The following is a 72,089-nucleotide window of genomic DNA, read 5'->3' as shown; positions in this document are numbered from 1 at the left end:
TTTGATACTTTGTCTAAAGGCTAGTACAAAATCTCTAACCAAGCCTACCCTCGTATGACCTACTAAAAGTAAAGTTGATTGTTTTGCACCCACATGTTAGCTTTCCCAAATAAAACATAGCCCTAAGATCTGTGCGAAAATTTTTTAAATTATAATTATTCGTAGCCCTGCATTAATACTTGAAAACCCAAAAAGAAATATTAGCCGTGATGCGTTCCAAGCGCCCCTCCATTTTTATAATCTTGTACTTTAGGTTTGAATTTAGCAAGTTTTCATTGTTCTGGATTAATTTAATCTCCACTCTCACTATTCCTCATGGATTTGACCTCAACTATAAAGTTGGATAAATATATTGACAATGAGCACCTTGCACTTAAATTGACATATAAGTTGAGTGTTATCAATTGGTTGATAAATTCGGGAACTAAGTTGATAATAGCTACAACTTATGCAAGAGATCACCATAGAATAAAGATCATTTATTTGGTGAATGAGAGTACATGAGGCAAGTGTGGAATAGGTTATTAAGTGATATAATGATCCATTTCATTGTTACTGAAAATATCTATGATAAAACTAATCCTATTCATCATAATTATCAATTCTTTAGTATCAAAGTAAATTAGACCTGAGATGAGGTCATACAATATCCCTAGCACAAAGTTAATTTGGAAGTGTTCTTATCAATTGAGTTATGAGCTACGCTTAAACTAGGGTCAATTTAAAATGTCTATATCTCCTAGAATATAAATAGTTATGAGGATCAATACCCACCAAATGAAGGATCTTTGCATCTTCTTTCCCAATTCATCTATATGTTTATTAATCCTATTTTAGAGTAAAATGTTATGATCATTTTACTAAACTATCAGAAGAACTAATTTTACCACTGTAGTGATACCGTTGCAGTGGTAACTGGGCAGTTTATAACCCTATTTTCATAGGATTTTGGTCTTGAACTAAAAAACCCTATTCCAAAGTCCTAGGGGTAATTTTTCAACTTCTTGGGTGAAAACTATTTGTCAATATAAATTCTTCCATCATCATCTTTGTATTCTAATTTTTTAACATCTTAGAATCATTAGAACGATCTTTAATGGTGAAATTCTTGGGGATTTGAACCTAAGTTCATGATACTTTGTAAAAAACCTATGGATTGGGTTAATGTCACCTAAATTTAACATGAATTAATGATTCTCAAATATGAAATTTTATTCTTGGAAACTTAAATTCAATAAAAATAAAATCTTAGTCTTTAAAACTTTATTAATGAAGATACATTGAGTGTGATAGATCTAGTTAAGGGTTATTTGACCTTAGGTAATGATTTAGACCATTATTAAGAATAAAATTAGCGAGCTGAATTCTTAGAGTATTTGTTTCAAAGATTAATCAATTAATAACTCTTATAATTGTTTGATTCTAGATTGTTGGGTTAACGAAAGTATGAAGGAAGAAAAGAGCAACCTTGGTACGGCTTTCTAATTCGAATATCTTTGGCCGAGATAGGTTATGATTTAATGGTTAGTACACTTGATTAGTCATATGTAATAACTATAGTTGATGGGAGATTTATGTCTAGTCCTACTGACATGGAGTTTGGAGGGATAAAACATGAAAATAATATAACAACGCTATTACTGTGTGTTATTTTGTTTTATATGGATCCCTTGATAGGTATTTTATTTGTATAAATTATTTTATCATTTATATAGTTTAATATGTGAATTATAATAGAAGAATTATGTGACCTTCTAGTCTATAGTGCTTTTTTTTAATATCTTAAAAAGGATAAATCCGATATTGTGAATATTTGAAATATGAGGTTTGCTAAAAGAAAGTTAGGAGATTGATTGTCATAAGAGCAGGTGATTTTATAACTTAAGAATCTAAAGTCAAGTTTTCTAAGAACTAGAAAGTAAGATTTGTAAAGGTGTAGGATATAGCAAGAATTATAAGTTGAATAGATTCAAATGGATGAATGATCGACTAAAGAGGATAGTAACTTAAACTTATTGTTGACTCTAATGTAAAAGTTACCAATTAGTAACTGATCATTGATTTCAATAAAAATAAAAGTGTGTGAGATTATTTATTGAAATCAAATGATAAATTAGAATGTAGATATCAGTTTTAGTGGCATGTGCACTCTAAAAATACATAGTTGATTGATTTGCCTTCAGACATATTTGTGATTGATTATTGGATTGGTAATGCTCATTTGAGTAAGTAGTGAATTGTCCTTCGAGCATTTTTATGATTTCATGTGTTAGTGGATATTCATTATTTACTATGAATAATGAAATTGTTGATTGCTCACTACATTGACTTGGTTATCATTAATTTTAATTTCATTTTGATTGGTGTTGTTTGCATCTAATTTTAATTTGGTGATTGCAATTTTCCTTCATGTATTTCTTATAATTAATATTAGCATCTTTTACTTACATTGAGGATATTGATGATAATATTAAGATCATGATGGTCATAATGTTGAGATGATATTGATGATAATGATGATGATATTAAGGTCATGAGAATAGTATTGATGATGATGATAAGATGATATTAATGATAATATTAAGCTTATGATGTTTATAATCTTTAGAATGATATTCATAATGATGATATTGATATAAGAAAGAGGTTATACATACATCTTGGATATATTCATTCATAATATGCATTTGAATGCACATTTAAACTTATATATGGTTGATGGTTCCTTGAGTGGACTGAGTTATATAGATGATATGTCATGGTTCCTTGTGTGGACTATTTATGTTGATGGTTGTGGTCTGGCATTGTAGGAAAGGGCAAATATAAGGTATGTTCAGCAATATATACAAATATTGCTCTCTTGTGTATAGAGTTATTTACTTAACTTATATTGTAGCATCCCTTCTTGAAATGGTATTGAAGATAGTAATTGTCTTTGTTATTGCAATTTCAATAATTAATTGTAGTATAATAGGGAGAAAGGTTGTCATAAAAGAGGACTATTGAGAGAGCGAGGGAGAGATAAGTATATAGAGTTTTTGTAATAAGATAAGTGAGTAAGGATTGAGAGTTAGATTAATTCATAGAATATAGTTAGATTTTCTGGCCTAGAGTATTAATTAATATTACTTAAATAAATAAAAATGTAGTAAGATTGGAAGTTGAAGCAAGATAAGTATTCTCAGATATTAAGTCATTATTTATTTTTGTTTGCTATATGTTGTTATATATTTCTAACCTTGGTTGGTCGATGATACCTACTAATATATGTGGTTGTACTGATACTACAATTACAATGTCACCATTTGAGGATATATCCATGTTGTGGGTTAGTCGATGTTTCTATAGGTACAACAATGGTTATTCTTTAGCATATCTTGCCATCCTACTCATACATAGATATTGTGTCTTGGATAATTTATGTATTTGTTAGTGCTTTCGTACCAATTTACATTAGATTCTGATAAAAATTATTGATTTACTTACACAATATTCTTATGTAATAAATATATCTGAATAAGAAAGGCTAATTATTCATGGATTTGTTTAAGTTTAAGGTTTATACTGTCTTCCGTAAAAAATAAATGATTAGGTGGTAAGGATTCTCCTATCTTGGGTAGATTTAGGTAGGTTTTAACTCAAATTATGATTTTAATTGTGATTATATGGTATCAGAACTTAGGTTACCGATCACCAAATACAAATCAAATTTTGAGTAGTGTCCTGCAGATTAGTGCATTGACATCCATATCAATTTTGTAAGAAGCTACAAGGCATATAGGAATCTATCTCACTTGTTTCTCTCCTTCGTGCAAATTCAATGATGTATTTCCAAGTTGAGCCTAATTGGTATCTGAACCATCACAAGTAGGATTAATTGTTCCTAATTGGTATCTCAAGAATATATAGAAGATTGGATAGAGTTACTCTAAACGATAGAGGTCAATAAAATGCATAGAACTTTTATACTAATGTTGTGAATTAGGTTTAGAAATGAGTGATATGTGTATATTTTAGGTGGTTATGGTGTTTAATGTAGTGAATATTGTAGTTGTTGCTGTTGTTGGTAATCATAAAGCTTTCACTAATTGATCGGATATCTTACTTGAAAAATAGTTGTATTTTTAATATTTTTTGGGAAATTATAGAATGCTACATTTATTACTTATGAGGATGGGTATTGTTTTGTTCATACTATTACCAAGTTTCTTGAAGGTCGAACTTCTTAAGTACAAATATAAGTTATATAATATAAGTTGTTACAAAATAAAATCCATGAATCGTTAAGGTTGGGTTTGATTTTAAGCTATACCTCAATTTTATTTAACCTTTTATAGTATATTTAGGAAATTTTTGTATTCCAGGCTTTGTTGATTATAACGGGATCCTTTTATAGTTCGACCCTATGATAATTAACTTTGGATCCTTTTGTGGTCCCAATCTTTGACGATTACAGTTGTGATCCTTGTGTGGTCTGATAATTGATGATTATATTTAGGCCTAAAATACATCCTTGTATGAATAATCTAGTTAGTTAGTTGACTTGTTAATGATTCCTTAATAAGTTATTGGTCAATCTAAGATGAACTTAGTTGTTTTGCACTACCTTGGTGATTTTAACATAGGGCGGGTTGTGTAGTTTCTATAACTAATGCATGGTAAATTGAATAGGTATATAAAATTTGGTGTTCCTGTAGTATGATAAGTAGAGATGCTAATTAAGATTTTACTTCATATTAGTAGGTTGAACCTTATTCATGTGATTTATAATTATGTATCTTATTTGGATAACTGACTTAAATAATCTGACGAATAAGGATGATGTGATGAATGCTGAGTTTCATCATTTTATCCATATGTTGGCACAATTGGTAGCTTCTTAGGAAGAGCGCGGTACTTCTACTGCTCAATTTTCTGAGGCTACAAGGGTTTGCCATTTCATGAGGTGGAACCCTTTGATCTTTACTAGTGTTAATGTAGAGGACGATCCTTAGGGTTTTTTGGATAAAATGTAAAATATATTTTGAGTTTTGAATGCCACGAACATAGAGAGCATGAAGTTTATCGCCTACTAATTGAAAGATATGGCGTACCAATTGTAGAAGGAATGGGATCAGCCAGGAGATGATGATGTTGAGTCATCTCTATGGAAAGATTTGTCTAATGCTTTCCTAGACTTCTTTTTTCCTTAGGAAATAAGGAAAGCAAAGGCGGAAGAGTTTGTTAATCTGAGGTAAGATAAAGTCGACTCAATTTTTTCAGTAAGGACTAATTTCTTGACCGAGGATTATACAAGGTTGTATATCCATAAAATTATGAAGTTCATGGGTACCTATTTCTATCATCTCCGATTATTTTACGCAATTTTCATCTTACTTTTGGAGGTCACCTCTGAAGGGGTTGGGGAGTAAGTTAAGTTTGAGTATTGCTTTTCACCCACAGTCGGATGGGCAAAAAGAAAGGATTATTCAGACGTTAGAGGATATTCTTATGGCCTTTGCGATTCACTATGGTGGTAGTTGGGTTGAGCACTTCCCTCTTGTAGATTTTGCTTATAACAATAGCTACCACTCTAGCATTAGGATGGCTCCATTTGAAACCTTGTATAGTAGGTGTTGTAGATCTCCTATTGGATGGTTCGAGCATGGTGAGGTGGATATGTTTGGCCTGAACTTAGTTCTCCAAGCTATAGAAAAGGTGAACGTGATTTGGGATAGGCTTAAGGCTACCAAAAGTCACAAAAGTCCTATACAGATGTGAGGCATAGGAAGTTGGAGTTTGAGGTTTGATATAAGGTATTCCTAAATTTGTCTCCCCAGAAAGGAGTGATGTGGTTTAGGAAGAAGGGGAAACTTAATCCCCAATATATAGGCCCTTATGTGGTTTTAAAAAGTGCTGGCAATGTTGCATATGAGTTGGAATTGCCTTCTAGTTTGAGCTCCATTCACCCGGTATTCCATGTCTCTATATTGAGGAAGTGTATTGGTGATCTGTAGAAAATTGTGTATAAAAAATATTGGTATTTCAGATTCTCTGCCTTATGAGGAGGAACCTTTTGATATCTTGGATCATCAGGTTCTTCGATTACGGACCAAGCATGTGGCCTCGTTAAAGGTTCTATAAAGGAACAACAAGGTTGAAGAGGATACTTAGGAAGATGAAGAGGACATAGAGTAAAAGTTTCCATTGTAGTTTTTTGCTCATGTGTTCTTCATAACGCCCCTATTTAAAATATTTGTTAAATGAAAGATTGACTTCCTTGGTATCTTTGTTTTCTAACTTGGTTTAACATCAGGTTAGGGACACTTGGGGGTTTAATCATACTTGTATTGCCTGTTTCCTCATTCGAGGATGAATGATACAAGTGGGGGAGAATTGAAACACCCTAGGTTCTGGCCCTTGCAAATTTCAAAAGATTGAGCCTTCTGTTGATCATACTACTCACCATTCTAGTTGTATTTTGTGCGTAAAGGTCTAGGGAACCTAGTCATATGTTGGTCTGTATGATGTTGAAAAAGTTCTATTCTTGGTACGAGTAGACTTCATATGAGCTGTATATTCGTTATACGAGGGTTACAATGTCTATTTGTATGATGTCTTATGTATAACTGAGATATTTCTACTTAGGGTACGACTTGAAGGGTACTAGTCATAAGGTTAGCGTACAAATTAGGTTGAGTCGTATGTTGGTCATAATATAGAGTCTAACTTTCTGATCAATGTCCGAGTTGAAGGTACCACTCCTATGATATGGGTATGAGTGAGGATTCAAACCGTACCCACCTGCAGGAATATTTACGGTTTATGTTGGGGGAATTCTGCACATGTCCCCCTAATAATTCCTTTTGACCCCACGACATAAACCATTTTGGAGGCTTTCTTCACCTACTAATCATAATCCAACACTCTTTAATAACACAAATCTCTATCAAGCTCTTTGTTTAAGAAAGGCTAGGGTTTTCTTCAAGCCAATCAATTAAGGCTCTAAAGGCGTTGTTTCTTTCTGCCTTCCTTGTTGTCTAAGGAATGTTACTCCTCCCTCATTCTTAGTTCAACTAAAAGCATGTTTTAATTCATGGTTTTCATGGTGTTAGTGTGATAATTTTTGGGTTTTGAAATATATGTTGGGGTTTTTGGTTATTCTTGGTTAGATAATGGTTTCCAGTGTTTTTATTATGGTTTTCATGTTATAATTATTGTTTGAACATGTTTTTGCATGGTAATGGTCAACTGATACATGGTTTTGGTTTTGGAAACTATATGCCCTCAACATGTTTTTATATTGCTTATGAGAATGCTTTTGTCACATAGTTTAACTTTTATTGAAAATTTTGCAATGCCTAACAAGGTAATGGAACTAAAATTGGTTTTGTTGTTTTTAAATGGTTTGTCAAGGCCTTGATGGCAATGGCTTACGTCTAATTGGAAATCTTTTGGGGTACATGGGAATCTCCTAAGACTTGGCTAATGTCATTGCTTGCAAGATGACACACCCCAAACTTCGGGCCATGCCGTATGGGCACCTCAATCACACATGCATCGGAGGTCACCTCGTAACCCAACCTAAACACTTCATCATATCATAGGAGTCCAAGAACTCCAATTCACAAGTTAAGATCGTAGAATAATATCATAAGCCAACACAAGATTCATTATAATAACAATTCCCAAGTTCATAGTTGTTCATTATACCTCTATACAATCCGAAGTCAATAAGTATATATGTCGGGACAAGCCCCCGACAATAGCAAAACCAAGTCTTAAAGATACTAATTCTATAGATAGGGTCTAAGAGATGAATGTCTCCCAGATGTAAGGAGGCTCACCCCTTCAAGTCAATGCACGAACCACCTTATTATCTAATCACGGTGTGGGAGAAGAAGAAGATGCTCCAGTCTCTATGTCGCGTGGGGATGTAGCATTCGGAGACCGTTAGCGGTTGGAATACTAACATGTAAATCAAGGATAAAGGATAAAGTAAATCATCAAACAAAAAAAATCAATATACATCATATTGTGTTATATTCACACACTTGATCATACATATAGATATATTAAATGCCAATAAATATATCAAGGCTCATCAACATTTTCAAACATTCATTCATTAGGCATGAAATGGGGAATTCCGACCTTTCATACTTAAAGGTTCAACATTTCACACTATGCATAGGACTCTAACCATAAAAACATACAGTTAGAAAAAGTATTTTAACAATATACACATTCATTCCATAAGGGACTCTATCCATACTCATATTTATTCAAGCAGGGGACTCTAACCACGTGCTCATTCATTGGACGAGGTACTATCACATCAAGAGATCTATTTGAGCAAGGGATTTTAACCACAAGCAATTTCATTGGCAAAGGGACTTTAACCTCAATCCATTCAAGAGGTAAGGGACTTCAACCTCATGACATCACACTATCTTTAGTTGAGAATGGTACTTTAGTCATATTTACGCATGGGTCAATCATTCACTCAATACAACACTCAGGACTTTAACCATTTAGCCAATTCAAAACCATACATAACCACTTGGTACTTATGGAAGACTTCATTGCTCAACTATTTCAATATTCTAATGCCTTCATTAAATTCGTCACATAATTCATTTTATGGTCCTCAAGACCCTCATAAGACATTCATATTTCAAAAGCATTCTCATGTAGTTCATTTCATATTAAGGGACTACAACTTACTATTGGTCATTTAGCACAAAAATGTTATCATCACACCTCACATGGCTTACCATACTCTTATCAGAACATTTATGAAGTATTGATACTCATTGGGCCATTGCCCTAGTTCAACATATCCTCAATAATTGACTAATCAATTCTATTAGACATTTTCACAAACACCTTTTATGCATACTTATAACAAGGTCCTTTTCATGGTAGATATCATCAAGACTTGGGTAACTCAAGACCCTCATCTTAAACAACATATAAAAATCATTAGCACATGAAATCTACCGTCAATAACATGTATCATTACAAGTATAAGCAAGAATCATCTTCATTTATTGTTAAGTAGCAAAACCCGTTCCATTTGATTCAAAGAAACCATGTACACTTAATAATAGAAGTGTGAAATACATGGGTTTAGAGTTATTTAAATAGGGTAAGATATACAATTCTTATACAAGATGACACACCAAGAATCTTGACTCTTCCTGTTGCCACTAGATGAACACCTTCGAACCCTAGCTTCCAATCTTGCTTCCAAGAGCCTTTAGAGTGTTTAGGAGTGTTTGAGTCATGTAAATGAAGACTTAGGAGGCTAAAATTACTTATATAGGGAGAGGGTTTAGGGATTTAGGTATGGTAAATCACGAAAAGCTCCTTAGTTAAATGCTGAAAATTCCACATGTGCAGGGGTATGACTCCCCCTTATGGTTCACTTGGCAATCGTGACCTAGGGTACGAGTGTTACCCTAACTCATACCCTGGGCTCTTCCTGGGTCAACAAAATTTGTGGACACTAAAGGGTACCCTTGATTCATAACTGAGGGTACGACTCATTCCCCAATCATGAGCTCCAATCCTAACCAAAACAGTCCACATGGTTTGAGACTTTACTCTATACCGTTGAGTAGAATACGACTTGTATGCATTGGTTACGACCAAGGAATGGCATTTTAGTATGGAGGACAGTATATTACCCTAACATAATGTCTGGAATAAAAAGGGGAAGGGAGAGAGGGGTACGATTTGTAACCTAGGGTACGAATCAACCACCCCAACCATATCCACTACAGAGACACAAAAAGGTTATTGTTTTCCAAATGGTCCAAGGTCTAGGTGTCTCAATACTCCCCCACTTTGATAGGAAAGTATAGATACAAGTTGACACCTCAAAATACACCAAAGAAATATTTAATCAAGTTAGAAACAATACACTACAAGGATACAACACAACAAACTTATCATGATCACTACTAATCAACCAAAAATTTTGCAAGCCCACATTCTCGGGTGTTTCATTCTTCCAACTTAGGATCATACATTTGGGAATGATGGGTAAAGAAATCATAAAAACAATTAAAAACATTAGTACAAATCACAACTAACCTTCGAAGAAAATTAGGATCAAGCACACAACAATGGTACAACACAACACATGTCGTGAACGTCATTAATTAACTATTTCATTCCATTTGTCTTGGGACTCAAACCCATTACTTTCCAACACTTATTCATTTCACAACTTAGGAAATCCAACCTATCAACCTTCAAGGATATAAGGCAGTTTAAGCATTAGAGACTTTACTCCATCATCTGTTAAGAATATGAATCAATTTAAATTATTAGAGACTTATACCCATCAAAACAAGTCACACATTTTTTCATATTATTAGGAACTTTAATCCATGATCTGAAAAGACACCAATCATTTCATACATCGGGAACTTTAATCCATTATATAACAAAGACATAAACCAATCTCAATCATTGGAGACCTTAATCCATTGTCTATCAAAGATATACATCAAAGCAAGGAGATTAACATATACCTCCATCACAAGCTTTTGTAATAGGAAATAAATGCAGGTACTTGGACTTCATGTCCTCTTCCACCTCCCAACTATATTTCTCAAACTTTTGGTTCCTCCATAGAACCTTCACCGAAGCCACCTCTTTCATTTGCAACTGGCAAACTTGCCAAAATCCTCACCGGGATCTTCTCATAGCACAAAGAGTCTGAAATTCCAACATCTCAAGAGGGAACAACCAAGAAAAGGTCGCCCATACATTTCCACAACATAGACACATAGAAAACTAGGTGAATGGAGTTCATTCTAGAAAGTAACTGTAACTTATAGGCAACATTGCCGATCCTCTTCACAATAACGTAGGGACCAACATACCGGGAACTAAGCTTCCCCTTTTTGCTAAACCATATTACTCCTTTCATGAGAGACACTTTCAAGAATACCTAATCTCCCACATTAAATTCTAAGTCCCTACGACTCATATCCGCATAGGACTTTTTGCGACTTTGAGTAGCTTTTAATCTATCATGAATCACCTTCACCTTTTCTAAGGCTTGGTGAACTAAGTCAGGCCCAAGCAACTTACCCTTGCCAACTTCGTACCAACTAATAGGAGATCGACATCTCCTACCATACAATGCTTCTAAAGGCACCATGACAATACTACAGTGGTAACTATTATTATAGGTATACTCAATCGAAGTAAAATGGTCATACCAAATACCACCATAATCAATTACACAAGCCCGCAACATATCCTCCAAAGTTTGGATAGTTCTCTTTGCTTGACCATCTATTTGCGGGTGGAAAATAGTACTAAGGAGCACATTAGTACCCAAGCCATTTTAGAATGACTTCCAAAAGTGGGATGAAAATGGAGGACCATGATCTGAGATAATCGACACCAAAGCACTGTGCAAATGTATGATATCTGCAAGATACAACTTAGCACAGTCCTTTGCCAAGAAATTAGTTCTCATGGGAAAGAAATAATTGAACTTGGTCATTCTATCAATGATGACCCAAATAGAATCACATTGATTCTGGGATCTAGGAAGAACGGTAACAAAATCCATATTAATAGACTCCTACTTCCACTTGAGCAACATAATTTTTTTGTATAGGCCACAGGGCCTTAAGTGCTCAACCTTTACTTATTGGCACACAATACACTTAGCCATATGGCTAGCAATAATATAATTCATATTATTCCACCAATAGAACTCACTAAGGTCATGATACATCTTGGTGGCATCGGGATGAATGGCATAACAGGCTCTATGAGCCTCGGCCATGACCTTTTCCCTCAATCCACCGACATCGGGAATGCATAGACTACCTTGGAACCTCAAGATACCATCGCCACAAATCACAAAGTTCATGGCTTTGTGTTGACCTACATTACCATTGATCTTTATCAAGTAGGGTTCCAATACTTGCTTTTCCCTTATCTCAACAACAATAGATTATTGAGATACCGAGTGCACAAACACACACCATTCTCGGAGTCCGCAAGTCAAACTCTAAGATTTCCCAAATGGTGAATATATTAAACCAACTCCCACTTATCTTCCTCAACATAGGACAAACTTCCCATAGAAAATCTTCTAAGAGCATTGGCGACTATATTCCGCCTTACCAGGATGGTAATAAAGACTCATATTATAGTCTTTCAATAACTTGACCCATCTTCTTTGCCAGAGGTTCAACTTCTTTTGGGTAAACATATATTGGAGGCTTTTATGATTAGAAAATATATCAACATGAAAAACATATAGATAATGTCACCAAATTTTCAAAGCAAAGACCACGACAAACAATTCTATGTCATAGGTGGGGTAGTTCTTTTTGTGAACTTTCAATTGCCTTGAAACATAGTTGTAACGACCCGAGATCCCATCCCAGAACGTCACATGGTGCTTATGACCCCGAAGGACCACAAGCTAACCCTTTACTGATATTTGTACATGTACACTACATAAAATTTAAAATAAATGCAGAAACTAGCCATAAGGTTTAACACATCTATACATACTAAAAACTGAAAACTAACTTCCAATATATGCATTTGAAAAGTCTCTAACTATCTGAACTATGGATTTGATAGGACAGGTCCCTAACTAACTCCGTTAACTGAAATAAATATAAACGGAATCTGATGCAATAATAATGAACTGAGATTTCATCCTCAAAAGAAGAGGACTTATTGCTACTGCTGCTGATTAGGTTGAACTACTAAGGATACTCTAGATCCTGTGCCTCTGAACCTATGGTGCCAAATAAAACACCATTGCGCAAATGCATCAGTAAAAGAATGTACTGAGTATGTAGACAAGGTAAGGCTAAATTCAAAGGCTCATGCGTGCACAATATCTAAACTGAATAATCATGAAAATATCACACGAGAACACATGCATGAATGCACAGACCATAAACACAATCAACACAACTAGGTAGTGAAACTCGGATTCCACTTTACTGCAGACTGATCTCACTACTGACACTGAGATACTGAATCACTGACTCATATGATACTGATAACTGATAATCTGGATACACTTACATCAAGGACTGAATTCTGAGCTTACTACTTTAGAATGACAGATTAGAGATCAACCTTTCTAATGGATGATATTCAGAAACTATTATCAATGATAAGAAATATGATTATATCAGAATCTGACAACAAGGATACCCAATAGAATCTGAGACTATGAATTAAGACTATCTGGCATCTTATCTCTGAATATGATATCATATAACTACATATGTGACCAAGCCTATCTATTGGGATGGTCCCTAAATCAAGGAACTATCAGAGTTCCTCATAATGATATATGACTTTATCGTCCTAGTTTCTGAAGATTGATACTAAAACTGAAACTGTAGGAAGTAGTTACTTAATCGACATACCCCAAACTACCACAAGTGGGGTACAACCTATGACCCCAGCTGGAAGGGCGTCAATACCGTGCCACGGGTAAAGACTCACTCTCTAGTCAAGCCTCTCTGACGGGATGACCCTCACAGGAAGTTGACCTAAGGCAATATAATAGTCAACATCTCTGACGGTGATAGCCTCTACTGATGGGGACTTCTGTATCTTGCGCTGGCTACACAGTTCTAGAGTTCAAGGATTGCTACTAATGACTTTGGCCTCTCTATCTCTAACGGGAGGAATAACCATCCCTTCCCTCGCTCGGTGCTACTTTCTACTCCCAACTGAAGGACTCTGAACGAACTTTCAGCTGAACACAAATTGGTCTGAATCTGACACTGATCATATTTCTTAAATAATTCAATTGAGTTAAGCTGAATTCATATGGTTCCGTATCTAATGGAATACTACTGAATCACAGTATCTGACTGATAATACAAAATTTTAATAGATTACTTGGTCATTACCAAGGCCAAAACTGAACACTGGAATTCTACAAGATTTGAGTCAAATATAACACTAAGGCTAGATTACTAGCGATACAGAGAATACCAAGATAATAGAGATTTCTGAGATTTCTCAACTTTTGTAACTATCTGAGGATATAGAGTTTCTGTAGTTCACTGAGTTTTTAGAATCAAGGCTCGACTGGAATTATCGTGAAGCTGACACGGGCTCTAGACAATAGCTCTATTGTCAGGTATAAATACCCCCAGGACTCGATAGCATTAAAGTAAAACATAATCATTCATTCATTATTTCAATGATTTATTCATCATTACAATAATTCATGTATAATCATAATCACCAAAAGGTCACTTCAAACATTCAAGGATCATCAACATCGGTTCACCATCATGTACTAGCCTAGGGTAGACATACTATGAGATTATACCTCATTCAACAAGGACTTATATCAAGTACTTCATACCTATATCAATCTTGCTATATATTCGGATATCACAAAATTTAGGGAAACTTCACATTATCATTTCCTAACTTACTTGCTAACCTCTTGGCATATATAGGAAACTTGTCATATATCAAAGAGTACTTACTTGGGGAAATTTACCACTATCTTGTCTCAACTTACTCACTGCGGTTTTTCAACAACCACAAGACATGTACGGGTTTACACCTACTTTGGGATTTTTTACTATTGCAGAGTAATTCATTCACTTGGTCATTTCACGATACACATAGTTCTCAAAGTCTTATCTATGAAAGAGAGTGTATATAATAATATGCCATCCATCCATCCATCTAGTCTCACTATTTGACTATAATACTTGATTTCTAGTCACTTAGACATTTCATCGGACACCTTACATTCACATGTTAGGCATAGGTGTATTCATCGATATACTCACCCTAATCAACCAATTTTACATGTTTCCAACTCACATAATGTCGTAGATTCATACAAACCATGTAAATATTCCATCTTGGAAATCATTCAACATCAACAACAAGAACACAATCTATTTGCCACATAAATACCACATACTAGGGCCAAGGCTTGATAGTCTTGTAAACAAACATGAATCACAACTCAACAATAGCAAAACATCAATTTCAACTCACAAGAATCATTAAAATTCATAAACATAAATTCTTTAAGATTTAAAAAAAAAAGGTACTTGAGCTTCTTAGATGAAAAGGACTGAAGAATCAACATCTACGTACCTTTTGGAAACTCTTTTATTGAAAGCCTTTGAAAGTCTTCTTGGTTTCTCTTGATTCTCTCCTGATCTCTCTTAATTTGTGAAAGAAAGATAGAGGATTTTGGAATTTGGAAACCCTAGTTTTTGGGTGGAGAAAGAGAAAATAAGGGTTGAAAGCCCTTAACCGGGTATATATAGAGGGTGGGGATAAGGTGAAAATACCAAAAAGCCGATGGAGATTTTAAACTGAAAAATCCTGATTTTTGACCCTAGTGCTATGCGCTGAATCACGGTCCTTCACTGGATTTGGACAACTGGGAAATTGCTCAGTGGCGCGACGTGGTGGGGATTATTTTGGCAACTTATTGCGAACTGGAACTTTTCCGCGACGCGGAGGAATTGCGGAGGTCCACTGGAATTTGACGACTGCCATTTTGGCTAACTCTGCGATGCCTCGTTATGCTAGGTGACACACTGTCTTACTAAAATGGGTCTTACTCTTCACCCGAGTGTCCGATTGAGGTGAATTTGGTATCGATGGAAAGCTTATTCAATGATCCACACGATTCAAAGTATTTCATACTTGGGAAGATATTCCTAAAACATTTGACTCAGATTTTCACTTTACCAAATATGCTTTAAGGCTAAGACTGGAAGAGGATTTTGCGGGGTATTACAATAGGCCATAACCCTACCATGTTGCATCAACAAATAACCAAGACCAACTCGAGAGGCATCAGAATAAACCACAAAACCACCACTACCCTCGGGTAAGTTCAAAATCAAATCCAAAGTCAATTTATCTTTCAACTTCTCAAAACTACCCTCACACGTATCATACCATAAGAACTTGACCTTCTTTTGGGCCTATTTGGTCAATGGGGCAGCAATAGTGGAAAATCTCACCACAAACCTTCTATAATAACCAACTAGACCTAAGAAGCTTCGAATATTAGTTGGAGTCATAGGTCTAGGCCACTTCTTAACCGCTGCAACCTTTTGGGGATCTACCATGATCCCTTCACTAGAGATGACATGATTAAGAAAAGCCACGGCTATCAACCAAAACTTATTCTTGGAGAACTTGGCATACAAATGATGATCCTTCAAAGTTTGTAACATGGTATGGAGGTGATCTACATGATCTTCCTCACTCTTAGAATACACTATGATATCATCAATGAAGATAATGAAAAATATGTCTAAGTATGGATGGAAGATCATATTCATCAAATCCATGAATGCCTCTGTGGCTTTGGTCAACACAAGGGCATAACAAGAAACTCGTGATGGCCATACAGGGTTCTAAAGGCAATCTTGGGGATATCCGCATCCCCAATTTTAAGTTGATAATAAGCCAATTTAAGATCAATCTTACAGAACCACCTTGCACCCAAAAATTGATCAAACAAATCATTGATTCTAGGAAAAGGTTATTTGTTGTTTATGGTCACTTTATTCAACTGATAATAACAAATGCACATATAACGGGAACCATCCTTCTTGTGCACAAACAACATGGAGACACACTAGGATGGATAAAACCTTTATCTAAAGGATCTTTCAATTGGTCCTTATGTTCTTTCAACTCTGCGAAAGCCATTCTATAAAGAGGAATAAAGATCGAACGAGTGTAAGAAACAATAATAATCCCAAAATCAATTTCCCTATCAGGAAGAACACTAGGAAGATCATCGAGAAACACCTTGAGAAACTCATTTATGATAGGAATGGACTCTAGAGAAGGATCTTCTAAGTTATAATCTTGAACTCAGACCAAATAATACAAACATCCTTTTGCAATCAATCTTTAGGCTTTGAGATAAGAAATAAACCTTCACTTAGGCACTAAAGGACCACCTTCCCATAAAATGAAAGGCTCATTAGAGAATTTAAACATGACCCTACGGGTCTAACAATCTATGAAAGAATTGTAAGAGTGTAACCAATTAATTTCTAATATGACATCAAAATAAACCATGTGTAACTTTACCAAGTCAACAAGTGTTTCTCTATCACTAATAAGTATTACACCCCCCTATAAACCCTTCTAGCAATCACAAGGTCCCCTACTGGGGTAGAAAGAGAAAAAGGAACCGATATACTCTCAGGACCACAGTCAAGGCACATAGCCACATAAGAAAAAGTAGACCTGAGATTAATAAAGCATTACACATCACGAGAGAAAAGTCTCAACATACCTATGACAACACTGGAGATTCCTTAAAATCCTAGCAAGTAGCATGTGCATAAGGGATGTTCTAGCTAGCACCAGTGCTAGAAATAGAAGCAACAACAGATATAGCACCCTTTGGTGTGGGAGTAGATGGAGTAGCAACAGAGGCCCTATTATCCCAAGAAGTTTCTTAAATAAGGCACTCACGCTATATGTTCCAAAGTTGACCATAATGAAAACATCTAATCTTCTCTTTCTCATACTGACCATAATGGATTTGACCATAAAATCTACAAAGAAGGTAGGGTGGATCAAACTGGGCACCACTAGTCTAAAATTTGACACGTTGTGCTCGGAACCCACCACTAAAATGAGAGCGATGACAACCCAAAAATTTTAGGTAAGGAAAGAAAACACAAGACAATGAGAAAGAACTCTAACTCCCCCAACTCTACTGCTACTCTTGAATGGCCTAAACTTTTTTCCTTGCTTCTTACGAATATCAACTTTCTTTTCCTTCTCATCTTCTACTTGTTGAATATACACAATCAACCTATGGATGTCCATGTTCTCAATCAACAAGGCTGCCTTGCTTATGAAAAGTAACTCATGGGACAATCTTGAGACAAACTTACCCATTCTAGCCCTCATGCTATAAACCATCTCGGGAGCATACCTTGATAATTGATGGATTTTCAAGGCATACTCTTGAACGGACATCCTTCCTTGCATTAATTTCACAAACTCTTCCACTTTAGGTTCCCTTAACTTTTGGGGGAAAAAGTGGTCTAAGAAATCCTCGGAGAAATCCTCCCACATAGCGAGGCTAGCATTAACTCCCCTAGACAATTCCACCCTTCGTACCATTGGTATTCTACACCTTTCAATTGGCAGAAAGTAAATTAAATGGCCTCAATTTCTATAGAATGCATGATTCGGAAGATCTTCTATATTTTATCAATGACGCCTTGAGGGACTTCCCCAACCTTCATACCAGAGAACATAGAAGGGCTTAACCTTATAAATTGGCCAATTCTTGTGGCCTTAGAAGAGGCTACCATTGACTCAAGAGGTTTATAGAGTGACAAAAATCTACATTAGTGGCATATCTTTATGGATACTGAGGAGCGATTCCACTCTCAAAAGTAGGGTTGGTTGGGGGAACTCCACAATGATAGACAAATGCCGCAGCCCTAGCCCAAGTCTGAACTGTAAAAGGTAAATGAGATTCATCCATAGGACCCTTAATAGTGTTTGCCTGAGTCTCAAATCTCCTTTGAGGCATGATATGGAAGATAGAAAATGTAATCATAGGAATTCAAGGCCCTAGACTTTACAGCTTGATATTGAAACATAAGAAAGGGAAATATTTCCTAAATTATCTCATAGCTTTTTTTTTATAAGTGTGGCAATCATAATATCAATAAAAGAGACTTTACTTGACATGACATTGTGAATACCCAACTGACCATAGACCTAGATCTAATACCAACTGACATGCTTTAAACTCCGGGCTATGTCACATGGGCACCTCAAGCACATAGGTATCGGAGGTCGCCCCATAACCCAACCTAAATACTTTATCATATCATAGGAGTCGAAGGACTCTAATTTACATGTTAAGATCATGGAATAATATCATAAATTAAGACTAGATTCATTATAATAACTACACCTAAGTTCACAGTTGTTCACAATACCTCTATACAAACTGAATTTAATAAGTATATATATCGAGGAAAGCTCTCGACTATAGTCAAACCAAGTCTTAAAAAGACTAAGTCCAAAGATAAGGACTAAGAGATGAATGTCTCCCGAATTTAAGGAAGCTTACCCCTTTGAGTCAATGCATGAATCACTTAATAGTCTAATCAATGCACGGGAGAAAAAGAAGAAGATGCTCCAGACCCTACATCACATGGGGACATAGCTTACAGAGACAGTTAGCAGTTGAAACACTAGCATATAACTCAAAATCAAAGAATAACAAACAATATATATCACATTGTGTTACATTCATACACTTAATCAGACATATAGATATATTACATACCAATCAAGATATCAAGGCTCATGAATGATTTCAAACATTTATTTATTAAGCATAAAATGGGTACCTCCGACCTTTCATACTTATAGGTTCAACATTTCACACTTTGCATAGGACTCTACCACAATCACATATACTTAGACAAAGGACTTCAACCATATATACATTTATTCAACAAGGAACTCTATCTATACACATATTCATTCAAGCAAGGGACTCTAACCACCTGATATACATTGGGTGAGGTACTATCACATGAAGAGATCTCTTTTAGCAAGGGAATTTAACCTTAAACAATTTCATTGGGCAAGGAATTTTAACCACAAACCATTCATAAGGGAAGGGACTTCAAACTCAAGCCATACACTATCTTTAGTTGACCAATGGGACTTTAGCCTCCTTTACCCATGGGTCAATCATACATTTAATACAGCACTTTAGAACTTTAACCATTTAGCAAATTAGACACCATACATAACTACTTGGTCCTTATGGGAGCCTTCATTGCTCAACCATTTCAATAGGATAATGCTTTCATTTAATTCATCACATAATTTATTTTATGGTCCTTAAGACCCTTACAATGTATTCATATTTCAATAATATTCTCACACCACACTTTATCTCAAAACACTATTATAGTTTATCTTCATAATAAGTGACTTCAACTCCCTATTGGTCATTTATCATAACAAGGTTATCATTACATCTCACATGACTTACTATGCTCTTATCTTGACATTTATAAAACATTCATACTCATTGGGCTATTTCCCTAGTTCAACATATCCTTAATAGTTGACTAGACAATTCACTTAGACATTTTTACAAAAATCTTTTCTGCATACTTAAATGAGGTACTTTTCATAGTAGATGTCATCAAGACAAGGGTTACTAAAGACGTTCATGCTAAACATCATATAAAAAGCATTCACATTTGCAATATCCCATCAATAACAAGTATAAGCAAGAATCATCATCATTCAATGTTAAGTAGCAAAACCCTTTTCATTTGATTCAAAACCACCATGTACACTTACTTATCAAAGTGTTAAATACATGGGTTTAGAGTTATTTAAAGTGGGGAAGAGATACATGTCTAAAAAAAATGACATACCAATAATCTTGACTTTTCTTGTTGTAAGTAGATGAACACCTCCAAACCCTAGCCTCCAATCTTGCTTCCAAGAGCCTTTAGAGTGTTTAGGAGTATTTGAGTCATGTAAATCAATACTTAGGAGGCAATAATTCCTTATATAGAGAGAGGGTTTAGGGTTTTAGGTATGGAAAATGACCAAAAGTTCCTTGGTTGAATGCTTAAAATTCCACATGTGCAGGGGTATGACTTTCCCTTACGGTTCACTTGGCAATCGTAACCTTGGGTATGAGTGGTAGCCTAACTCATACTTGGGATCTACCTAGGTCAACCATACAATTATGGGCATAAAAGGGAACCCTTGATTTGTAACCAAGGGTATGACTCATTACCCCATTATGAGCTCTAATCATTACCAAAATAGTCCACATGGTTTGAGACTTTACTCTATACGATTGAGTAGTATATGACTCGTATGCATTCATTATGACCAAGGAATGACCTTGTCATATGGTGGAAAGTACATTATCCTAACATACTATCTAGGATATGAAGGGTACGGGGGAGAGAGGTATGAGTCGTGACCCAGGGTACGACTCAAGCACCCTAACCGTATTCTAGCTAAAGACACAAAAAGGTTCTTATTTTCCAAATAATCCAAGTTAGAGGTGTCTCAATTATCTCCCACTTTGGTCGGTATGTATAGATAAAATTTAACACCTCAACATACACCAAATAAATCTTTACTCAAGTTAGAAAAAACACACTACAAGGATACAACACAATACATATATCGTGTTTACTACTAATCAACCAAAAATTTTGTAAGGCCATATTCTCAGGTGTTTCATAAGCTATAGTCGGTATGAAGATACCACTTTATAATGATTTGATTTTGGACTCTTGGAATTGGTGGTTTGGTTATGCGATAAATATTTAATGGGGAAATAATGGCATATTGTAATAGATAATCGTGAAGGTGTGAGTCTGATGGATGAACAATGGAAACTCATAGTTACTGATATGAAGATTGGTCATAGGGATAATAAATTGTGGGGTACATGGGAATCTCATAAGTTTATAGTTGTATATATTTATCATGTAGGACGAAACGTAAAAAGGAATCCTCGACCCCTATGATATCTCCAGTTTGTTTGGCTACATGAACTAGGGCCCGCTCAGGGGGTAACACTGGACCCATATAGCACATGATGGATTATGATGGTAAATCTATACAACCCCAGTTAATGATTTTAAATGCATGCTAAACTCGGTTCTCTTTCCTTGTATGATATATATATATGCATGTATATGATTGGATATGACTATTTACTTTGGTTTTGAATAATGGCATTATTTTATCCTTTACTCCTAAGAACATACTAGTGTTCACCCATAAACCCATCTTTAGGTGCTATATCCCTACTTAACACAGGAACCGGCCATACTACTCCTTCTTCTTAGTGATCTTGGATGGAGAGAAACTTTGAGATAGACTGAAGTGGTGAGATTCCATACCTTGGAAGACTCTATTTCATGCTATGGACTTTTTTCTATACTTTTGTTTCCTTCTTAGACTTTTGTTGCGATATGGTCAGGGGTATGTACTTTTCAGATGTTTATAGATTTAAGTAAGAGGTTTTGTGTGACTACTATAGAATAAATGGTTCTGGTATTGATGTCAACCTTTGCATTCATATTGGTATTGGGGATGACACTGGTTGGATAATTATTTGGATGTTTGGATGTTTGGATAGTTATGGTTATGAATTTTATTAAAATGTCTTTTAATTATAAGTGTTTTGTCTTCTTATATGTTTGGGATTAATCCATTATAGGGTACAGAGTGGTTATGGTTGGGTATTGGGGGAAGTCTTTGATCCAGGTTAGATTTGAGATACCCGACATAACTAGGCCCTTGTTCGGGTTATGTTAGATTGGTATCTTATCCCTAGGTTCATGTTCTCTTGGGAGTCCATAAACCAAATTAGAGTAGAGTCTCTTTTATTGGTATGTATTATGCCACACTCATAAGGGAGAAGCTATGATGCATTTCGTAATGTTTCTATTTGTATTCTGTCTTCTGTAGAGTCTATGTTCTTTAATTCTCCTCTAATCCCTATTTGTTCACTTTTTAATCATGCCTCCTCGATGATCTAATGTTCATAAAAACTCCTCTATCCCACCCATGGACAATGCTGATAGAACTCATTCAACTTATGGGGTCCAGACCCAGTCTAGGGGTCTAGCTAATTATTGTTTTCATAGAGTTCCACCAGTTCTTTCTATTACTCTTCGAGCTCCTCAGGTGGATGTGCCAAATTCTAAGATTTATTTATCAATCCATATGTTAGCACAGTTGGTAGCTTTGTAGGTAGAGCATGGTACTTCTATTACTCCATATTCTGAGGCCATAAGGGTTGGTATATTCATGATTTTTAACCCTACGACCTTTACTGATATTAAGGTGGAGGAGGATTCTCAAGGTTTTCCAGATGAAATGGAAAATATATTCTGAGTTATGATTGCCATAAATATGAAGGGCGTGGAGTTTGCCACCTACCAACTAAAGGATATGGCATAGTAGTGGTACGAGAAATAGGATTTGTCAAGGGGTGACTATGTTGAGTCATCTCTGTGGGAGGATTTCACTAATGCTTTCCTAGACTGCTCTTTTCCTCAGGAATTAAGGGAAGTAAAGGCGAAAGAATTTATTAATCTAAGGTAAGGAAAGATATCAATCAAGAAGTATTCCTAGAGGTTTCACTAGTCATCTCGATATGCTCTAGAGATGGTTTCTTACATGAGAGATAGAATAAGGAAATTTACTTTTGGGTTGTCAAGAGATTTGATATTAGAGAGTAAGGTTGCCTTATTGATCGTAGACTTGGATATCTCAAGGTTGATTGTGTACATACAATAGATGGAGGAAGAAAAAACAAAGCAAGCTATGATAGGGGAGAGACAAGGTAAGAAATTTTGGTTCTCTAATTAGGGTGGTAATAACAGAGTGGTGAGAATGGTGAGAACTGGCCCAAAAAGAAGTGGAGAAATTCTCAATTTTGCTCAATGGCTAGCGCTCCCTACAAAAAGTTGTTGGGTGATAGGCATTTCAAAGGTGGCGACAATTTCAGGGCATAGAGTGCCCAATTTCAGGCTAATGGGGTTAGCTCTATCATATTCTCTCTGCAGGTTTTGTCATAGATTGCATCATAGATTGCAGGTTTTGTCAAATTGCCTCATCATCTGCTCCGACACCAAAGAATGCACCATCAGTTTTGACAATAGTCAAAACTGTCTTTATGCTCTTACTATACGATAGGAGTCATAGTCATCACCTGATGTCATGACTGGCATGTTGAAACTCTTTTCCCAAGATGTGTACTGTTTACTTGATCTGGGGCCCACTCTCTTTTATTTGACCCTATTTGTTGGTTGTGCATTTTGGTTTTGGTTCGGAGTGTCTTTTAAACCCTTTTTCTATTTTTACCCTAGTAGGTGACTCTATGATTGCTAGAAAAGTCTATAGAGGGTATGTGGTATCTATTGGTAGTAAATACATTATGGTGGATCTATTTAAATTAGATATGGTGGATTTTAATGTTATATTGGGGATGGATTTATTGCACTCGTTCTATACTTCTATATATTGTCGGAACCATAAGGCCATATTTAAATTCCTTAAAGAACTGGCTATTAAGTTGGAGATTGGTTCCCTAGCACCTAAAGGGAGGTTTAGATCATATCTTAGAGCTCAGAGATTAATCTCAAAGGGGTGTCTCTATCATCTAGTTTGAGTTAAAGATTCTAACTTGGATGGTCCTTCTTTGCATTCTGTCCTGGTGGTGAATGAATTTCCTAAGTTCTTCCTTGATGACCTTCCTGATGTTCCTCCTGATAGAGAGATTGAGTTTGGGATTGATCTTTTTTTGTAAACTTGTTAAATTTCTATTCCTTCGTATGGAATGGCTCCAGCTGAGTTGAAAGAGCTTAAGGAGCAACTTTAAGACCTTTTAGATAAGGGTTTCATCAATCCTAGTGTATCCCCTAGGGGTGTACCAGTGTTGTTCATGTGTTATAAGGATGGTTTTCTTCGGATGTGCATTGATTACCAGTAGTTGAATAAGGTGACAGTAAAAAGTAAATACCCTTTTCCAAAGATAGATGATTTATTTGATCAGTTGTTGGGTGCTAAATTCTTATCCAAAATTGATCTTTAATTTGAGTATCACTAGCTGAATATTATGGGGATGGACATACCTAAGACTACCTTCCTTACCCGATATGGGAACTTTAGGTTTCTAGTTATGTCTTTCGGGTTAACCAATGCCCCTGCAGCATTTATGGATTTGATGAATAAGAGATTTAATTTGTTTTTAGATATGTTTATCATTGTTTTTATAGATGACATTTTGGTGCAGTCTAAGAGTGAGGCAGATCATGCCTATCACCTCTGTATTATGTTGCAGATTTTGAAAGAGCAATAGTTGTATGTTAAATTTTCAAAATATGAATTCTAGTTAAACACTGGCACCTTTTAGGGTCATATCATTTATAGTGAAGGGATCATGGTGGACCCATAAAAAGTTGTAGTGGTGAAGAAGTTTACTTGACCCATGACTCCAATCGATATTCAGAGCTTTTTATGTTTAGCTGGTTACTACAGGAGGCTTGTGGAAAATTTCCCTTCTATAGCTGCCCCGTTAACTAAGTTGACCTAGAAAAAGGTAAAGTTTTTGTTGTCTGATGCTTATGAAAGGGAGTTTCGAAAAGCTAAATGATACTTTTTCCTTGGCACCAGTCTTAACTTTTCCTGAAGGCAATGATGGGTTTCTGATCTACTGTAATATATCCCTAATGGGACATGGTTTCATTGTAATGCAGCATGGAAATGTGATAGCTTATGCCTCTAGATGGCTGAAGCTACATCAGAGGAATTATCTAACTCATGACTTGGAATTGCTAGTTGTAGTTTTCATGTTGAAAATCTAGTGTCACTATTTGTATGGGGTTTATGTGGATATCTTTTATGATCATAAGAGCTTGTAGCATATGGTTACTCAGAAAGAGCTTAACCTCAGGAAAAGAAGATGGCTTGAGCTTCTTAAGGATTATGACATGAGTCTTCACTACTACCCAAGTAAAGCTAATGTGGTTGTTGATCCTCTTAGTAAGTTCTCTATGGGTAGTTTAGCTAATGTAGATAAAGGAGAATGGTAGTTAGTGAAGGACACTTATCTTTTGGCTAACCTTAGAGTTCACTTCTTGTACTCTAAGGATGGTGGTGTGTTGGGGCAGGAAGTGGCGCTATCATCTTTTGGTATTAAAATCAAGGAGAAACAAATGTTATATACTATATTGATAAGAATCACGGGTGATGTAGATGGGCAGAAGGTGATGGCCTTTGAGATTAGTGGTATGGTACTTTGTGGTACAAAGAAAGGTTATGTGTTTTGGATATAGATGGTTTACGAGAGAGGATCTTGGATAAGGTGAATGAGTCATGCTATGTTGTTCATCCGAATTCAACAAAAATGTATCATGATATCAAGGAGATATATTAGTGGAACAATATGAAGAGGGATGTGGCTAATTTTATGGCCAAGTGTATGGTGTGCCAACAAGTGAAAGTTGAGCAGATAAACCCAGAGGATTGTATTAAGAAATTGAGCTGCCTGAATGGAAGTGGGAAATAATTAACATAAATTTTGTTACTGGTCTCCTGAAGTCTCGGTTTAATTTTATTTAGTTTGGATCAACGTGGATAGGATATCAAAGTTGGCTCACTTTTTGCTAATAAGAACTAATTTCTAGATTGAGATTGATATAAGGTTGTATCTCCATGAGATGATAAAGTTACATGGGGTACCTATTTCGATCATCTTCAATCATGGTACGTAATTTTCATCTCACTTTTGGCAGTTATTTCAGAAGGGGTTGGGGACTAAGGTAGTCTGAGTACTACTTTCCACCTGCAGTTGGACGGATAAGTAGAAAGGACTATTTAGATGTTCGAGGATATCCTTCAAGCTTGCGTGATTGACTATGGTGGTAATTGGGTTGAGCACTTGCCTCTTACAGATTTTGCTTAAAATAATAACTACCACTCTAGTATTGGGATAGCTCTATTTGAAGCCTTATATGGTGGGAGGTGTAGATCACTTATTGGGTTGTTCGATCTTGGTAAGGTGGATATGTTTGTCATAGATTTGGTTCACCAAGCTATGGAGAAGGTGAAGGTGATTTAGGATAGTCTTAAGGCTACCTAAAGTCACCAAAAGTCCTATGCGAATGTGAGGCATAGGAAGTTGGAGTTTGAGGTTAGGGATAGGGTGTTCCTAAAGGTGTGTCCCATGAAGAGAGTGATATGGATTGGGAAGAAGGGGAAGCTCAGTCCCTGATATGTAGGTCTTTATGTGAATTTTGAGGAAAGTTGGCAATGTTCTGTAAGATTTAGAATTGCCTTCTAATTTGAGCTTCATTCACTCGATATTCCATGTCTCTATGTTGAGAAAGTGTAATAGTGATCTGTTGCAAATTGTTCGTATCAAAGATATTGGTATTTTGGATTCTCTATTTTATGTGGAGGTCACTATTGATAACTTGGAGCATTAAGTTCATCGATTGCATACCAAGGATATGACCTCGATAAAGTTTCTACGGAGGAACCACAAGGTCGAAAAGGATACTTCAGAAGCTGAAGAGAACTTGAAGTCCAAGTATCCATTCCTATTTTCTACTCCAAAAATTCATGCAGAAGGTATGTGTTCTTTATAAAGTCATTGTTTTCAGACTTTGTTAAAGAAAAATTGACTTCCTTGGTATCTTTGTTTTCTAACTTAGTTAAATGTAAAGGTGGAGATATTTGGGGGTTTAATCATGCTTATGCTACCTTGTTCCTTTATTCAGGGATGAATTATCCAAGTGGGGGAGAATTGACACACCCCGAGTTCTGGACCTTGCAAATTTTTTGAGTTTGAGCATTTCGTTGATGATACGACTCACCATGCTAGTCGTATGGTATGGGTATGGATCTAGGGACCCTAGTCTTATGTTGATCAGTAAGATGTTGGCCAAGTTTTTTATTTGGTATGAGAAGACTCCATACAAGTCGTATGTTCATAATACGAGGGGTATATTATCCATCTATATGATGTCCAATGTCTAACCTAGAAGTTTCTGCTTAGAGTATGATTTGAAGGGTACTAGTCGTATGGTTAGGGTACGAATTAGGCTAAGGAGTCAAATGTTGGATAGAATATGGTATCCAACTTTCTGATCAAGGTACAATTTGAAGATACCACTTGCATGATGTGGGTAAATGTGAGGGGTCCAACCATACCCACCTACAGGAATTCTTACAGTTTAAGTTTGAGGTATTCTTAACATTTCCCCCTAAAAACTCCTTTTGACCCCATGACATAAAACACTTTATAGGCTTCCTTAACCTACTATTCATAATTAAACAGTCTCTAAACACTCTCAAATCTCTCTCAAGATCTTCGTTCAAGAAAGGCAAGGGTTTTCTTTAACACAATTAATTAAGGCTCTAAAGGGGTGGTTTTACCCTGCCTTCCTTGTTACCTAAGGCATGTTACTTCTCCCTCATTGTTAGTTCAACTAAAAGCATATTTTAATGGATACTTTTCATTGTGTTAGTGTGATAATATTTGGGTTTTAAAATATATGTTGGAGGTTTTGGTTATTCTTGGTTGGATAATGTTTTCCCATGTTTCTCTCATTGTTTTCATGTTATAATTATGGTTTGAACATGTAGTTGCATGGGAATGGTCAACTGATACGTGGTTTTTTGTTTTTGAAACTATATGCCCTCAATATATTTGTTAAAATACCTATGAGAATGCTTTTATCACATAGTTTGACGTTTATTAAAAACTTTGTAATGCATACTATGGTAATGGAACTTAAATTGGTTTGTTGGTTTTAAAAGGTTTGGAAAGGCCTTGATAACCATGACTTTGGTTTAATTGGAAATCTTGTGGGGTACATGCGAATCCCCTAAGACTAGGCTAATGGCATTGTTTGCAAGATCTAGTCGGTATGATGATACCATTTCATAATTCCTTAATAATGGACTCTTGGAATTGGTGGTTTGGTTATGTTCTAAATGTTTTAATGGGGAAATAATTACAGGTTATAATATCTAACTTTGAAGGTATGAGTCCAATGGATGGATATTGGAAACTCATATAGGTTGACATAAGAGTTGGTTATGGTGACCATATACTTGTGGAGTGCACGAGAATACCCCACGTTTATACTTGTATATATGTATCAAGGAGGGCGAAGGGTACATGGGAATCCCCAGCCCCTATGATATCTTTAAGTCATGTGGCCACTCGCATATAGGCCCATTCAGGGGGTAACACTAGATCCATATAACCTATTAGTGGATTATGACGGTAATGCTGTATAACCAAAGGTAAATTTTTAAATGCATTCTAAACCTGCTTCCTTTTCTCGGCATGATATATATATATATATTTGTATATGTGTGATTTTATATGACTATTAACTTCGGTTTTGAATAATAAAATTATTTTATCCTTATTCCTGAGTACATGTTAGGGTTCACCGGCTAAATCATCTACAGATGTTGTATACCCATGCAATACAGGAACCGACCTTAATACTCATGTTGCTTTGTGATCTTGGATTCAGGAACAATATCGAGTTGGAGTGAAGTAGTGAGCTTCCATACTCTAAAAGACTCTATTTCATGCTATGGACTTCTTTCCATACTTTTGTTTCCTTCTTGGACTTTGGTTTTTGCTATGGTTAGGGGCATGTCCCGACTCGATGTTCGTAGATTTTAGTTAAACGCTTTGTATGACTACGATGGTCATAGGCAGAGTCGGTATTATTGTCAGCCTTGGCATTGGTATTGTTATTGGGGTTTACACCAATTGGATTTTTGTGTAGATATTTGGATAGTTATGATTATGAACTTTATTAAATGTCTTTCAATTATAATTTTTCTATCTTGTTATATAGTCGGGATTTATCTGACATAGGGTATAGGGCACTTATGGTTGGGTATTAGGGGTGGTCTTCGATCCGGGTCAGACTTGAGATGCTCGACATAATTTGGCCTTGGTTTGTGTCGTGGCAATAGTACCCTTGAATGTGGTGTAGTTATGATTATAAGGATGGTGAAATAAGCTATCTTGGCTATGGTTGATGATTGTTAGTGATAAGGTTGATTGAAGAAGTAGAGTTATTATCTATGTTTGTCCATATTGATATCCCTCTAGTCAATGTGTGATAATACTTGGTTGGTATTACTTCTTTAGAGGTTGAGGTATATTGGGGTTTGAATAGACTAATATGAGTTGTGGTGGAGAGATTATGTGTTCATGAAATCCTATAGTGGTGTGATTGGTGTTGTTGTGTTAGTTATAGCATTGGTTAGGGTGTAAGTAACCCCATTAAAAAATTTTCTAGTATAGGGTGGACAACCTCAGAGTAGTATGATTTTGATTAAAAATCTTGCTTTTTGTGGATTAGTATTTAATGGTGGATCATAATGTGTTTATTAGTATATTTTAGTGGTTAATGTGTTAGAGGATGTGTTTAGAAAGTAATACAAACTTCTGATGAATAAACGAGTTGGTAGAACTTCATTTATAGCTATTACCATGAAAGAACTAGTTTATTATGTCAAATTTTGAGAGGTGTGTTGTAAAATATTGATTGGAATGAGTTCACAATTTACTACGTCAGAACCGTTGCAGTTGTAAAAGTACCACGAAAATGGTAACCTCAATGGGTTGGCAAGCAACTATAGCAGTAAAATTATCATCTCAATGGTACCGCTATAACGATAATCTTATCATCGTAGTGGTAATAACACAAGTTTCACTAATCAAAAAATATTTTTCTCATTCACCATTATTTTTGTTGTTTCCCTAAATATTTGTGTGTTATACTATAGTGTGATATTCCAAGTATTTTAAATAACCCGTACATAAATTTTACAACAAATCACATTTCTTGGGTTATAATAATCATGTTTTGTGCCTAGAGCTTAGTTGCATGTGGTGCGTAGGCTGATTGACATTATTATGGGATGGCAGTTTGGTAAGTATTATCGAACCATGTTGGAAGTGAATGAGATATTTCATTAGTATCTTAACCAATGTGAATGCTAAATTTTGAGAATCGTTCTAAAAACCCTCCTCTTCACCAATGACCGTTCGAAGATGAATGATGGAAAATTGGTATTTATTATAATTAGTTGCTCGATCATTATTGAAAATATCTGCAGTAAAAATATAATAACCTCATTCTTCATAAGCTATTGGGCTAATTCTTTATCATGTGAGATGTAATATCCCTAGAATAAAGTTAAATTTTAAGTATTCCAATCGATTAAGTTTTGTGTTAATTTTAAACTAGGTCCAACTTTAAACGAGTATATCTCCTCGAATATAAAGATTTATGGGGCCTAAAACTGATCCAATGGATGATTTTGGAGTTTTTTTCCAATGCAATCAATCATTCGTTAATCCACCTTGGGAGTAAAAGATTATTTCCATTTTCCTAAACATGATCTGACTTGAGAAGTTAGCCATTGTAGTGGTAACTAGGCAGTTTATAATCTTGCTTTTGATGTAATCTTGGGTTTAACTATTAAATTTTATCCCAAATCCCTAGGAGGTAAATTTTCCAACTTTTTGGGGGAAAATTCTTCATTGAGGTAAGTTCTTCCATCATCTTCTTTGTATATTAATTCCCTAACACCATAGAATTATTAGAATGGTCTTTAATAGTGGAATTCTTGGGGATTTGAATCCTCGTTTCATGATGTTTTGAGAAAAATCTTTGGGTTGGGTTAATATCGCCTAGAATTAATTCTAGTTTTTTGACTAATGATTCATAGCTTGAACTTGTGATTCTCAAATAAGAAATTTGATTCTTAGAAATCTTAAATTCAATAAAAATTGAATTGTTGGCTTTAAAACTCCATTAATAGAGACAGATTGAGTATGATAGAACTAATTAAGAGTTAATTTACCTTGAATAATGATTTAGACGATGAATATGAATACAATTAGTGGGTTGAATATTCAAAGTATTTAGTCAAAGAGTTATTTATTAATTAATCTTATAATTATTTGATTTCTAGATTTTTGGGCTAATGAATGCATGAAGGAAAGGAAAGAGCAACCTTGGTATATTTTGCTTGTTCCAATATCTTCGGTTGAGGTACCTTATGATTTAATGTGTAGTAGACTTGAACTAATTGCATTTAATAAGCGTTGTTCATGGGTTATTTCATGTTTAGTCCTATGAATATGAATTTTGGATGGATAAAATATGAAAATAATGTAATAATGACATAATTATGTGTCACTGTATTTTGTGTAGATTCATTGATAGTTATTTATATTTGTATAAATTTCTTGATTATTTATAGAGTTTAATATGTGAATGTGAATAATAATGGAAGAACTAGGTGACCTTCTAGTCTATAGAGCTAGTCTTTAATACTTTAAAAAGTGTGAATCTAATATTATATATATTTGATATATGATATATTCATAGAATATAGTTATAATAATTGATTGTGATAAGAAGAGGTGATGATACAACTTAAGAACCTAAAGGAAAGTTTTGTTAAGTGTTATAAAGTAATATGTGGAAAGGTGTATGACTATAGCTAGAATTGTAAGTTGAATATAGCCTAATTGTTGAATGATAGACTAAAGAGAATAACACCTGAGGTTTGTAATAGCTTGAATGTGAGGGTTGCTAGGTAGTAACTGAATTCATCATTTTAACTATGAATAGAAAAGAGTTAGACAGGTGGGTGAAATAGGATGATGAATTAGAGTGTACATATGAATCCTATTTGGATTTGAACTCCTTAAATGAATACTTGATTGGTTGATCTTTGGATATATTTGTGATTATTGATTGGGTTAATAATGCTCATTTGAGTAAGTGGTTAATTGACCTTCAGGTATACTTGTAATTTTACGTGTTAGTGGATATTTGTTGTTTAATTGAAATGATGAAATTGTTTATTGGTGACTCCATTGCTTGGTTATCATCAATTGTGAGTTCTATTTTAATTGTTGTTGTGTGCATCTGATTTAAATTATATGTCTACGATTCAAATTTAAAAATTACTTGTAATTGTTGTCTACATCATAAATTTATATTGATGGTATTGACGATGATACTAAGATGAGAAAGAGATGAGCTATGCATCTTACATGCATACATTCATCATATGCATATGAATGCACATTTATATTTGTATGTGGTTGATCGTTCTTTGAATGGACCGAATTCTTTTTATGATATGTCATGGTTCCTTATGTGGACCAATTATTTGATGAGATATTATGGTTTCTTAAGTGGAACGGATATGTCGATGTACGTGGTTTGTCATTGTAGCAAAGTATGAACATAAAATACATCCTGGATTATATATAAATATCATTTTTCTGTGTATAGAGTTATAAACTTAATATATATTATAGCTTTCCTTCTTGAAAAGTTGTTGATGCTATTAATTATCTTTGTTGCATTAATCTCGATGATTAATGGTAGCATAATAGAGAGAAAGGATGCCATGAAAGAGGACTAATGAAAGAGAGAGAGAAGTATATAGAGTTGTTTTAATAATGCAAATGCGTAAGGATTGTGGATAAGATTAATTCATATAATATAGTTAGATAGTTATGCCGCAAAGGTAAACTAATTTTTCTTAAATAAAGGAAAAGGCGATAAGATTGAAAGTTGAAGCAAGTTAAGTGTTCTCAGTTATTAAGTCTGTATGTCTATTATGATTTCTTCTTTTTTTTCTATGTGTTGTTATATGTTTCTAATCATGATCCACCGATGATACCTATTAGTACGTGTCGTTACACTGATACTACACATACTATTATCCATTTAGGGATATAGCTAGGTTGCAAGTTAGTTGGAGTTTCTAAAATTACAACTACGATTATTCGCCAGCATCTCCGATCATCCTACTCATACATTGATGTTGTGTCTCAAGTTATTTCTCTTTTTATTTAGTACTCTTATATCACTTGAGATTAAATTTGGGGAAAATTGTTGATTTACTTCCCTAATATTCTTAATTAAAAATATGTTTAAACAAGAAAGTTATTTATTCAGGAATTTATTTATGCTTAAGGTTTAATAATGTCGTCCACAATGATTAATGGTTGGATGATAAAGGTTCTCCTATCTAGAGTAGAGTTCGGTAGGTGCATACACGATATGCGATTTAGATCATGGCAGATGAATACAGTTACCATAGACCAACAACATGACATGGCCTGATGGCCAGTTGTACTACACTAGATCAGCTAGATTACCAAAATACAAGAGTCAAAGGCTCCGTTGATAAAACTAATTTACACAGAATTTGTACACATTGTGTGGTTTGAGAGAAACACTAGCAAATTTGTCAAAAGGAAGAAAATAGAAGAGGCATTGGCTAGGCACCTAGCATGTCTCAACAATATTAGAGGCACTAGTAAAATATGAATGTTGGTAGATAGGTGCAAATAATAGTCTTGAGGGAAGAAGTTTAACAGTTGAATTTAACTTGGGGTGTGGAAGTATTGATAGTACAAACTGTGATAACTAGACAGATTCAGAAGAATGTGTATCGTTTGTTGTGCAGTGTTATATTCTACTTGGTGATTCATCTAATCTAATTAATTACAAAAAAAATATAAAAAGGTCAATTTGAGGTTGGTTTGATTAACGCTATTATTTTATATTATATATATTAATATAAAATCAACAATAAATTTAAGAAATTTAAATAAATTCAATTTCTTTATTATTTGAATTTTTAAATTTAAATTATTAGTTACCTTGTGCACCTTCCATAAAATAATATTATGTGATAATGTTTATTAAAATTTAATTATAACAACATTAAAAAGATTTATAAAATAATAAATTTACTATAATAAAGTACTTCCTCTATTTCAATTTATTTCTCTGATTTTGGCTTGATACGAATTTTAAGAATGTAAAGAAGACTTTGAATTTTGTGGTCTTAAAATAAAGATATGTATAATGTACAAAAAAAGTCAACTAATCTTGTGGTCTTAACATGTCATCTGAAAGTTAGAATTAACAAATTGTCAAAAAAGGAAAGAGACATTCTCTTTGAGAAGTACTACAAAGAAAAGTATGACAAATAAAATGTGATAGTGATTAAGTTGGTATTTTGCAAACTTTAAGTCTCACTTTTTTTTAATGATTAAATGTCTGAATATGAATGCACATCAAAATATTAAAATGTGCATTAAGATTTAGATGTGAAAATCAAATGCACATATAAACATTAAGCCTTATTAAGATTCGAATGCTAAGTAATTCAGACTATTTATTTTCTCAACATTCGTCTTTATTTAAAATTAATAAATATAAAATTCAAATAAAATTCTAGATTAATCAAATATTATATTAATAAAATATTTTTAAGAATTTATATGGAACTAGGTGGCATGATGATAAACAAGGTGATTATGAAAGTTGATTAGTGGTAGTGTTAGCTGATGAGGATGGTTGTGGATAGTATCTTGTGATATAATACCTAAAAATTATGATTGATAGTTGTTGTTGTAGATGATAGTTGGTTCAAATTAATAATTAATCATGGAATGATAGTAAGTCTTAACGTAGATGATGAATGATGATAATTCTCAACAGAGAAGAACTACCTGACTTATGATCTTGAGTTGGCAACAGAATTGGTTTCCTTAAAGATTTAGAGGCATTATCTCTATGAAGTTCATGTTGATGTGTTCACTGATTATAAGAGTCTTCAGTACGTGTTCAACTAGAAATATCTAAATCTTGGTCAAAGAAGGTAGCTAGAGTTGTTGAAGGACTATGATATGAGTTTCTTGTACCACCTGGGTAAGGGAAATTTTGTAGCCGATGCTCTTAGAAGATTGTCTATGGGGAGTTATGCTCACGTTGAGGATGATAAGAATAATTTAGTTCGTGAGGTTCAACAGCTTGCTAGGTTAGGAGTCCGGTTGGTTCACTCAACCCAAGGTAATGTCTTGGTCAAAATGGTTCAAAATCTTCTTTGGTAGCTGAGGTAAATAAAAAGTAAGATAGTGATCCTATTTTGCTTAGGTTGAAAGAGGCAGTCCAAAATTAGAAGGTTGAGGTTTTTTTCCAAGGAGGAGATGGTGTTCTTTTTTGTCAAGCTAGATTGTGCATTTTAGATATGGATGGCTTGTGACAACAGATGTTAGCAGAAGATAACTATTTTCGGTATTCTATTCACCCAGGAGCCACTAAGATGTACCATAATATTTCTAAAGTATATTGGTGGAATGGCGTGAAAAAAAATACTGCAAAATTTATGGCTAAGTGTCCGAATTGCCAACAGGTTAAGGTTGAGTACCAGAGACCTAGTGATACATTTGAGGTATTCAGTATTCCTACTTGGAAGTGGGAGGTGGTGAATATAGACTTCATTATTGGGTTTTCTCGGATTGGTTAACAACATGATTCTATTTAGGTTATCGCAGATAGAATGACTAAGTCAACCTAGTTCTTGCTAGTTAACACTTCAGATTTAGTTAAAGATTATGTTAAGCTATATCTTACGAAGTTTGGGAAATTTTATGGAGCCCCTTTGACCATTATTTCAGATAGAGTTACACAGTTTATCTCTCAATTTTGGAAGACTATTTTGAAAGGTCTTAGTACCCAAGTTCATCTTAGTACAACTTTTCATATGCAGACAGATGGCCAGGAAGAGTGGACCATTCAGACTTTAGAAGACATATTGAGATGTGCATGATTTATTTCAAGGGTAGTTGGGATGTTCACTTTTCTTTGATTGAGTTTTCTTATAGTAATAACTATCACTCTAATATTCAAATGGCCCCATTCGAGGCACATTATGGTAGGAAGCATAGATCTCAAATTTAATAGTTTGAGGTCAGTGAAGCTACTTTGATAGGGCCAAATTTATTGCATGAGGTGATGGAAAAATTCCAGCTGATTAGAGAAAGGTTAAAAATTTCCCAAAGTCATTAAGAATCCTATGCAAAGTGAGAAAAAGAGAACTTGAGTTTGAGTTCGGTGATTTTGTCTGCTCAAAGGTTTTTCCTATGAAAAAAGTGAAGAGATTCGGTAAGAAAGGAAAGCTTAGTCTCTGTTATGTTGATCTTTATAAGATTTTGAGTCGTTATGGTAAGGTAGCCTATGAGTTAGATTTTCATACAGATGTAGCATCAGCGCATCCAGTCTTCTATTATTCTATGTTAAGGAAATACATTGGTGACCCAGCATCAGTCATTACTTTAAAGAATGTGGGTTTGAAAGATAGTATCTCTCTTACACATAGGTCCTAGTTGAGATCCTTAATTGTCAGATTAGTAGGCTAAGGAATAAAGAGATCACTTTGGTAAAGGTTCTATGGATAAATAAGATAGTTGAGGGAGCTACTTGGGAAGTAGAGGCAGATATGATGGCCAAGAACCTGTAATGCCTCAAAAATGGTCCCGACACGTCACATGGTGCTTAGAACCATAATTTATCACATGGTAACCCTTCTACGGTATAACTCATAAGCAACTAAATAAAATACATAAATATGATCGAAATAGCAAAAGATAACTCTTTTTTGAATCTGATTAATACATAACTAAATTAAGATGTTTATAAATCTTCTTTTACAAATCAATGCTGGAATCAAATACAATAACTCTACTTACTATCTATGAAGCCTCTACTAGTATTGACTATAGGTAGCCCAGACATGACCCCCAGCTATCCTAAATCAATACGACTAATTCAAGAAAAATGAAATACTGCTCAAACTATATGACTTACTCGAGCCATTGAATCAAGAAGACTCATTTCCTACTGACTGGAAGCTGCAATCTATCTAAATATAGTATGTGTGCTACAACTGAACTGATACCAATATTATGAGACAATGTAGCACATAGACATATATGTGGATCAATACTTTGAGGGTATGCTGAGTATATGGGGGTGAATGTAATAAGTAAGTAATATAATCATAATTTATAAAATCATGCATGCTAAATGTAAATGACTCACATAGGCTTGAGTAATCTAAAATCTGAAGATCATAAATCATGAATAGTAAAGCATATAATATAATTCTTGTGAGTCACAATACTTAGTTTGGAAATCTATATTCTATTCTTATTCTTAAATCATATAGGCTAAGTGAAAAGGGCTCACCTTTCTATGTCTGAAAACTAAAAGCTGTAATTTTGTAAGTAAAATCTTTAGTAAAGTAATATCTGAGTAATTTTGTGAGCCTTTACACTGAGTTTCTAAAGCATGGAAAATACTTTATCTTAGGAAGGTAATCTTAATCGACATAATCCATATGAGTATTCATGAAGTCCACGTCTCTTCTTTCTGAGGAAGAATCCTTATGTTGGGGAGAAGAGTCATACTCTTGTTAGGGAGTATAACCTATCTAGGTGATCACATATCTATCATCTATGTAGAAGTGGGAATAATCTAAATCCTACGTTGGCACGTAGTTCTGGGGTATGAAATCGTAGTAACATACCCATCTCGATGCTAAATATTACTCCCATTAAATCTATATGCTCATTCTGATGGAAATCCACTTTTAAAATAGTCTAATGGTTTATAATGAAAACCACCTGTATATCTGTAAGGCTAAATCTGTAATCAAAATCTGTAAAATGGATTTAAAAGCTATTCTTAGACCAAAAGGTCAAATCTTTATAAATAATCTGAAAGGAATCTAGTCATAGGGTTCTTATAGCACAAAAATTCTTGAAATAACAATCTTTAATTGGGGCTTAATGACCCATCTATCAATGTCATGTTGAAACAATAAAATATTCGTGCTTTATAATGTAAACATTAATAATTCAATTCAAAATCTAGAAATTTCTGCAATATGCATGAAAATATGAACATAATCATGTAATTCAACTTCTAAATTATTGGAAATCTCATAAGCTTGTAAATAAAATTAATGGCTGTAAACACTAACTTCAATGTCATGGGAAATCATATAAAATTCAGTAATTCATAATTAAAATAAGTTTTGGGCACAAGGATGAAAGAAGTACCCTTGTTCATAACCTCACACACCTTAATTGATGATCTTAGATGCTAAAACATGAATCTTGGAACTCTATTGGTGCTTTGGATATGAATTCTTAGAGTTTTTGTATTGGAAATCCTCAATCTTGAATTTCATTGGAGAATTAATAGAGGAATTTGAATTTCTTGGAGAAGGAGCTTTGATGATCTAGGGTCTTCTTTTGAGTGGAAAACGATGCAGTAAGCATAAAGTGCTTTGGTATAAGCTTAATGATGTGTTTTGGACGGATTGGGGGCTGGGTAATTTACCAAAATACCTATTTTAAACTCCCAAATGGAATTGGAAAAATGACCAAAAATCTTGATTTACTGGGCCACCGCGATGCGCCACTATCGAGGTGGTTCACTGAAAAAGGACTAATGGAAATTGGGTTCTCACCACGATGCGCCACAATCGCGATGCCATTTGGATTGCCATTTTGACCCTTAGTGCGACGTGTCAGCATTGTGGAGTCTAACTGGAATGGGAAAAATTAGGAAAGTCGTCTTCTCCGCAATGCGGGGCTATCATGGAGGGCCACTGGTATTTGACAATTGCGGATTTTACCTTCTCCACGATGCGCCAAGTGCCCAAGTGGCACACTGTCAACTTAAAATGCCATAACTCCTTCACTAAGTGTCAGATTTGGACGAATTTGCTATTGATGGAAAGATTATTTAATTTCCCACACAATGAAAAGTCTAAATCTTGAAAATTCCACATGGAATAAATATTATTTATTTTGGAATCTATTCCTTAACATTTTAGGAATGAATTTAAGCTAGAAAAAATATGGGGTATTATAGTACCCCTATCTTTTCTCTTCAAACTCGATCCGAACTTGAGGTAATAGTTCCCTTAATTAATTAATTCTTTCCATTCTATCAATATCCACCCATTTAATTTTATGTCATAATATGCATTCATGGGTTTAGTTCAATCAACACATTAGCTATAGATTCAATTATCTATTTATTGTTTAGATCTTAGAGATTTAGCATGGGAATTTTAGCTTTTCCCTAGCCTTTTAACTTAGTTTCATTTATGGATGAATGATTCTAAGGGGGAGATATTGTAATACCCAAAGTTTTTTAGCTCTAGACCCACCAGGAGATAGATAACTAAATTAACTTTCCAATGCTACTAGTTTTTCCTTAATCTGAGCTTGTAGAAAAAAGTTGTGGAAACTTTTCTAAGGCTCTGTCTGTCAAACTAGCAGTGACAATGATTCTAGCAATGACTTAATGCTAGGCATAACAAGTCATAATGAAAACTCGATTTCATGGTAGTGAGGGACCAGAAATCAGGTCCTTGACAATAACTCTCATAATGATTTATGGTCAGACTAAACGTATCATAAGAAGAGGAGTTATTGCCATTAAAGTAAGGGCCCAAGGCTTAGGTCCTTAGGTTGTGACTCATGACCAGACCCAATAGGCCACGACTAATGAAATTACCTAATGAGTTGTGGCTTGAATTGTTGCGACTATGTCTTAGAAATTTCTAAGTATTTAAAGAAGGGTTTTTTTATCTCTTCCCACTTTGTTAACCCAAAACTATGTCATTTAGGCTTTTCGAAGGCTAGATTCCCCAAATCCCTCATTTACTTAAAAATCAATTGACACTTAGAGAAAAGGGGGAATTTTCTCTTCTCTAATAACAATGTAGGGTTCTTCAACTTTCAACCGAAATTCCTAAGAGTTCTCAAGGATTCATCTTCAGGTATGTAGGATTTCATCAATGGTTTCCTTTTATCCATTGAGTCCCAAAGACTTCACAAATTCTCAAGTTTAATTCACTCTTTAAATTTAGGGTTCTATGGCAAGTATGAGTTTTCTTGGAAGTTCAGTCTACTCTTGTAATTAAACCATAAGTACATAATTTTCCCATAAGATTAACATCTTCCTATACTCATAATCATGAATTCCCTTCATAATGATAAATTGTTAAGTTTTTGGCTTAAATTGTGAAATTTCTCATTATGTTCAGCTTAATATTATCATACTTAGAGCTACTGGGTTATGAACACCCGATACCTAAGAATTCATGCATATATCATATTGCATATTCTAGAGCACTTTAGATGAGCCATTATGGATCTTTTTAAAATATAATTATATTGAGCATATATCAATTATCGGTGTCATTTAGTTAGGAGTAGTACTTAGAACCGAGTGAACACAGGGGTAAAGGCTCACCCGTCAGTTAGGACTCATACTTTTAGTAGAAGTCCCTAAGTTTTGGAAATACGGTGCCACTATAGGATACAAGGGGTCACTCGCTAGTTGAGTACAAAAACTCTAGTCTTTTGAGACATCAGTTTAGTAGATCAATGCCAGCTAGTGTTCATACCCTTGGAAAGGTACTGAACACCCATCTAACTGGGGTTATAGGTTAGACCCTGATTTGCTCAGATTTTGGTATAGAGGTTATATTTAGCTCCTACACTCCTCAGTTATGTTCAACTTTCAAATTTTTCATGACCTTGTATTAAATTATTCAGTCTTCATTTAGTACATGTTTACATTTAGTATGCATTTAATTTACCATGTTTCATGCATTCATATTTAGCTTATATTAGTTAGTTTGTTTTCCCACCTCATATACTAAGTATATTCTAAGTACTACTCAAATGCTTTCCTACGCTATATTGTCTTACAATATAGGTTTAGATGCTCTGCATCCAGATTGCACTTAGTACGGTTCGATACCACATTCAACAATAACTTTTGGTGAGTTCTCAACATTCAAGGACTAGTTATCAATTTTTGTTATTCAACACACTTTTAGTTTTGGTTAGTTGGAGTTAGTTAGGGGCATGCCCCAATAAATTATTATAATTTAGAGTCCTTCAAATAGATAGTCGTGTTTGTAGTTTGTTGAGTATTTCATACTATGCTAGTATTGATTTCATTATTAGTTTATTTTAGTTTATCTTCCTCCCACTATTTTGCGACTTTTTCTGTATTCTTAGTCTTATGCTAGGCCATAGGTTAGCTTGGGGTCACTTATGACACTAAGCACCGTGTTACGACTTAGGGTTGTCTTAGGTCGTGATAGAAAAAGGTTATAAAGGATCTTTTCACATTCTAAGTGTAATTATGTTCAGTGAATTTATATGTAAAGCTCATGATTAGTATAAGTATTGGTTATTATCATTGTTTTAGTGATTTTTGAGATGTTTTATTATTTATTGGTGAGATATACTGGTTTTGGACATCTTCATAAGATCAGTGGAATAAGGTTACCAGGTACTTGATATATGTGTTTTGGTACATAGGTAGAGCTCATTCCCTACAAGTCATGAATAATGGCCGTAAGATCCTAAGCGTGTATGTACATGGTTTGAGTGAGTGCGATCGGTTTCATAAGTGAAACCAGAGATTATTTTCTTTATTCTTATAGTGGTTTCTTGTGTGAACTAGTTGCTTAATAATTGTTTCATTGGAATTATTCATATCCCTACGAGGTCCAGGCATTGTCATAAATATAAGGGAATATTGACGTGTTTATTCTAATATTGTGAATTGAGTTAGCATTAGTGTTAGAGTCATATGTTGTTACCTTAGTTATATTATTAAGACTTGTATTGTCGACTTGGAGTCGTTTTGGCAGACTTAACTTGACTTGACTTGTCTTGTTACTAATTTTTAACTCATAATATTTTTTTATTAAGGCTCTTGAATATGGTAAAATGTTGTAGACTTAATAAAGGTTACTAAGTAGTGAGTATGTGTAGGCTTGTTTTACTCAGTTATAATTATGTGTTCATATATCTCATATTGGGTTGGCCAAATGACCGTACGAGTATATTATTATTTTGTTATGTGTTGATACCACACTTGCTCTTATTTTGTTTTAGAGTGTAGAGCATCTTCCAGTGGCTACTGTGAGACCTCAGTTGTGATTTTAGTGGTTCATTTTAATTTAAGAGTGAGTTTAACCTTTCGGGCAACAATGGATTCTTTGTTGATGTTTCAAGTCCCATGTTCTAGGCTTCTGTACATTTTTGTATTTTGGGTTGGTGATGACTAGTATAAAACATGAGCTGTTGAAATTTTTTTTGAAGATGAAACCTCCAACATTCTAGGGTAATGAGTTTTAGGATGCTTTTAAGTTAATCATTGATTTTTTTGAGTGATTACATAAGATGGTTATTATGAAGCAACACGGAGTTGAGTTTCTGACCTTTCTATTGAAGAAGGATCTAAGCAATGGTAGAGGGAATACGCAGAATATCGATCATCGATTTTGCCTAAATTTACTTTGAAATAGTTTTATGATTTGTTCTTCGTGAAGTATATTCCTCGTTCTTTTTAGGGATCACAAGAAAGATGTGTTTTTTGCATTGGAGCAGGACAACATATCTGTTGCAGCTTATGAGGCTAAGTTTTTTCCCTTGTATCGCTATGCCTCTTATCTGTTGAAACTAAGGATGAGAGGATTTTCCTCTACATTAAGGGTTTGAATTATGATCTTCAGGTTTTTTCTGTGTATATGATTTCTATCGAAAAAGGATCAATAATCTTTCGTACTATGTGAAAAAGTTAGAGCGTGTAATGCAAGCGGGTGAGGCTAAGATGTTAGCCATGAAGTTTTGAAATCTTGGGAATTTCAATGGGTCCTACTCTAAGGGCCACGTTCAATATGACAATTTGGCCCATCCTATTCTGTCGGCCTTTCCAGCTTATACTGTGGTTCTAGCTATGATTTTTTGTCAGGAACAAGTGGTAGGGCCAAGAGGATTGTTACTCTTCTACCAGTAAGCCTTATCTCGAGTGACAATGTATGTTAGTCACTTTAAAAAGGAGTGTGCTGTGTGACAAGTGAATTCCCAGGTATAGCAGAAGACTCATGTTATAGTCCATCTATAAAATAGGGGAGAGGTAATGGAAGGGGTCATCCAAGGGGTGGACAGGGAAACAAGAAAGGTGCTCGGGATTGCAAAGTAAATGGTGACATCAGTGAAGGAGCACAACCTGGGAAGTAGTTAGATCAAATTGATGACTCGGCTCAATGTTTTCTATTTTTTGGGAAAGGCTAATGCTGAGGCTTCTGATCTGGTGAACACAGGTACTATTTTAGTTTGTGACCGGATGCCTTCTATTTTATTTTATATGGGATTTTCTTATTCTTATGTATCTGTCCAATTTATTATGGGTCTGAATTGTTTTTGTGATATACTTAATTACCCTATTTTTGTGTCTACTCTGACTGGTTAGTCTGTGGTAGCAACCCATGTTTATCATTCTTGCCCTATATTATTTATAGGTTTTCTGACTTAGGTAGACTTTATTATTCTAGACATGTTGGGCATTGATGTAATTCTGGGTATGAACTGGGTATCTTCATATCACACTTCTTAAAACTATAGTACTAAGACTCTAGATATGTTGGAAAATGGTAAACTAGAGTAGGAGGATAGGTATAAGGCCAAACTAGTAAAAATTATATCATTTGTTCAGTCCAGGCTGTTAGTAGGGAAGGGGTGTTCAGCAGTTTAGCTCATCCCAGTATATGAATACAGGGTCTATAGAGTCAGGTTTTGTAGGTTTTGAATTCCAGGATGTATTTCCTTCGAACCTACTGGGGATGTCTTTGGATAAATATATGAATTTCTATATTGACTTAGAGCTTTGAAATCATCCTATATCAATCCCTCCTTATAAAATGGCTCTAGCAGAATTGATGGAGCTCAAAACTCAATTGCAGGAACAACTTAATAAGGTTTTTATTCGTTTAAATACTTCACTTTGGGGTGATCCTAACTTATTTTTTATGTAGAAGGATGGTAGTTTGAGGATGTGTAGTGATTATAGATAGCTAACAAAGGTTACTATCAAAAATAGATATCCCTTGCCTCGTATAAATGGTTTATTTGACCAGTTAAAGTTGTGTTAGTGTTTTTCAAGATTGATTCATGGTCTGGCTATTATATATTGAAAATTAGACCAATAGATATACCAAAGACAACTTTTATAACTCAGTATGGCCATTACGAGTTTCTACTAATTTCTTTTGGGCTAACTAATACACCCGCAACCTTTATGATCTTGATGAATGGTATATTTAAATTATTTTTGGATTCTTTTGTTATTGTGTTTACTGATGATATTCTAGTATACTTCAAGAGTAAGAAGGATCATGTAGGTCACCTTCACATAGGTTTAGGGATTTCAAGGGAGAAGCAGCTATTTGTAAGTTTTCAAAGTGGGAATTTTGGTTGTCTTCAGTTGCCTCTTTGGGGAATGTTATTTCCAAATAGGGGGTAATGGTGGAACCTCAGAAGATTGAGGCGGTTAAAACTTAGACTCGAATTACCTCAGTAACCGAGGTAAGATGCTTTGAGGGTCTTGCTACTTATTACTGTAGGGTTGTCAAGAACTTTGCATCCATTACAATGGACTTGATAATGTTGACTTAGAAGGAAATTGATAATGGTCAACTTACACACCAATTTAAGTGCAAGGCAGTTGTTGTCAATATAATTACCCAACAAGAGTCAGGATCGAATCCAAGAGGAACAATTTTAGTGGCGATTGAGTAAGTTCGAAATAAAAGTTACTTGCTAAGTTCAAACCTAGGATACAAGATAGTTTGGGGGTTTTCAATTTTGTCGAGTGTAAGAGTAATTCTTGGGCTTCTAAAGGACTAATTCGAGGATAAGAATAATTAGAGTGCATTCAATTAGGTGTGGATCTTGGGATAATGCTTTCCTGGGGGAAATTCATGCATGGGCTCGTGAAAATTCGATGCAAACTTTAATTGATAAGGATATGGTAGGCTAGGCTGAAGATCTTTGTGGTTAGTCTTTCAAAAAAACCTCAAATATTTCACCCATTGGCTCTTTTGAGCACCAAACATGTTTGTCAATGAAAGCCACCATTACCTCAACTGAGCACTCCTATTTATAGGATGGTACCCAAAGGATAGGCAACCTCATATTCACCCTTATGTATAAGATAGTGAAATATTGGCAAAGCATACCCATAAATTATAAACTATTGCTTTGGTTCCAATATCCCTCCGTCAAACATGAGGTAGGTTCCTAAATTTCACCCTAAACCCCTCTTTCAAGAATGCCTAGGGCTTTCAAGAGCTTAAGACTTTTATCCATCAAACCCGTTTACTCATTTGGGGATTTAATCAACAGATCCCAACCAATTTAATAAAGCAACAATAGAACCCATCATCAACAGACTAAATTCCACATAAATATATCTCAACCTATGCACAATTGCTTCCTATTCAAACATAAACCAAGAGGTAAATCTAACAAATCATAATAATAATAAACACAAATAAACCAAGATGTCTATTGAAATTATTCATAGGAAAAATAAAGATAGGGCAATCCACATTTTAGACTCAAATGAATCTTCAATAGACAAAGAAAAATCTACCCTTGTAAATTACTCTAATGTCTTCTTAGCTCAAGTTAGTAAAAATTTGATCTCCAATCTCCAAGAAATTACAAAAACCCTAAACAAAGAATGGGAGGTAGGGTTGTGGAAAGATGGAAGACAGATAAAAATGAATAGATGAGAATAACCTACAAAATCCCTAAAATAGCCCTAATTCCACATTTGCCAAATATTATAAAAATGCCACCTTGCTCTTGGTCTCTTTAATTGAATTAAAATTTTTCCCATGAAGCTCTTCCGCTCAACCGTGATCGCCATTTCTTGAATGCATTCACGATTGCGGCCTGAGCTGAGGGTTAATTTCTGGGCCTGCAATTCAACTTTTGTTCTTTTTGCTCATAGTTCTTCTGTTTTTTTACTTGAATGACTTGCTCATCTTTCCTTTTCAACCTTTCCTACACAAATGAGAATTACGTAAGAGATTAGCATAAAATTAATGGAAAACATGATAGTTTTGGCTTAAAAGGTGCTAGAAAATCATCAAATTGATAACTTATCAATACCCTCAAACTTAGACTATTGTTTGTCTTCAAGAAACCAAGAATAATTCAATGAGATAGGGTATTTAACTCAAATCCACCAAAAGAGATATACTAAAGAAAATTTAACAAAGCTCTTGAAAGACTTTTCAAAAATGTCATGGCAACAAGTAAACCAAAATTTTTCAATAAGCAAATACTAAGAAAGTAAGGATGCAATTTTGTATCAAATGAACCTTCCAAATCAACAAATCATCTTAAGTGGGGACTCAAAATCTTCAAAGATTATCTCAATCTTCACAATGCAACTTACCTCACCCATTTACCCATACCGATAGTAACACTTCACTCTCTACCCAAACGTATCTATGCCACTCACATGCAAGAGTTATCTCCACGCACATAAAACATTTATATTTCTAAAGAAGCTCAAATAACGAAAGAATTCACACTCACTCTCACAAAGAAATTCAAGTACAATGAGTAGAACCATAAGCTTAACCTTTGTGTTTTTTGCCACTAATGTAGACTTACTTAGTTTGGAATCTCCAAGGTCTTGTGGGTCAGGATGAAGGTTTAAAGTGCGGGAAGAAATACATATGGATCAAGTGACTAAACTACCTCCTTCAATGCAATTTCTTTACCCCTTCCACCCCAAGATTTTCAAACTATCCACCTTATCATCCTTCAAATCATTTCCATATTTCCCTATTTTTTTAGTATTTACAAAACAATTCAAAGCCACCATTTTCATTCTTCATTTCTTTGGCTTTTTAAAGAAACTTTCTAACTTTAAGAACTTCTTAGCCCCCTTATTTGCCTCATTTTTCATCACATTTTATGGACTAGGCTAAACAACTTTACCATCAAGTATGTCTCTTGTCTCTTAAGCATATGATTTGACCATCTTACATTCACCTTTCTTGGTACATCTTAGAACATCACATTAAACCCCTCCCCCCAAACTTAGGCATTTGCCTACATTCCATTACTTTGAATCATTCAATGCATCAAGGATTTTAATTATCGAAAAAGATTTTTTCAAAAATAGTCTTAGGTATTTTTGCAAGGTTATTACTACACAAAGGATAAAAAGGCCCAAAGGGGTTGACTAGAAAAAAATGTTAAGGTGGGAATTTGGCTATGTGACGGGTCAAAAATGGCCTTGGGTCACTCCAAACAAAATTTGTGTAGGATTTACCTTTGAACACACTCGAGGCAAGTTATAGACTACACATATGTACAAAAATAATTCAAACATCTCACCACATATGTCATCATACTCATAGAGCAAAACCTTAATCTCCTAACTAATTTGAGAAATTTGAGCTTAATAAATTACTCTGAGACATGACTCATCCTTGTAATGAGACAAAAAAATTGAATTTAATGGTATCAATCAAAAGAAAGATCAAAAACATCATTGATCTTTGTTTTCAAAAAGAAAACTATCATTTCATTTCTTACCAATGACATTTTGAAAGAATTTTTGAGCTTTTGCCTCTTCCTAAACAATAAAGAAAAACTTGGGCATATGGAAGCCAACATTTTCATTACACAGCATGGGATTCTTTCCTCACAATTCCACATATCATCTGTTTAGTTCATAAGACACTCATGGCACCAATGGAAACACAAATGTCCCTTTAGCCTTAAGAATGACGTCACCTAATCTATCATAGGGTAAGGCAAAAATTTATTTCCCTAGAGTTACTTAGACTTCCCCCGGAGATGCTATGATAAACACATTAATCAATCACACCATGTACACAACATTCATCCGTAATTTCATCAAAAAACCACCGGTTATACCACTTTTAAGACCAATTGGACTCAAAGCTATACTCCAAAAATAATCACACAATGCCCCAAGAAAGTTTACATCAACCTTTACAAGCATATAAGATATTTCTCTCTTATCGACATTTTAACAAACATATGGTGTGCATGTAAAGTAAGAGCTTGAATAGGTAAAATAACAACACATGAACAAGCCCAATGCACCAATTCATTACCAAACACACTACTTGTAATCATACTAACCTAATTAAATCATCCACCACTCAAATAAGTAAACAAACCTTAAGTAGATGTTTCATCAAACACATGATGTGGACTAGTGTATGAGAACAAAAATTCTACAATTTAGCATTTGAGACAAGGCACACATTCAAAAATCTTCATCCCAACAAACACTTTTTATCAAATTAAGCTCAAATGAATTAAATTCAAACCCAAAGAAATCATGGAATGTGGTCATCATTCGTATTTTAAAGATCATACCTTGTAAGCTTAGTAAAGAGAGGAAAAAGGAAAGTCCAATATACTTATTAGGGGTTTCATTCTCGAGGAACCCATTCCAACTTCATTCTCGAGGAACCCATTCCAACTTTTGCTTTCACCTATAAAAACTCAAAAACAAGCTAAAATAATGAATTAAGAACATTATAAAACATCAAGAAAAATTTCTTGGGTTGCCTCCCTAGAAGCGCCTTAGTTAAAGTCGCAGCACGACATCTTTTACCTATAAAAATTATGTATTTATTTAGAAGACATGAAACAACGACCCAATTTTAGATAAATACATCTTTGAGGTATTTTGGGCAAAGGTGAGGATACAACGAAATATTTTCTATCTTTCCACTTAGAAGATTTAAACCTTTTAACCAACTTTACATCAAATTTTCTAATAGGTTTATTAAGTATTGGTGAGAGCATAAAAAATTCACTTGTTACACACCAAATTTTGCATTTATTTCCCTTTAGGTGAAGGGATTCATTTTGCTCTTTTCGTATGACAAACTCCAAAATATACGGATTTTCCTCCACATCTCCAAAATTTATCATTCGCTTTGGTGGTTCGACTTTCATTATATCCACCAAGTATAAGGTTGAAAAATGGTTCGAGTGCGATTTTCTTACTAATTATAGAGTTGTATCCGTTTAGACCTTCTCACCCCAAAATGGACTAGTGTCTTCACAAGAAATTTTCTTGGATTCTTCTATTTACTCTAGCTCCATTTCCTTTATTTCAGCATCTACAACCATATTATTCTTGGTTGGTTGGGAAATCACCGAGTATTCTTTAATGTTAAGCTCATTTAGAGGCATGGGAATATTCGTAGTATTTGCATGATTGACCTCCATTCCCATATCTTCTATCTACGTACTTTCCTAGTTACATGCCCCCATTTCTTGATATATATCATGATGTTATCTTCCATTGATTTCACCCATTCTAAGATATGTTGAAGCCTTGCTTTACTATCATTATTTGTGGTACTTCATTATAGGATTGAGTTGAACTCTTCATTGGATTTATGTATAAGAAGCATATTAACCTCTGTTGATTCCACTCGACCCTAGATAAGCTTAAGCATTGCTTCAACATCAATAGTTTTTTCTTTTTTCTTCACTTTCTCAAGAAAAACGAGCAACCGAGTTAGTATAACGGGGGAAAGGGGCATTTGGACAATACTCCCATGTCCATCTTAACCATAACACAAAGAACATACATGCTCCCTATAAGATACAGATGGTAGAGATGGCACATACATCTCTCTTCGGGGAGTATATGTACAATCTTACCAAAAGTAGGGTCCATTATAATATGGACATGGATTGTCACGATAGGATTTCCAACCACCAAACTCATGTTCATTCCAAGATGCCATAGTAACAAACGAACAAAAATAAAAATCTACCTAAGACAAGAAATAAAATAAAATTAACAAGTAAATATTTACAAGTTTGAACCAAAGCAAGTAAGCTAAAATTCCAAACTAACTCAACACGCTAAATTGATCCTGGGTAACTATGCCATTTTTTGATAACATTCAACTTACACATCAATTTAAGAGTAAGGTGGTCTTTGCTAATATAATTACCCAACAAGATTTAGGGTCAAATGTAGAGGAACAATGTGACTGGCGATTGAGTAGGTTCAAAATAAAAGTTATTTTGCTAAGTTCAAACCTATTTTATAAGATATTTTGGGGGTTTTCAATCTTGTTGAGTGTGAAAGTAATTCTTGGGCTTCCAAAGGACTAATTCGAGACTAAGAATAATTAGAGAGTAATCAATTAGGTGTAGATCTTGGGATCACGTTTCCTAGTGGTAAGTCATGCACGAGCTCATAAAAATTCGATGCAAACTTTAATTGATAAGGATGTTGTAGGCTAGGTCTAAGATCTTTGTGGTTAGTCTTTCAAAAAAACCATAAATATTTCAACCATTGGCTCTTTTGAGCACCTAACGTGTGTGTCAATTAAAGCTACCATTACCTCAATTAGGCACCCCTATTTCTAGGATGGTACCAAAAGGATAGGCAACCTTATATTCACCCTTATGTATAAGATAGTGAAATATTAGCAAAGCATACCAATAAATTATCAACTATTGCTTTGGTTCCCACATCCCTCTATTGAGGATGAGTTGAGTAAAAAAATTTCACCCTAAACCCCTCTTTCAAGGATGCCTAGGGCTTTCAAGAGCTTGGGACTTTTATCCATCAAACCCATTTACTCATTTGGGGCTTTATTCCACAAATACCAACCTATTTAATCAAGAAACAATAGAACCCATCATAAACAAACTAAATTCCATACAAATATATCATAACCTATGTATAATTGCTTCCTATTCAAACATATTCCCATGAGGTAGATCTAGTAAATCATAATAAAAATAAACATAATTAAACCAATTTTCCGCAAATTATTTATGAAATGTTAATCTTTATAATATATCATAACCTATGTCTAATTGCTTCCTATACAAACATATTCCCATGAGGTAGATCGTTAAAACTCTTTAAGCAAATTATAATTTCTATGACCCCGCAAATTTTCCTAGTCGTTAAAACTCTTTAAAGCATGTCAAGGGAAGCTTCATACTTAGAAAATTTTGCTAAGTGTTGGAACTTCTTCATTTTATAAGACTTCAAACTTTGATGACTTATTTCATGACCTTTCTGACCTTCGGTAGTTGATATTTTAGCTAATTCATGATCCAGAATATCAATGGGGATTTTAGATAAGTTTTGGATTTTTGAAACCTCGTTTAGACCACGTTTGGGGTTCAAAATAGTAGACCAATGTGATATTGGTGCACCGCATTCCATATCGTATTGGTTAACATTTTTGTAGGCTGCCAGAGTTAAAAGTACTGAGGCTCGACATGATCATAACCTGATATATCAGGTATCACGTTGATGCCATCGACGCACTGCCTTGACCAGCGCATCGGGACCTAGATTTCTAGTCATTAAAATAACCGTGAGCCCAGGTTTATTTTAGTCTTTTTACCACTTTTATATATAGCCCTAAAACACATAATTCAACCATATTTCACCAAAACTATAGTGGATTCTCTCAATTTCTCTCAAGAACAAGTTTAGGGTTTCTAATTAAAGTTTCAAATTCAACAAAATTAAACCGTCAATCTTCATAAAATCAAGAACTAAGGTATGTTAGATGTTGATTCTTGGATTCCTTCCACCCAAGAAGTTCAAGAATCCTTTGCTAAATTCCAAGATTATATTTTTATGAGATTTCATGATTCATGTGAATGTAAATTAAAGTTCATGTTGAAATTGAGTTTTAATTCATATTTTGTTTACAAAGTTCCAAGCTTTGATCCTAGTATGTGATACTTATGTGATGTTCATGATAAATCCCTTCAAGATGTATGATGTTTGATGTAACAATGTTAATTAGGTGTATTGAATAAAGTATGCTCCCCATATATTTGATAAAATTCTTACGTGAAGGAAATAGAGTCATTATAGCATGTTGACAAGAAATCCCTAATTGTGTATAAGTTAATGCATGCCAAGTGTTTGTTGAAAGGACTTAGTGTATGAATTATGATAAGTTGAATGGATTCCTACTTATGTGCATTCCTTATTAAATGAATTCTGAGATAATAGTATGTACTCCCTATATATTTACATGTTTAAGACTTCCAAGAGCTTGAAGAGATGCCGCATTGATTATGTTGTGAATGATAGCCTATTTCCATGATATGTACGAATTATTCTGTCTTGTATTATTTATGTTTTAGAGTCCAGGGGGTATTTTCACTCGACAAATTAGCTGCTTGTCTAGAGCCAGTGTCAGTTTCATGATCATCTTAGTCATGCCATGATTATTAGTGCTCTCAGTTAGTTATGGGACTTAGACAGTTATAGAACTTAGGAAATCTCAGTAATCTCAGTATCAGTAGCATTCCAGCTACAGTTCAATAATCAATTCAGAACTCAGAAATATTTTGTCAGACAATAGAACTCTATGAATTTAGTTTAGCTCAGTCAAACAAGTACGGTCAGTAACAGTTCAGTGAAGCCTAGTATGAATTAGTAATCAATTCAGTGTCTTTCACTAGGGAGAAGAATTCGGCACCGAGCAAACCTAGGGATAGGGGCTCACCCACTAGATCGAACGTAGGTCCCTAGAAGCAATCCATAATTTCCAAAGCTACATAGACAGCGTAGGTATGATATGTCACCCGTTAGATAGGACTGACATACTCGGGGATCAACTGCTAGAATAGGACTTATCTCAAGGTTCATCCACTAGATTAGGACTAACTCCATAGAAGTTTTCTTTACCCATGGTACGGTATTGACACCCTTCTAGATGGGGTTACAGGTTGGACCCCAAAAGTTTAGATTCGGGGCCTGTTGATTAGATGACTACCTCCCATAGTCTCAGCTTCAGAATCAGTCTCAATAAAAGAACTCAGCTCGATAGCATAGATTAAGGACTGCTAGATACAGTCACTCATCAGTATTATCAATGGATTTAGACATCACCCGCTAGATAGGACTGATCTCAGATTTAGTCAGGTAGTATTAGTATTAACTACCGCTAGATTCAGAGATCACCCACTAGATAGGACTGATCTCAAATTTAGGTAATCATCTTCATTATTAGTATATTCTGATATCACCAACTAGATAGGACTGATCTCGACCTCATTCAATTAGATATCAGTATCAGTAGACTTAGTTATCAAAAATCCAGTTATTAGAATTCAGAAATTAGAGTTCCTATGATTTCAGTTATAGTTTGTGCATTCATACATGTATCCTCATTCAGTATACTCAGATTATTTAGTCAGTATTGTTCATACATATGAATCCCTACATTTATCCTTACCTCATCTAGCATACCATTACATTCCATGATAGTGACGCATACTTTTCTCCGCTATGGTATTTTATACAATATGTTTAGAAGCACGAAATCCAGAGAAAATTTAGCAGTTCAAATTCAGTCAGCAGCGGTAGACGTAACACTGAGTCCTCATCATTCTGGGATAATATTTATTTTATTATTTCACTAGATTTAGTATTTTAGTATACGGAGTTAGTTGGGGACCTGTCCTACCAACTCCACAGTTCAGACTGTTTAGAGGCTTTCCCGACAGATGTATTAGTATTCAGTTTTTAGTTGTATTTCATATATTTGAACTTTATGGAAACTTTTTTGCCAATTTTTTGTATTTTTAAAGTGTATTATTCAGTGCTCAGCTACAGATATCAGTCAAGGTTCAGCTTGTTGTCCTTCGATATTATGAGCATCGTGCAACATCTGGGGTACTATACTTATGGCGTTACAAACTTGGTATCAGAGCCTAAGGTTCAATAGTATCATAGAAAGTTTGAAAGCCGAATCTAGTAGAGTCTTATGCATGGGTATATTGCGCACCACATTTATGTGCAGGAAGTTATGAGATATTTTAGGAACAGTTTCCCTTCTTTTAGTATTTATGTCATACGAGTGAGCATGAGCCCAAGTTAAATTGTTCATCTAATCTATTTCTTTGTTTTATTTACAGAATATGCCTCCTCACAGAGCCAATGCCCATAGAAATGATAACCAACCACCTCAGCCCATAAACCTTTTTAGTAAGAATATGTCACATGCAGAGTTTTGGGCAGCTTTTCAGGCACTAGCCCAAGCTGTGACAACTAATATTCTGGGTAACGATCAGGCTGCAGCCCCATTTTAGCAAGATAGGGATTCATCCACAGCTAGGATCAAAAATTTCATGAGAATAAACCTGCCACAATTCTTTAGGTCTGTAGCAGGTGAGGACCCATAGCTTTATCTTAAGGAGGTAAAGAAGATCACCCAAATAATGCATATGTATGAAAAAAAGAGTGTTGATTTGGTATCCTATAGGTTGAAGGATATTGCTCATGATTGGGTAGTGAAGTGGAAGAAGAGCAGAGGGGAGGATGCAACCCCCATGACTTGGCAGATATTTTAGGATACTTTCTTAAATAAGATTTTTCCAGTTGATATGAGGGAATATAAGGTAAAAGAGTTCATAAATTTAAGGCAAGGCTCCTTGATAGTGAAGGAGTATTGCGTAAAGTTCAATCAATTTTCTAAGTATGTTCTCGAGTAGATGGCTGACCCTAGATCAAGAATGAGTACTCTTTTGGCCAGTGTGTCTAGATTGGTTGTTAAGGAGTGTAATACCCTGAGAATTTCAAATAATATTAGAACCCTGTTTCAAGCTCGTTAGAAATAAGTTTAGTGATTTGGTAGCTACATGATCTATCTTGATGAGTATTACGGCCTCAAAAGTGTCCTAACTATTAGACGAATCAAAACATTCCTTGTCGATTGAATTCTTGAGATGGACATTGGTATGGTCAATTTCAAATGAGTATATATGTCGTTAAACTATAAATTTATGAGGTCATGACCCACCAAAAGATAGATAGTTGAATTAACTTTCCAACGATACCAATTTTGCCAAAATCCATTATCGGAGCAAAGAGTTATGCCCATTATACTCTATCGTATCAGCCTGGAAATTTCATGATGACATTTTATGATGACTTAGCTCTAGCCTAACGGCTTCTCACAAATGTCATCACCATAAGCAGAAAGTCACAAAATCTAACATTTTGTGATGACATTTTGTGATGACTTGTCACAAGCCTGACAGCTATTACAAATGTCGACACCATAAGCAGAAAGTAACAAAATCCAACATTCTGTGATGACTTGTCATAAGTTTGACGGCTTGTCACAAAATGTTGTCAACCTTAAGCCAAAAATCATAAAATCCATCCTTTTGTGTTGACTTTTCGTGATGACTTATCACGAATGTCGTCAACTATTTTTTTGCAGAAATTTAATGGCATTTTGCAAGGGTATTTTGGTCTTTTTCCTGCACTACCCACAACTTATAACCCTCAGAGAACATATTTTCTTCTATTTCTCTTTAGTTAAAAATCTCAAAATTCTATGCACACCTTCAACCACAAGGTTAGGGTTTCAAAATAAAAATCCAATTATCTAGAGATTCAACCTTTAGAATTCAATAATTCTTGCATATTTGAATTCCTCGTTAAGAGGCCTATGAGGGACACCCAATAGTTCGTGAATAACCTTCCGAAATTTTTGAAGTTATCCAAAAGCTCCAAGTTTAAGGTATGTGGTTTTGAACAAGAACACCCTTTTGTTCTTGGGCCCAAAAGTTACATATTTTCGTAAAGTATTTCGTAAATTCTTGGAGAATTCCTATCATGTTATTATATTGTGAGTTTTATTAAACTATGTCTTACCCAAGCTTTGAGTGGTAATATTATTATGCATATTAATGTTTTAAATTATCAATTTATGGTTTAAATTGCATAATTCAACATCTATATCATGTTTTGAGAATTTCAAGTCCTATTGTTGTGAATTGAACCTTATCGTTAAAGCATGAGTTTGAGAATGAGATTTTAGCAATTTTTAAAGAATATCAATAAGTGAGTTTTGATTGTAAATTAGGATAGAAATCCATATTCTTGAGTTTGAAGTAAAGGGGATGTATTTTGGCTCCCATTATATATATATATATATTGTTGAATTGTTTTAAGGTGGATTTTCTAAAGTTCTGAGCTAAGTAAGGGAGTAGTATTTAGCACCAAGTTGGGCTTGATTTCGAGGTCTCATGCCACAGAACTACGTGCCCCCTGTAGATTCTTGATATACCCCAAGTGAGTTAAGATAGTGATCACTAAAGTTAAGATTTTATCCGATGGCAAGGATAGAACAACTCTCCCCAACGTGTGTAATATGTTGGACTCCATGCAGCTCGCATGCTTTATGTTGGTTAAGAGAAAATTCCTAAGTTCCTAAAGTTTTTTAAGTCTTAAAGTTTTCCAAGTTTCAAAGAGTTTTAATCATAAAGCTATAAAGTTTTGAAAGTATAACTGTTTTTGAAAGCTATGGTCCTAATAATTTCAGGTGTCATGATAATTTGGTGTTTTAAGTAAAAACATGATGACCCATGAGTCTTGTGGCATCTATTTATTTCAAGTTATGTGAGTATGTTTTACACCATGTAGGTTTTCTATAAAAGCTTATGATATTTAGTATTTTAATTGCACACTCCCACATATGCTCAGTACACTTCCAAAGTATTGACCCACATATTTTGTCTATGTGCCATATATTTTCATAATGTAGGTTTAGGTGCTTAGTCTTAGCCTCACCAGTTATCCTTTTAGCACTCTTATCTACATATCAACCATGGTGAGTCCTCATATTTCGGGGACCGATTATTCATAGACTTCCAGTTTTATTTAGTAGCTGTATAATTCTTGTCAGTTGAGTATAAGTCAGTTGGGGACCTGTCCCAATGGCTCTCTAGTTTGGAGTATTAGAGGTTTGTCAAAATAGTCATTAGATTATCAGCACTTTAAGATTTCCTTTGAGGTGTAGTGTGTTCAAACCAAGTATTTGATTCATATTTCTTATTTTATGATGTCATAGTGTTGAGTTCATGCCTTTTATCTTTAAGTAAGATGATATACGATGTAAAAGGATCAAAGGGTTAGCTTGGGGCTACTTGTAGCCTTAAGCATCGTGTGATATTTTGAGACCCGATTGTGGGGCATTACAAACTTGATATCAAAACCTAAGGTTTAGAGAGTCCTAGGGAGTCTTACAAGCCGTGTTTAGTAGAGTCTTGATCATCAGTGTTTAGTACGCCACATCTATGAGCAAGAGGCTATGAAACATTTTAGGAACAAGTTATTTCTTCCTCTGAAGTCCATCATGCACAAGTTGTCTTTCTTAGCTATTAATCGTGCTCTCTTATTTCAGAATATGCCTCCCCTCCGATCTTGAAGAAATAACAACGATTAGCAACCTCAGCACGCTTATACTATGAATGAAAATGTGTCCCACACTGAATTCAAGGCAGCCTTCCAGGCACTATTCAAGCTGTCACTATCCAGGCCAATTAGGCTGCAGCTCCTCAGCAGCAGGAAGGTGACTTAGCTACTGCCAGAATTTATTACTTTATGCGGATGAGTCTGCCAGAGTTTTATAGGTCAAAGGTAGGGGAAGACTCGCAGTTATATCTTGAAGAGATAAGAAAGATCACACAGGTAATGCATATGTCTAAAGAAAAGTGTGTGGTGTTAGCATCTTAAAGGTTGAAGGACATTGCGTATGATCGGGTGGTTTCTTGAAGAAAGGGTAGAGGGGAGGATGACGCTCCTATTACCTGGCAGATATTTCAAGATGCATTCTTGGATAGGTTATTTCCTTTGGAGTTAAGAGAGGCGAAGATTGAAGATTTTATGAACTTAAGACTGGGCACCATAACTGTTAAGAAGTGCTTCTTAAAGTTCAATCAGCTAACAAAATATACGATTGACTCGATCTCCGATGCTCAAACTAGTATGAAAAAGTTTGTGACAGGTGTGTCGAGCTTAGTACTAAAAAAATGCTGCACTTCTATGTTGAACAAAGAGATGGATTTGTCTAGGCTGATGATCTATGTGCAGGAAATAAAGATGGATAAGATAAGGGAAAGAGATAGAGCTAGAGGTAATAAGAGAGCTAGGTAAGAAAAGCACGAGAAAAATCAGGCTAGATCCCAGAGAGGGAGCAGCCCTCAGTTGTAGAGTCGTTCTTCTATGCCAGCACCCTCATCCAATATTGCCCCAGTGCTTAGAGGTAGGCCAGAGCAGGGAAATGGGTCTTCTATGTCCAGGCCTCAGCAGAGTATGAGCACCAAGCCCAACTTCTCTCCTTGTGCCAAGTGTGGTAGGTCCCATCTAGGTGAGTGTGTAGCTAAATAGCATGATTGTTTTAGGTGTGCGAAGATAGACCACAAGCTTAGAGAGTGGCCACATAACAGGGAAGAAAGCAGAGATACCCAACCCCAGACCTAGGCCACTAGTGCATCAGCTTCTGTAGTCCATCCAGCTCCTCCTCAGGGCACTTCTTTTAGAATTGCTAGCGGTCAGCACCAAAATAAGTTCTATGCCCTACCTTTCCATCATGAGAAGGAGGACTCTCCTAATGTTGTTACTGGTATGCTCCGTGTATTTTATTTTGATGTATATATGTTATTGGACCTCGGGACAAGTTTTCTTATGTGACCCCACTTGTTGCTGTTAAGTTTGAGAAGAGTCCCGAAAGTATTTCTGAGCCTATTCTAGTTTCTACCTTATGAGAGAAGTCTATTGTTGCTAAGCAAGTATACAAGAATTTTCCTATTACAATTCTTTATAGAGCCATACTTGCTGATTTGATAGAGTTAGAGATGGTTGATTTTGATATTAACCTAGGTATCGACTGGCTTCACTCCTGCTATGCGTTTATAGATTGTTGCACTCGTGTTGTCAAATTTTAGTATTCTGATGAACTAGTTTTCTAGTGATCGGGGAGTTCAATACCTCCCATGAGTTATTTTATTTCTTATCTCAAAGCCAGGAAACTTATATCCAAGGGTTTCTTTTATCACTTGTTTAGAGTTAAGGACACTAAGTCTGAAACCCCAAGTATCCATTCAGTCAACATTATTAATGAGTTTCCTGATGTCTTTCCAGAAGATCTCCCATAGGTACCTTCTAATAGAGAGATAGAATTCAGGATCGATCTTCTTCTCGACACTCAGCCTATTTCTATTCCTCCCTGTAGTATGGTATTTGCAGAGCCTAAGGAGTTTAAAGAACAACTCAAAGATCTCTTAGACAAAGGTTTTATAAGGCCCAGTGTATCTCCTTGAGGCGCACCTATCCTTTTAATGCAAAAAAAAGATGGTTCTTTGCGTATGTGCATTGACTATCATCAGCTTAATAAGGTCACAGTCAAGAACTAGTACCGTCTTCCAAGAATAGATGATTTGTTTGATAAGTTTCAAGGTGCGAGTTATTTCTCCAAGATAGACCTTAGATCCAGCTATCACCAACTTAAAGTAAGAGGGTGTGATATCCCAAACACAACCTTTTGAGCCTGCTATGGTCATTTTGAGTTTCTTATCATGTTTTTTGGGCTAACTAACACCCCAGTAGCTTTTATTGACCTCATGAATCGAGTGTTTAAGACATATCTTGATATATTCATCATTATGTTTATCAATGACATCCTTGTGTATTCCCGAAGTGAGGGTGATCATACAGACCATCTTAGAATCTTCTTACAAACTCTTAGAGATCATAAGTTATTTGCCAAATTCAGTAAGTGTGAGTTTTGGCTATGGTCATAGCATTTCTCGTTCATATTATTTCAACTGAAGGCATTAGAGTTGATCCCCAAAAGACAAAGGCTGTAAGAAATTAGCCTACGCCTATCTCTCCATCTGATATTAGAAGTTTCTTAGTTCTATTTATCTATTACCGTCGTTTTGTTGAAGGTTTATCTTCCATTGCATCTCCTATGACTCGGTTGACCCAAAAGAAAGTTAAGATCCTCTGGTTAGATTCCTGTGAGAAGAGTTTTCAAGAGTTGAAGACTCGACTCACTTTCGACCCTAAGTTGACCTTGCCTGATGGTGTAGATGTTTTTGTGGTATACTTTGATGCTTTGAGAGTTGGTTTGGGTTATGTGTTGATGTAGAGGGATAAAGTTATAGCCTATGCTTCTAGACAGTTGAAACCTAATGAGAAGAATTACCCAACCCATGACTTAGAGTTGGCTGCTTTAGTGTTTGCTCTTAAAATCTGGAGATATTATTTGTATGGTCTGCATGTCGATGTTTTTACTGATCACAAAATCCTTCAGTATGTGTTAACCCAGAAGAAGTTAAATCTTAGGCTGTGGAGGTGGTTAGAATTGTTAAAAGACTATGAGATGAGTGTTTTATATCATCTAGGAAAAGGCCAATGTTGTGGCAGATGCCCTTAATAGGATGTCTAAAGGTAGTACTTATCATGTGGAGGAAGCTAAGAAAGAGTTGGCTCATGATATGCATTGTCTGGCTAGACTGGGTATTAAGCTACTTGATTCGACTAAGGGAAATATTTTGGTGAAGAGTAGTTCTGAATCCTCTTTGGTTTCAAAAGTGAAGGAGAAGCACGACTTAGATTCTAGCTTTGTCAGAATGAAGGAGTCAGTCAAGGACCAAAAGGTAGAGTTTTTCTCTCAAGGAGGAGATGGGGTGTTGCGGTTGTAGGGTAGATTATTTGTTCCTGATGTTGATGATCTAAGGCAGAGAATTATTGCTGAAGTGCATGCTGCGCGGGATTCGATTTATTTCGACACTACCAGGATGTATCGCAACTTGCAAGAAATCGATTGGTGGTGTGGTATAAAGAATGATATAGTTGATTTTGTGGTGAAGTGTGCAACATGTCAACAATTTAAGGTTGAGCACCAAAGACCTGGTAGTGTGATGCAAGAGTTTACTATCCCAACTTAGAAGTAGGAAGAGATAAATATGGATTTTGTGGTTGGCTTACCTCTTTCCTGATGCCATTATGATTCCATCTGGGTTATTGTCGATAGGCTGACTAAGTCAGCACATTTTTTGCCTATACACATATCTTATACAACTAAGGACTACGCTAGATTGTATATTCAGGAGTTGGTCAGGTTACATGGAGTTCCCTTGTCTATTAGTTCAGATAGGGGTACTCAGTTCACTTCAAAGTTTTAGAGAGCATTTCAGAAGGGTCTTGGTACCCAAGTTCATATGAGTTCTGCTTTACATCCGTAGACAGATGGTCAAGCTAAGAGGACTATCCAAACATTGAAGGACTTATTGATGGCGTGTGCCCTTGATTTCAAAGGTAATTGGGATAAGAATTTATCGTTGATAGAGTTTACTTCCAATAATAGTTACTATGCTAGTGTCAAGATGGCACTATTCGAGGCATTATATGGTAGGAGATTAAAATCACCCATAGGTTGGTTCGAAGTAGGTGAAGCTACTTTGGTTAGACCTGATGCATATTTACGGCGATGGGGAAGGTGAAGTTGATTAGAGAATGGTTAAAAATAGCTCAGAGTCATGAAAAGCCATATGCAGATGTTAGACGAAAAGACCTTGAGTTCAAAGTCAATGATTTGGTGTATCTGAAAATTTTGCCCATAAAAGTGGTGAAAAGATTTGGGAAGAAAGGGAAACTTAGTCTCCATTTGTTAGCCCTTACAGAATTCATAGCCGTATTGGGAATATAGCCTATGAAGTAGAGATGCCTGCAGAGTTGTCAGCTATTCATCCTATTTTCTATATTTCCATGCTTAGAAAGCATATTGGTGATTCTATCGTTATTGATTCTTCAAATAGCTTAGATGTTCAAAATAACCTTTTGTTTGATGAGGTTCTAGTTGAGATCCAAGATTACCAAGTCTGTAGACTAAGGAATAAAGAAGTTCCATTGGTCAAGGTTTTATGGCGGAACTAACCAGTTGAGGGTGCTACTTGGGAAGCCGAAGCAGATATGAGATCCAAGTACCCACACCTCTTATTCACAAGTTCAGAGCTAGCCAAAGGTATTACTTTTTCATAATTCAGCCCCTATCTAACCAAAGATTCAGCTATATAACTATTTTGTTACAAATTTTTGCATTCTTAGAAATACTTGAAAGTTTAGAATGACATAGATTCAATTCAGAGAACTATTCCAACTGTGCTTCCTCAGTTTCTTTGCATTCCCAGCTTAACTAGTGACATTCGAGGATGAATGTTTCCAAGGGGGAGATATTGTAATACACTGAGAATTTCAACTAATAGTAGAACCCTGTTTTAAGCTTGTTAGAAATAAACTTAGTGATTTGGTATCTACATGATCTAGCTTGATGAGTATTGGGGCCTCAAAAGTGTCCTAGCTATTAGACGAATCAAAACATTCCTTACCGATTGAATCCTTGAAATGGACATTGGTATGGTCAACTTCAAACGAGAATATCTCTCGCTATACAATTAATTTCTGAGCTCATGACCCACCAAAATATAGATTATTGAATTAGCTTACCAACAATACCAATTTTGCCAAAATTCATTGTTGGAGCAATGAGTTATACCCATTTTACTTATATGTATCATCCTGAAAATTTCGTGATGACATTTTGTGACCACTTGTCACAAGCTTGACGGCTTGTCGTGAATGTCGTCACCATAAGCAGATACTCACAAAATCTAACATTTTGTGATGACATTTTGTGATGAATTGTCACAAGTTTGACGGCTTGTCACAAAATGTCAACAACCTTAAGCCGAAAATCATAAAATCCATCCTTTTGTGACGACATTTCGTGACAACTTATCACGATTATTGTCAGCTATTTTTTTCCAGCAATTTAATGACATTTTTGCAAGGGTATTTTGGTCTTTTTCCTACACTTCTCATGACTTATAACCCTCAGAGAATGTAATTTCTTTTATTTCTCTTTATTTAAACATCTCAAAATTCTCTGCACACCTCCAACCACAAGGTTAGGATTTGAACATAAAAACCCAATTATCTAGAGATTCAACCATGAGAATTCAATAATTCTTGCTTATTTTAATTCCCTGTTAAGAGACCTATGAGTGACACCCAATATTTCGTGAATAACCTTCCAAAATTTTTGAAGTCATCCAAAAGCTCCAAGTTTAAGGTATGTGTTTTTGCACAAGAACACTTTTTTGTTCTTGTACCCAAAAGTTACATATTTTCGTAAAATATTTTGTAAATTCATGGAGAATTCCTATTATGTTATTATATTGTGAGTTTTATGAAACTATGTCTAACCTATGTTTTGAGTTGTAATATTATTATTCATATTAATGCTTTAAATTGTCAATTTATGGTTTAAGTTGCATAATTCAACATCTATATCAGGTTTTGAGAATTTCAAGTCCTATTGTTGTGAATTGAACCTTATGATTAAAGCATGAGTTTGGGAATGAGATGTTAGCGATTTTTAAAGAATATCAAGAAGTGAGTTTTGATTGTAAGTTAAGATAGAAATCTACATTCTTGAGTTTGAAGTAAAGGGGAAGCATTTTGGCTCCCATTATATATATATATATATATATATATGTATATATACATTGTTGAATTGTTTTAAGGTGAATTTTGTAAAGTTCTGAGCTAAGTGAGGGAATAGTATTTAGCACTTAGTTAGGCTTTTTTCTGAGGTCTCATGCCCCAGAACTACGTGCCCCTGTAGGTTCTTGATATACCCCAGGTGGGTTAAGATAGTGATCACTAAAATTGATGTTTTATCTAATGGCAAGGATAGAACAGTTCTCCCCAATGTGGGTAAGGTGTTGGACTCCATGTAGCTCACATAGTTTATGTCGGTTTTGAGAAACTTCCTAAGTTCCTAAAGTTTTCTAAGTCCTAAAGTCTTCCAAGTTTCAAAGAGTTTTAGTCTTAAAGTTAGAAAGTTCTGAAAGTATAAGTGTTTTTGAAAGCTATGGTTATAATAATTTCAGGTGTCATGATAATTTGATTTTTTAAGTAAAAGCATGATGATTTATGAGTCTTGTGGCATATATTTTTTTCAAGCTATGTGAGTATGTTTTACACCATGCAAGTTTTCTATAAAAGCTTATGATATTGAGTATTTTAATTGCACACTTGCCCATATGCTCAGTAGACTCCCAAAGTACTTACCTACATATTTTTTCTGTGTGCCATATATTATCTTAATGTAGGTTCAGGTACTTAGTCTTAGCCTTACCAGTGATACTTTCGAGCACTCCTATCTACATATCAACTATGGTGAGTCGTCATGTTTCGGGGACTGGTTATTCTCAGACTTCTAGTTTTATTAAGTAGTTGTTTAATTCTTGTTGGTTGAGTTTGAGTCAGTTGGGGACCTGTCCCAATGGCCCTCCAGTTTGGAGTAGTAGAGGTTTGTCAGACTAGTCATCTTATTATCAGCACTTTGAGATTTTCTTTGAGTTGTAGATTGTTCACACCAAGTATATCATTCATATTTCTCATTTTATGATGTCACAGTGTTGAGTTCATACTTTTTATCTTTATGTAAGATAATATACGAAGTAGACAACTCAAAGGGTTAGCTTGGGGATACTTGTAGCCTTACACACCGTGTGACATTCTAGGACCCAGTTGCGGGGCGTTATAAGGAGTGTAGGAGTACTATGCTCAATAAAGACATGGATCTTTCTAGACTAATGTTGAACACTCAGAAGATTGAGGTAAAAAAAGCTAAGGAGAGAGAGAGAGTAAATAAGAAAGCCAAAATAGGTAGTTTAATTTTTTAGTGCTAGCTCCATCCTCAGCTAGTGCACCAGTACCGAAGTTCAGGGATGGCGGTCATGATGGGGCATCAGGATCCAAAACCCAGCATAGTATGAGAAGCGAGCGTACCTATCCGCTTTGTGAAAAATGTTGTAAGAACGACCTAGATGCATGTAGGGTATGCAACGAGGTTTGTTTTGGTTGTGGTAAGCTATGCCACAGGATACGGGAGTATAGAGTACTAGCTCGAAGGGGTAAAGATTTGTGTCAGCAGGGCGCTACTTCCAACACCACTAGTGGCCAGCGTCATAATAGATTTTATGCACTCCAGACCCGTCATGATCCAAAAATTTTCCCTAACATAGATTCAGGTACGTCATAAGTGCTTCATCTTCATGATATGCTTTGTTAGATCTTTTGCTCCCATTTGAGCTTAAGTTTTCAGCATAAGTTAGTCAGTAAGTCCAGCAAATCAGTTTAGAAGTGAGACAGTTAAATGTGTATAGTTTGTTTTTCCTATTTTTCTATCTAGACATATTATCAGAATGTTTTAGGAGTGTAGCTATTCAAAGATAAAGAATCCAAGTAGTTGTGAGTTTAGCTTAGTTCATTAGTCATGCATTAGTTTCAGATCCCAGATATTCAGTCATGATCCAGCTCGTAGGTACCTTGTGCATCGCCACAGTATTTCTCAAGGGTATCACTGAAGTAAGCCTTCTTAGAGGGACATAGTATCCCAAGGGGGAGATACCATATGATTCCTTGATGCTTTCATGACCGTAAACCCATTCAGTTTGATGCTCAGATTTTTCCTTAAAAACATAATATCAGTTAACATTGTATACTCAGTCAGATATCCATGCATCAGATATGCATATTTAGTATGAGATTTCAAATATTAGTAATTCCTGTCATATAGCCATGTTTTAAATGTTCATGTCCCTCAAGTAAGCTCAGTCTATCAGTAATCTCAGCCTAGTCAGTCTTATTCAAGGATGAATTTCCCAAGGGGGAGGTATTGTTAAACCCCATAAATATTCCTAGTCTTTAAAACTCTTTAAAGAATGTCAAGGGAAGCTTCACACTTAGAAAATTTTGCTTAGTATTGGAAATTCTTCATTTCATAAGCCTTTGAACTTTGATGAATTATTTCATGACCTTCCCGACCTTCGATAGTTGATATTTTACCTAATCCATGATCTAGAATGTCAATAGGGGTTCACGGACAAGTTTTTGATATTTTGAACCTCGTTTAAACCACGTTTGGGGTGTCAAAATAGTAGACCAATGTGATCTTGGTGAGCTGCATCATCTATCGCATTGGTTACCATTTTTGCAACCCGCCAGAGTCAAAAGTACTGAGGCTCAATGAAATCATGAAGCGATGCATCGGGTATCTCATCGATGCCATTGACGCTCAGCGTCGACCAACGCGTCGGCACCCAGTTTTCTATTTACTAAAATAGCCACGACCCAAAGTTTATTAAAGGCTTTTTCCCACTATTTTATATAACCCTAAAACATGTGATTCAACTATATTTCATCCAAACTATAGTGGGTTCTCTAAATTTCTTTCAAGAACAAATTTAGGATTTCCAATTGAAGATTCAAATTCAAGAAAATTCTACCATCAATCTTCTTAAATCTATGAACTAAGGTATGTTAGATGATGATTCTTGGGTTCCTTCTACCCAAGAAGTTCAAGAATCCTTTTCAAAATTCAAAGCTTATATATTTATGAGTTTTTATGATTCATGTGAATTGAAATTGATGTTCATGTTGTTATTGAGTTTTAATTCATATTTTGTTGTCAAAGTTCCAAGCTTTGATCCTAAGACGTTATATTTATGTGATGTTCATGATTAACCCCTTCAAGATGCATGATTTTTGATGTAACCATGCTAATTAGGTGTATTGAATAAAGTATGCTCCCCATATGTTTGATAAAATGCTTATGTGAAGGAGATAGAGTCATTATAGCAAGTTGACAAGAAATCCCCAATTGTGTATAAGTTAATGCATGAGAAGTGTTTGTTCAAAGCCCTTAGTGAATGAATTATGATATGTTGCATGCATTCCTGGGGGTATTTATACCCAAAAAATTAGCTGCTTGTCTAGAGCGAGGGTCAGTTTCATGATAATCTCAGTCATGCCATGATTAGTAGTACTCTCAGTCAATTATAGAAATTAGTAGGACTCAGACAGTTACTAAACTTAGCAAATCTCAGTAATCTTAGTATCAGTAGCATTTCAGCTTCAGTTCAGTAATCGATTCAGAACTTAGTAATATTCCATTAGTCAACTGATCTCAGTGAATTCAATTTAGCTTAGTCAAACAAGTACAATTAGAATAGTTCAGTCAAGCCTTGTATGAATTAGTAATCAGTTCAATATCTTTTAGTTGGGAGTAGAATTCAACACTGAGCAAACCTAGGGATGGGGGCTCACCCTCTAGATAAGATAGAGGTCCCTAGAAGTAGTACCTAAGTTCTAGAACTACATATCTAGCTTAGGCATGTGATGTCAACAGTTAGATAGGATTGACATATTCAGGGATCACCTTCTAGCACAGGACTGATCTTAAGGGTCAACTGCTAGATAGGACTGACTCTTTAACAGTTGTATTTTCCCATGACACGGTATTGACACCCTTTTAGCTGGGGTTATAGATTGGACCTCGCTAGTTCAGATTCAGGGCAAGTCAGTTAGATGACTACCTCCCATAGTCTCAGCTTCAGAATCAATCTTAGTGAAAGGACTCAGCTTAGTACCACTAATTAAGGACTGTTTGATACAGTCACTTATTAGTATTATCAATGGATTAAGAAATCACCTGCTAGATAGGATTGATCTTACATTTAGTCAAGCAGTATGAGTATTAAGTACTGCTAGATCCAGAGATCACCTGCTAGATAGCACCGCTCTCAGAATTAGGTAATCATCTTCATTTTTAATATATTTCAAGATCACCTGCTAGATAGGACTGATCTCAATGTCAGTTAATCAGATTTCAGTATCAGTAGACTTATTTATCAGAAATCTAGTTATTAGAATTTAGTAATTAGAGTTTCTTCAATTTTAGTTATAGTTTATGCATTCATTCATGTATCCTCATTTAGTATACTCAGATTATTTAGTCAGTATTGTTCACGCATATGAACCCCTATATTTAACCTTACTTCATCTAGCATACCAGCATATTCAATCATAATGGCGCATACTTTTCTATGCTATGGTGTTTTATACCATAGGTTCCGAAGCATAAGATCAAGAGCACCCTTAGTAGTTCAGATTTAGTCAGTAGCAGTAGACGTAGTAGTGAGTCCTCATCATTCGAGGATAATCTTTATTTTACTATTGCACTAAATTCTGTATTTTAGTAAATGGAGTTTGTTCAGGACCTATCCCATCAACTCCATAGTTCAGTCAGTTTAGAGGTTTTTCAGACAGATGTATCAGTATTCAGTTTTCAGTTGTATTTAAGATATTTGAACCTTATGGCAAGTTTTCTGCCACTTTTCTACATATTTATAGTGTATTATTCAGTGATCAGTTATAGATATCAGTCAAGGATTAGCTTGTTGTTCTTCAAGATTATGAGTACCTTGTAGCGTCTGGGGTACTATACTTGGTGTGTTACATAATTTCACCCTTGAAGATTTTCTGCTCAACTAAGATCACTATTTCTTGATCGTGTTTGTGACTGCTATAATAACAGTAGTTATATCGTGATTGACCTCATGCGGACTTGTTAACTGGATGCGATCGCAATCGCGGTAACTAAGGGTCAATTTCTGGGCCTGCAGTTCAACATTTATTTCTTTTTCTTATATTTCTAATCTTTTTTGACTTGAATGACTTGCTCATCTTTTCTTTTCAACTTTTTCTACTCAAATGAGGATTAAGTAAGAGATTAAGATAAAATTAATAGAAAAGCATGATAGTTTCAGATTACAAGGTGCTAGAAAATCAATAAATAAATGACTTATCAGAAATTCCATTTGTTTGGTCGGATTGATTAGAGGGGAGCTTGCAAAATCTTAAGATATTTGTGACTACAACGCCTATCCTTTCTCTATTGGTTGTAGGTTAGGAATTTAGAATATTTTGTGATGCTTCACTTTTAGGGTTTGGTGTTGTGTTAATGTAGGATTGGAATGACATTGCTTATGCTTCATGGAAGTTGAAGCCTCATGAAAACAACTACACGACAAAAGACCTAGAGTTGGCAGCAGTGTTGTTTTCATTAAGGATTTGGAGAAACATTCTTTATGATGTCAAATGTCAGGTCTTCACAGACCACTGTTGCCTATAACATATTCTTAATTAAAGGAATTTGAATCTAAGGCAACTGAGATAGACGGAATGTTAAGGATGATGATGTTACCATTGAGTATCATCTGGGTAAGGAAAATATGGTGTAAACTAATTAAGATGAGTTGTAAGTATAGGTAGTTTTCCATTCTTGAGGGTGTCCCAATGACCTTTAGCTAGAGATTTTCAAACACTAGCATCTTTGAGAATATAGCTTTGGGTCTCAGATAGGGATGGCTTATTGATTCATATGGAGGTAAAGTCAATATTTGTAAAGCAGGTTAAGACAAAATAATTTAAGGTTAAGAAATTAAATGCACTCCATAATACAATGGTATACGGGTAGGTGGTAGATGCACTCTCAATATAGGTGGGGTGTTGTGGTTTAAGTGAAGATTATATGTTTCTCTGGTTTGTGATTTAATTCTTGATGTACTTTTAGAGGCCTATAGTTTGCATTATTCCATTCATTCGGTTATGACCAAGATGTACTATGATTTGAGGTAGCTTTATTGGAGGTCAGAGGGGAAGAGGGACATAATGGATTATATGTCCAAGTGTTAAGATGTCATTAGGTGAAATATAAAAACCAAACGAATGTGGGATTGCTTCAAATAATACTTATACCTATATGGAAATGGGAGAACATTGTTATGTATTTTGTAGTGGGTTTTCCTAAGACATTGGGAAAATATTACTCTATTTGGGTGATAATGGATTGGTTGATGAAACGAGATTACATTTTCCCAGTTCGGGTAGACTACAACTCTCAGTAGTTAGCTAAAATCAAAATTAAAATTGTTGCAAGACTTCATGAGGTACCATTTACCTTTATTTTTGATATATATACAAAATACAATTCTAACATTTATGACTGGTTGCGTGAGGAGTTGGGCACCAAACTTACATTTAACATGACATTTCATCGTCAAACTGATGAGCAGTCAAAAAGGATAATTTAGGTGCTTGAGGACATGTTGAGGGCTTGTGTGATTGATTCTATTGCTTATTGGGACCTATTTTTTCTATGGTCATGTTGAGTAGGAGCAAGACATAATATTTGGAATACAAGTTTAATGACTTGAGGCAGGAAGACGAGGTGGTAGTAAAGTTGGATTCCTAGGTGGTGTGTAAGAGAGATAGTTTCAAGTATCTTGGGTCCATGATTCAAGAGAATAGTGAGATTGACGAGGATGTCTCCCACTAGATTGGGGCATGATAGATGAAGTGGAAGCTCGCCTCGGGGGTGTGGTATGGTAGGAAGGTACCACCTAAGATTAAAGGCAAATTCTACATGGTGGAAATCCATCCGGCCATGTTGTATGGAGCAGAATGTTGTCCAGTCAAGAACTCTCACATTCAAAAATTGAAGGTGGCAAAAATGCGGATGTTGTGTTGGATGTGTGGGCTTACTAGGGGTTACAAATTTCAAAATGAGACTATTTTAGAAAAGTTTGGAGAGGCTTCGATGGAGGACAAGATGCGAGAAGCCCGTTTGAGATGGTTCAAACATGTGAAGAGGAGGGGTATGAATGCCCCAGTTCGTAGGTGCGAGCAGCTTGCTTTGGATGGTTTCAAGTAGGGTAGGGGTAGGCCAATGAAATATTGAAGAGAGGTTATCAGGCGGGACATGAAGCAGTTATAGCTCACAGAGGACATAAGCCTAGATAGGAAGATCTGGAGGACGCGGATTAGGATAGAAGGCTAGTGCCATTTTGGGTCTCTAGGGTAGGGCATTACTTTGTAGGGTATTATTCATGCTATGACACCTTGTTACATGCCTTATTCTGACTTTGTTTACTGCTATTTGATTATTATTCCTTGTGGGTGGTGTAGGTATGTACTATCATCTTGTTCCAAGCTTTATTAAGGATTTGTGTATTATTCTGTGTCTTGAGCTGGGGGTCTATCAAAAACAACCTTTCTACTTTTTCAGAGGTAGTGGTATGGACTGTGTACATATTACCCCCTAGACCATACTTTATAGGAATATACTGGGTTTGTTATTATAGTTGTTCTTGTGTGAGTCTTCAAACAACAAACACTATCAATCTTGTATTGTATGGCACCATTCGAGGCACTTTATAGAAGGAAGTATAGGTTACCTACTGGGTGGTTTGAGACTGGCAATATTATACCTTTATGAACTGAATTGGTAAAAAAGGATCAAGAGAAAGTAAGGTTCATTGAAATCAAGTTTTTAGCTGCTCAAATTTTACAGAAAGAGTGTGTGGATAAAAGTAAGAAACATGAACTTTAAGGTTAGGGAGCATATTTTTCTTAAGGTATCTCTCATGAAGGGAGCCATGAGGTTCAGCAAGAGGGAAAAACTCAATCCTCAATATATTGGTCCCTTCAAGGCTTTTGAAGAGGTAGACCAGTTACGTATAGGTTAGCTCTACCATCGGGATTCTCGGAAGTCCATCTGGTATTTTATATGTCTATGCTCAAGAGATACCAAGGTATGGGTACTACATCATTAAGTTGGACTCAGTTCTTTTAGATAAAGGCTTAACTGCAAGGAGGAACTAATAGAATTTCTAGATCGAGATACTTGGAAATTAAAGTCAAAGGAAATTTGTTTAATAAGGTTCAATAGAAGTATTGTGCAATTTAGAAAGCCACTTGGGAAACCAAGAAGGACATGTCAAACTAGTACCCTCAATTATTTAAGGACACATGTACTCTCTTCTCTCATCTTTATAGCATATTACTACATTTGATTATTAGGGGATGAACCATGGATAAATTGGTATCTATTGTAATACAATCTTTTTTGTTATAAATAAACCTCTTATTGAAAATCCCATGTTAAAATTCTATCTATATTTGAAGTTACGAATTTTAGGCAAGGCTAGTTTC

This window comes from Capsicum annuum, chromosome 8 (assembly GCF_002878395.1).
Source record: "Capsicum annuum cultivar UCD-10X-F1 chromosome 8, UCD10Xv1.1, whole genome shotgun sequence".
Taxonomy (NCBI): Eukaryota; Viridiplantae; Streptophyta; class Magnoliopsida; order Solanales; family Solanaceae; genus Capsicum; species Capsicum annuum.
This window is presented reverse-complemented; position numbering follows the sequence as displayed.